Raw genomic sequence first — 72,089 nt, 5'->3', positions numbered from 1 at the left:
CGCGTGGAGCGCGGGCAGCGAGGGGGAGTCTGGTTGGGGTAGAGCGATTGAGCAGGTGTGCTGTGTGACGCTCCCGCAAGTTTCCGGGCTTTCGGGGTTTGGCAGCATGTAATTGCGATCGACTGGCTATGGTAGTTTCTAGCACGGTGTCGCGGACGGGAAGCATTAGCTGGCACACATCAAGAGCCCGTTTCGCCTGGTGACCGTGTCGAGAAGAAGGCGTGCCAGCATCCAGCTTCTGCAACAGCGACGGCCGACAATGGGTGACTGTCGCCACCTCCTCGATCGGCGACTTCAAACCTTCAATCAACCAACAAGGAACACTAAAAGCACGTAAAGTTTCAGAACTGTATGGCAGACCTCAGCTTTTCAAACTGTTCAAATCACAAAATTACAGCAACGTAGCATGAACCTTTGTTGCTCATTGTCCCAATTGCATTGCCAAGCAGGGTCCCTTCCTTTTCCGAAATGAACGCGAGTGTCGTTGAAATTCAAACGCCAGCATTAAAGCATTATAATTCGATTTCACTGATTTAATTTCAAAGTTCAGTTGAAGTATTCATAGCTGGCTACAATATTTAGATTACACAAGCACAAATTAAGAGTGCGAGTTTTGTTACCGTATTTTAGCTTACCTGTGACTGCAGCTCAGCTTGGTACGTACAAAATTTTACTATTGTTAATTGTTCAGAATCATTTAATTCAAGTTCAAAGTTAAATCTCTTATTTATAAATTGCGTAGAGTCAAGTTGCTTTTTAAATGATTGTTGAGGTAGTCCAAGACTACCCGTATTTTACTGAATTTCGATGCGCTTCAGAAAGAAAGCTCACTATTAACTTCAGTCACTAAATTAACTTTCGATTTTCCGGTTTTATTAAGTCTTTTGCTAAATTAAGTCAGAGTGTAGCGAAATTTATTACTTCTGACAAACTTTCAGTTTTCACACTACACATATCAACCTTCAGTTGCCACGCTTCTAGTGCTAATTATATGTGTAATAACCTTTCTTTTTCAGTTACTATAGTAAGTGTCCTTAGGACTGGCGACCGTAATTTCGCCCAAATCTCAAATATCTAATTACCGCTAGTTAATTGTTAATGTAACGGCCGTACATTTACTTTCTTTATTAACTTTACCCCTTTTCAAAATAATTTCCACCAGTTTCATTTGCATTTTTCCTTTCATTTAGATGTAACCCTTTCCTCCCTCTTTACCGACAGATTAACTTCGATGACGATTGCTTTCCCAAATTTCCATTAGGTACACGCGGTTTAATTTTTCACTGTCATTAGGGTCGGTAAGTGAGGGGGAGGTTACAAGCAACGGTCGTATCACACTTCCCTGCGGTTCTGAGGATATTACCTTTACACCTATCGCTTTAGTTCCGTTAAGAGCGACGTGCGACGTGTTGAGTTCTATCTGCAAGAATGTCTTGAATCCAATCGTAGGTCTGCTCCGATACACCGTAAGTTAGTTTTTTTTTTTTCAATTAAATGGCAGTGCGGGACGGTGTCAAATGCCTTACTGAACTCAAGGAACACAGCATCAGCCTGAGTGCCTTGTCCACTGCGCTACGGATCTCATGGAGGAAGGGAGCGAGCTGTTTTTCGCAGGATTTCTGTTTGCGAAATTCATGTTGATTTTTACAGAGGAGCTGTTCATTTTCCAAAGACGTCATAATTCTTGAGCATAAAACATGTTGCATAATTCATGTTCCATGTTCCATGCAAGAGCACATGATGGTGCCCTAAACTCCTTAGTGCCTTTACGTACTATATTGTACTTCCTATTAAATAACATCAATTATGTTTTATGATAAAGATTAGAAAACTTTCTTCTTTCGCAACTGATATTTATTGTCCAATGCCAGGCATGTTTTGCCATTTCATATTAGACATCTTCATTGGTCTGTAACGCACATTAAGTTGTGTAATTGTGCATACTTTGATGTGAGATGTTGTGATTCTTGGCTTTTTGTTTAGATCTAGTTATTTCTATTTACAATTATACGTTTGTGTTTTTTACGTACGTTCATAGTGACCTGCTCATCCAGCCATTTGTTGTTCTACACGTGCTAAATGCACATGGTATAAGTTTAACACGCATTCTTTACAGACGAATGGAAAAACTAGTAGAAGCCGACCTCGGGGAAGATCAGTTTGGATTCCGTAGAAATACTGGAACACGTGAGGCAATACTGACCTTACGACTTATCTTAGAAGAAAGATTAAGGAAAGGCAAACCTACGTTTCTAGCATTTGTAGACTTAGAGAAAGCTTTTGACAATGTTGACTGGAATACTCTCTTTCAAATTCTAAAGGTGGCAGGGGTAAAATACTGGGAGCGACAGGCTATTTACAATTTGTACAGAAACCAGATGGCAGTTATAGGAGTCGAGGGACATGAAAGGGAAGCAGTGGTTGGGAAGGGAGTAAGACAAGGTTGTAGCCTCTCCCCGATGTTATTCAATACGTATATTGAGCAAGCAGTAAAGGAAACAAAAGAAAAGTTCAGAGTAGGTATTAAAATCCATGGAGAAGAAATAAAAACTTTGAGGTTCGCCGATGACATTGTAATTCTGTCAGAGACAGCAAAGGACTTGGAAGAGCAGTTGAACGGAATGGATGGTGTCTTGAAGGGAGGATATAGGATGAACATCAACAAAAGCAAAACGAGGATAATGGAATGTAGTCGAATTAAGTCGGGTGATGTTGAGGGTATTAGATTAGGAAATGAGACACTTAAAGTAGTAAAGGAGTTTTGCTATTTGGGGAGCAAAATAACTGATGATGGTCGAAGTAGAGAGGATATAAAATGTAGACTGGCAATGGCAAGGAAATCGTTTCTGAAGAAGAGAAATTTGTTAACATCGAGTATAGATTTAAGTGTCAGGAAGTCATTTCTGAAAGGATTTGTATGGAGTGTAGCCATGTATGGAAGTGAAACATGGACGGTAAATAGTTTGGACAAGAAGAGAATAGAAGCTTTCGAAATGTGGTGCTACAGAAGAATGCTGAAGATTAGATGGGTAGATCACATAACGAATGAGGAGGTACTGAGTCGGATTGGGGAGAAGAGAAGTTTGTGGCACAACTTGACCAGAAGAAGGTATCGGTTTGTAGGACATGTTCTGAGGCATCAAGGGATCACCAGTTTAGTATTGGAGGGCAGCGTGGAGGGTAAAAATCGTTGGGGGCGACCAAGAGATGAATACACTAAGCAGATTCAGAAGGATGTAGGTTGCAGTAGGTACTGGGAGATGTAGAAGCTTGCACAGGATAGAGTAGCATGGAGAGCTGCATCAAACCAGTCTCAGGACTGTAGACCACAACAACAACAACAACAACAACACATAACCTATATTGTAAGAAAACTGTACATGCTTAGACTGCTCTTGGTCACGCGCTATAGAGCTGACTGAGGGATCATGAGAACTGGCTGAAGGATACTGGGAGAGTGGAGTGGGGTGTTGGGGTGGGGATGGAGAAAGGGTGTGTGGTGTGGCATTGTCTGTATGTGCACCGTCTTATTACATCCTCTCCCTCCGGAGACACAGTAAGAGGGATAGGAGTAGGCAGTGCGATCCGGCAGAAACAGTTCCGCGCGGACTTATCGAGCACTCTTAGGTTGCCGGCTGGAGCAGCCAGCGAAAGTAGCAGCCAAATCCCGCCCGCGCGGCGCGGCGTTTATGATGTTGGCCTCCCTGGCGCGCGGGCACCCCTCCCGCCGTGATCAATAGCGTTGTTGCGAGCTGACAGTACGACCGTCCGTCAGCGCTGTCTGCCTGCACGCACTCGGCCCAGCTCACTAACAATGCCTCGCCAGGAATTAGGACAGTCGGAGTGAAATCTGTTCATTACCTCCTTTGACGGGGGTGAATGACTATGTGATGACAGTGGGTGTCTCCCTGATTTTGCAAAAATAGATGATGCGTGAATCGTGCCATACATTTGCTCAGATATGAACATGTGAAACTACTGGAACTGCTGAACAGATCTGCGTTTAATGTCGAGAAAACAAGAGACGAGCGTCTGTCCTACAGTGTCAACAAGCTGGGTAGATGTTTCTATCTGCCTGGGGCGCCTCCTGCTTCAATAGCGGGTATGTCACTTTTTTTGAAATCCATGTCAATGATCTGTATTTAAATGTGGCAACCGATTCAATTTTCTTCTGCTTGCAGCAGACACAAGTGTCACTGCTAAAAGCTTGAAGTGCTATGTAAATTATTTACAATTAAGTTATGATGTATTAGGTTATTTCAAGGTTTAAGAACACAGACTGACGCTTAGCTGCAGCAAAATGCAGCGCATGCAGCTACTGACACGGAAGTCTTCTAACAGCGAAATTTTATTGTTGTTCAACTAATCAGTTAAGTCGAGTATTTTAAATTATGAGGGCGTTCATAACTTTAAATGTGATAATTTTAGGTTAGGTTTTACCGTGACTGTTATTGACATTAAATGAAACAAATGGATCTAAGCACTATGGGACTTAACATCTGAGGTCATCAGTCGCCTACAACTTAGAACTACTTAAACCTAACTAACCTAAGGACATCACACAGATCCATGCCCGAGGCAGGATTCGAACCTACGACCGTAGCAGTCACGCGGTTCCAGACTGAAGCGCCTAGAACCGCGCGGCCACCGCGGCTGGCTAAATAAAACAACAAGTTTACTGGTACCAGTCACTGTTATCTCCACGACGCGTTTCAAAGGTTTAAACCTCCATCATCAGGTGGAATTACAGTTGTTAATATGACATTTGTGTGTGTGTTAGGATTTTTTGGAGGAACTTGTGGAACTGTCTAGTGGAGAAACAAAACACTATTTCAGAACTTGGTTTTCAGTTTCGTTTCACAAAAAATTAAACGTGTATCTAACGGTAAACATAAAATAAGTATAATGAAGTACCTCCAGTGGTTACAGGTTCCTTTCACAGTGTAACACATCACATGCATACTATCATATTTTGTAAACAAATATGGTGTCGGAATCTACTGGGTGCATTGATCGTATAGCAGAAGAGTAAACATTGTCACGAAGTCCAAAGAATATACACCCTAACAACATTATTACAGAATAAATGCCGGCCGGAGTGGCCGAACGGTTCTAGGCGCTACAGTCTGGAACCGCACGACCACTACGGTCGCAGGTTCGAATCCTGCCTTGGGCATTAATGTGTGTGATGTTCAAATGGTTCAAATGGCTCTGAGCACTATGGGACTCAACTGCTGTGGTCATAAGTCCCCTAGAACTTAGAACTACTTAAACCTAACTAACCTAAAGACAGCACACAACACCCAGCCATCAGATGTGTGTGATGTCCTTAGGTTAGTTAGGGGACTGATGACCTGAGAAGTTAGGTCCCATAGTGCTCAGAGCCATTTGAACCATTTGAACAGAATAAATTTTTAAAGGAGTTAGAGGTGTTGTTTGAGGTGTTGAATACATTCGTTGGAATAAATACTTCAGGTGGTATATAAATCCGATTCTGACAAGTTCAAATAGCTTAAACTTCATACTCATTTATACAATCAGGTGAAGTGTTTGAAACCTTAAGTACAATAATCATATTGGATACAGTGGTAAAATTATGCACAGATAAAAATTTTGGTTGGCATTCATAGATAGATATGAAAGGCTAGAGGCACAGGGGGAGGGAGGGAAAGAGAAAGTGTGACGGAGGGAGAGGGTGGAAACAGTGATGGTATCAGAGCAAACTTTACAAGGCAAGAGGTCTTACATTTCATTCTAGGCCCGATCTGGTTGAAAATAATGCAGAATTTGTTGCGCTGCGTAGTGAGTTATTCCTGCTTAAGCCCCCACAGTTTCATGAAGTTCTAATAGGCGACGGTGCTATACATAGCCTTCAGGTGCGTCCCAATTAGAGTGCTGTCACTGAGTTGCTTTTGGCGGATATTCTTAGGCGCTTGCAGAATGTCTACAAAGATCTGGCAGTAAATAAAAGCATGCTGAGTCGTTCGGGGGCTGTCATCATCGCAAAAAGGTAGCTCAGACCTGTCCGGTCATATCTCTCACCTGCCGGCGCTAGGCTGTGACTGCTGCCGTGTTGAAACGTGCGGACACTCTCATTTGAAGTGATCGATGGATCACAATCACACACCTCGCTGCACAACTGGACGTTTCTATTGGTAGTGTTGACACATTCTTCCACCAGTTGGGATACTGACAGGTGTGTGCTGTCTGGAGTTCTCGCCACCTAACAGAAGACCACAAAGAGCGATAAAGGGTCATATGTGCGGAACCGCTTGCACGTTAAGTGGCTGACAGAGACCGGCGATGAAACATCGGTTCATCTCTTTGAACGGGAAAAGAAACGTCAATCCATGGAATGGCGCCACACCACCTCTTCCCTGAATAAAAAGTTCAAAGCCTTACACTATAAAATGACTTTTATCTGAATAATATGAATATTTATATATGTGTTTGGAGAGAGGAGAGAGAGACTGATTTTTGATTGAGATTTTTACTTTAAGTCGTAGCTGGTATCTGAATTTTGGTTGCTGCCTCCTTGAATGATCAGCTTCTGCACTACTTGGTGACGTATTACAATTTGGAGGAAGTTATTGTTCTTTAAGGTTTAAAATACGACTCTGTTAGTTACTTGGCAGTATTGCGGATAGCTTTGTGCCCAAGTTTTCGTAGATTTTCATACCTAAGGGACCACTGTTGTAAGTAAATAAGATCAAACAACAATCTGATTTTCGTGAGAACAGGAGATTGATTGGCACACTTCCTTCAAACTACACGTCCTGCTACATCAAAATTGGTCAGTGGGGTGCACGTTCAGCATAAAAGATATGTAGAGGAAAAGTAGAAGTGCAAAGAAATAGTGGAAAAGGCAAAGAAAAAGGCATGGTACGAGTTTACAAAAAAACTTGAAGAAGATGTGAACAGCAATAAGAAAATGTTCTATAAAATGATGAAAAATAAAAGGAAGGCTTCTGAAATACCAGTAAAGATGGAAACAGAGGACGGTACCATTATTGAAGATCCAGGGAATATAAAACATCTCTGGAAAGAACATTTTAAGAAGCTGTTAAACGCTGAGGAACAGGTACATGAGGAAATAACAAATAATGGAGAAATTGAGAGAAATTGGGACGCAGAATTAGGACAAATTACACGGGAAGCAATGGAAAAAGCTGTGAAGAATGGGGGGAAATCCCCAGGACCTGATGAAGTATCAGTGGACATGATAAGAGCAGCAGGTCCAGTGGGAATGCAGTGGCTGTATAGAGTACTATCACGCGTGTGGAGAAATAGTACAATACCTGACGACTGGAGAACAGGAGACATTGTTCCCATCTTCAAGAAAGGCAATAAAAGACTTTGTAAAAACTACAGAGGAATAACCCTTATGTGTCATACAGCCAAGATTTTTGAATGAATTTTACTAAATCGAATAAGTGAAAAGATAGAAAAGGAGCCGAGTGACGAACAGCATGGGTTTAGGAAAGGAAGGAGCACGATCGACCTGATTTTTTTCTATCCGTCAGCTGATGGAAAAAAGTTGGGAGTATAATAAAAGGGTGATAATGGTTTTTATAGACATAGAAAAGGCATATGATTCAGTTGACAGGGAAAGACTCTGGGAAGAACTGAAGAAGATAGATATAGAAGATGGATACATTAATGTTATAAAGACAATGTACAGAGGCCACAATTGTAGAATTAGAACACCATTGGGGAACTCTTGAATACTTCGAAATAAGACAAGGACATAAGCAAGGAAGTATTCTATCTCCTGCGCTTTTTAATGTTGTGATGGAGGGAATGAATAGGGCAGTTAAAGATATAGTAAAAGAAAAAGACAAAAAGATGATTTTTGCAGATGATATGATAATATGGGATGATAAAAAGGTAGACGTACAGTTACAGCTTGATGCGTGGAAGGAAATAATGAAAAGGTATGGATTAAAAATAAATAAAGATAAGAGTGAAGTAATGGTATTTGGAAGAGAGAAAGGGATCAACGGAAATATTACCTTGAATGGAGAACCCCTCAAAGTGGTAGAAAGTTTCACTTATTTAGGGAGTGAAATATCTAGGGATGGAAGAATAACTAACGAAATTAATAGGAGGTTACAGAAGGGAGGCAATTTCTACCAAACAATAAAACACTGATTTGGAATAATGAAGTTTCTGAAAGAGCAAAACCCCTTATGTATAAGAATTATTACATCCCTATTGTCACCTATGGTGGAGAAACATGGACAATGACAGAAAGGGACTGGAGCAGACTGCAAGCAGGGGAAATGAAATTTCTCAGAGCAGTTAAGGGAAAAACAAGAATGGACAGAGCAACGAATGTAGAGATTAGAAAGGACTTTAAACAAGAACGTATGAGAAATTGAAAGAAAGAGATTAAGATGGGCATGTTAAGAGGAGGCATGGACAGAGACTCCCCAAAATTATGGAAGAACTAAAGATGGATGGGAAAAGACCTAGAGGGCGCCCAAGAACACGGTGGAAAATGGGAGTGAGAATATCTGTAGAAAGGAGAGGTGTGACCTGGCAGCAAGTGGAGGAAGAAAAGTGGTGGGAGGACCGAGCCAAATGGAGAGGACTCGTCAGCACCCAGACCCGGCAGTGGCTGGAGCGGGATTCGGATATAGACAGACAGGTTCAGCACCATATTATTGTTCAAGAGCATTAGAAATTTACTGTAATTAATAAATTATGAGAAGTTGTTACTTATTGAATGAAAACTATAGAGAATGCATTTATTTTCCTGTATTTAAGACTTACAATTCTGTAGACTGATGTTTGGCAACTTCTACACATACTTTACTCAAGTACTTTTTGAATCACACCTACATTTACGGTATTTACATATATTACTGAGCTTCTCAGAATAAAATCAGGCACAAATTAGTTAAAAAAAACAGTGAGGCACACATAATATTACAACCCTCTACCGGTAAATGGCGAACGTCTACCGGGTCTCTGAAGGAATTGTTGTATTTGATGTCCTGCATTATGATGCACCGATCAACTCTGAAGTATGTTTTGGTACCCTTAGGAAATTGAAGAAACAATTTCAACGTGCCCCTTGCCACAAAAATTCAAACGAACCTCTCTGTGACAACGCAAGGCCTCACACAAGTCTGTGTACCCGAGGGAAGCTCACAAAACCTCACTGTACTGTTCTTACTCATCCACCCTACAGCCCGGATATCGCACCTTACGATTTCCATCAGTTTGGTCCAATGATGGGTCGATTCCGCGGGAAGCAGTACCTGCATGATGGAGAGGTTATTGGTACAGTAAGGCGTTGGCTCCAACGTCGACCAGTGGAGTGGTACCATGCGGGCATAGAGGCGCTGGAAATAAGGTGGCGCAAGCCGTCACACTAAACGGAGTTTATGTTGAAAAAAAATGACTTGTACCAGGAGTGGATAATAATATTATGTATTGGAATCCTGAATAAAACCAAACTGCTTTGAGACGAAAAGCCGGCCGGGGTGGTCTCGCGGTTCTAGGCGCGCAGTCCGGAACCGTGCGACTGCTACGGTCGCAGGTTCGAATCCTGCCTCGGGCATGGATGTGTGTGATGTCCTTAGGTTAGTTAGGTTTAAGTAATTCTAAGTTCTAGGGGACTAATGACCACAGCAGTTGAGTCCCATAGTGCTCAGAGCCATTTGAACCATTTTTGAGACGAAAATTTGTTGCTTTACTTATTGAACGACCCACATTTCAGGAATGAAGATCAGTCAAAAGCTTAAGCTCTCTTGGGAGTGCTTCAGGACCTGTAGAGACTACATTTTGCTATCTTTTTATGAGCTTCTTTGCTGTGCGATCTCTTACTCTGTTGTTCGGTATTGTGCCCTACTTTGGGTCAACTTCTTGCACTCACAAAGAGTATTCTGACCCCAGGTATGGACAGCCACGAGTTTGTAAAGTTTCGTTTCCCGAACTCCACGCAGGACTTTTTCAAGAGGCTCTGAATTCTGGCTTTGGCATCCCTTGTGGATATATCACTTAGTTACCTTGCGTTCGAAACATTCACTCAGCGACCGCTAAACAGATGAGGAAAAAGCAACATAATGCACCTGTATAACGCTTCTTCTGTCGTTGTATGGTGTCAGATTTCCTATGCTGGTAGCATTAACCATGTCTTCCAGGTGAACAGAGATATCAGACTTAGCTGGCCGTTGTGGCCGAGCGGTTCTAGGCGCTTCAGTATGGAACGCTACGCTCGCAGGTTCGAATCCTGCCTCGGGCATGGGAGTGTGTGATGTCCTTAGGTTAGTTATGTTTAACTACTTCTAAGTTCTAGGGGATTGATGACCTTAGATGTTAAGTCCCATAGTGCTCAGAGCCATTTATTAGACTTACAAATTCCAAAATTTCAAATGTTTGTTGAAAGGCATCATTACGGTACAGTATTTCCATTTGTAACAGAGTTCCCTACAGTAGTTAAGAGCTGTGGACTACACCGTATTATTTATAGACTTAACTACCGTAAGTCATTGTTCTAAATTTTCTTCGATTTTTAATCATTTTCTTTATTTTTAACTTTTTCTATCAGATTTCTGTGAGTGATGTATTCGGTCGCTTCATGACAAAGTAGCTTTGATTCATTGGTCCCACAAAAAATTAATTACAATTAAATAAACTTTCAGAGAATCTCTGGGAAACACTTGTCTGATAAAGGGAAAAGTTCCGATCACGTTCGGTAGATTGAACACGGTTACACGAGACGCTGGAAGTTGTCAGAGCAGGGAAAGCTACAAATTCGAGCTAATATCATGGCAGTTTCCTTGATACTGTATTTATAACCAAATGGTTCCTCATACTTGATGCTGAAATGTCCATCTTGACCTATGGAAGGGCTGATTGAATTAATGTTACAGCACTTCAATCTCTCGAGATGCATGCATACCTCTAATGTTTTTTGGTCCGTGCCTTGCGTGAAAAATAGATTTTTCGCTTTACATCACTGTATTTGTTCTCTCATATACGTTTATTTACCATGCTGAACATCTTTTGATGTTCAATACTCCGCGCATATAGAGAATAAAAGAGGAATAACATAACGGTATTATATACTAGAAAAAAGTCTGAGTGACTTTGAAATAGCAGAATTTCTTTTTTTGAAAAGTGCCGAAAGTAAGTCCGAAACATGTTATATACAGATAATGGAAATATACAACACAGCTCAGTGTGAAAAATCGGGATGGTGAGTAAACGGATGTACATTTGTTTCCCGCCGCAAGTACAACTACTTTCCGTGAAGTAAATTAATTTATAAGCATGATGAATAAAAAAAGCAACCTAACTCTAAGATCATGCAACAGCGCTCTTCACACGAAGCAACATGCATAACGCCTATTAATGTGACAGTTTTCCAGTTAAGTAATCACTGAAACTTTGTGTAAGAAAAAAAAAGAAAAATTATAGTGTCCATTTTAGTACAGTTAGCTACAAATGCTGGAAAATAGAAGCAAACTATTATTACAATTCGCTTTTTGGAGAAGTAATTGTAAAGTTTATTTGGTGTTTTCTTCTTCTATTGCTGATGCCTTGTCCCGGGGATTCACAGGGTCTGTGTGCTTAGGAACGGAATTGGCAAGGATAGTTTTAAGGGGTGGCCAGATGCCCACCCTACACCACCCCGTACCCCCCTGACGGAATTAGTGTAGCCCAGCTTTCTGCGTCTAGTGTAATCCATGGAATAGTGTGAACGCGGTCAGACGTCTGCGAGTCGTGTAACTGCGGCGGAGCGTGGGATCCAGCCCGGTATTCACCTAGCAGGACGTGGAAAACCGCCTAAAAATCAAATCCAATCCGGCCGGCATACCGGCTCTCGTCGTTAATCCGCCGGGCGGATTCAACCCGGGGCCGGCGCGCCTACCCGAGTCCAGGAAGCAGCGCGTTAGCGCTCTCGGATACCCTGGGTGGTTGTAAAGTTTATTTCGTGTGTATATGCAAATCATTAGGGAGGCAGTACAGTGGAAAAAATAATGCTAGAGTGTTTGTTGTTTCGTTCCTCAACACCCTGCTTTAGATTGAGAGTTTCATTCCTGTCTCTTGCCAGCGAACTCCTTGATATCAGCACATCCGCCTTATTCCTCATCGCCAAATATGTGCCTCATACGTTCATATCTAGGTTTTCCCTATCTATTCACTCTATCATTTCTTTTACAGGTATCAGGAATGATACATATCGTAATCCACTTTGCACACGAAGTAATGCGTCTACCGACAGGGGGTCGCTAGTTAAATCCATATTACTAGATTCCAAGAAGGCTTCTGACATCTTTCCTCACATGCAGCTTGTAATCAAACAGCCTGACTATGGAGTATAGTTTTAGTTGTGTGACTGGAACTGTCGTTTCCCGTCAGAAAGATCATAGTTCGAAGGAAGTGACGCGAAGTCATCGAGTGAGACGGAAGTGGCATCTGGAATTCCCCAAGAAAGTGTTACAGGCCCTATACAGTTCCTGACCTATAGAAATGATGTAGGAGCTCACCAGCAAACCTCATATTCTCTAAAGAATCGAATTCCCGCATATAAAACGTCTTCAAACGTTTATTTACAAATGAGTTAATGTGGTAAATGTTTGATGTTAAGCATGTAAGGGAGAAAATTTTTGAGGAGGTCTGAAATAATGCCTTTAAGTTTGTGGGAAGTGTTAAGTGCTCTCATTATAAATGTAGTGTAGGTAATTTGCGCTCCATTTTGAGCAAAAGCCAGTTTTTCATGCATATCTGCGTTTATGGAGACGAGTCTCCTGAACTACGCGTCTCAACAACATATATAATTTAGCGGGTACATTCAATAATACTCGTATATGTAGATACTGTCTGCAGAGTTTGTTGCAGAATTAGTAGTAAAGAAGTAATAAAATAAAACGTACGCTGAAATTTTGCAGTATGTACTGAAACACGTATGTTGTGCGGCAGCGATGCTGAGACATTGTAGAATCTCTGACCAGAGCAGTTGCGCTCGACTCGCAGTAGCGAGCAGTCAGTCAGTCTGCAGTAGTCAGTCCTCAGTAGTGCTAGGAGTATGTGAGTAGTAGTAGCGGAGAGCAGTCGGCGGGCGTCGGCACAGCAATGGTCGAGATTCAGGATGAGGTATAATTTTATTTAAATAAATAATCATGCAGCTTTGCGCTCATCAGATAATGTAACGAACACTCATTGTAATTTAACTTTCAAAAAATCGCCCCCAATTATAATTTTGATTTAAAACCAATTTTAGAGACAATCATTCAAATTTCCTTCCATTTCCTTTTAACAAAGATTTTTTTAAAAAGGTACTTCCAATGCTTTTCATGCAAGCGCCAGAGAACAATAAGAGCAGAATTTTGACATGCAGTTTCACTAAGGTAAGAAATTTATTCTCGTTTCGCACAGGGCAAACACCGACTTTTCGGTTGAATTGAGTTTAGGTTATCATTACAGTTTCATTATCATGGGATTAGCGTTCATTATTTAATGGGAACTTGTACTTGAGTCAGATAGCGAGCTTTCATTTAATTGTCTTTGCCATTAATATTCTTGTGGCGAGTTTATACTTACCTGTGGCAACATTTCTAATAAATATTGTTTTTAAAATTTCTGTGGGAAGGTCACACTTAGCTGTGGCTCCATTACTAATAAATATAGTTGTATTTAAAGAATGTGTTGTGGGGGAGGTTACACTTGGCGACACCCGGTCCAGGATCGTATTTCGTAGAGAATCTTTTGAAAAACAGTCAGATATCTGCTCTTATTTGCTTAAATATAATTTTAATTTGGCGCAACGCTTTTACTAATCTTGTGACTTTCTTTCTACAGGTCAACGGCAATTCGTTGCTCTGTTGTATTTGTGTGTTGATTTTGCATTGTGCTTATTTGTTTTGTGATTAATTGTGACTATTGTGAAAATGCCGCGAAAGACTGTGAATAGTGTATCGCGAGGTATCATGAATGAAGTTACCGACTCAAACAATTTTACTGATAGTACTAGTGACACGCAGTGTAATGATGACAATGCTGTGTTCACTAACAGTCAGTGCGTTCCAATCGCGAATGACGACTTTTACCTTAATGATGAACAAACGAACTCGGTTATGTCTTCTGTTGATTTGACGACAATCAATGACGCGGGACGCTCTATTGTAATGAGCGCTGCCCAGCCTAACACAACCGGTTTACTAAATTCACGTGACGAACAGACAAATTTGTCTAATGAAAATGATCAGTGTACGGAAAGTACGCCGGACTTATTTAATTCCGAAATAATGTCTAACAGTGTACATCTGACTGACAAACCTTCTTGTAAATCGCAAAATAACCAAATGGTTACAGAAAGCGAAACGATTCCAGATGCACCATTAATCAGCACAGAGAATAGAAATGTTAATTTTGGCTCAGATCAAATTATGGCACTATTGCTGCAACGAATTAACCAAATTATTGAAAAACAAGACAACAATGATGTAAATCTCAAACAACTTAGTGAACAGGCTAAACAACAGAATGAAAAATTAGATAACAATTCCAGACAGTTAAATGAAAAATTAGATAACAATTCTAGACAGTTAAATGAAAAATTGGATAACAATTCCAGACAGTTAAGTGAACAAATTAGGGCCGTTGCCGCACAATGTCATGACACTAAGGAACAGTTACGCGAGGAAATTGAGGCTTGTTCACGAAAAAGTAGCGAAGAAATCAAGTCTGTTGCTCAGGAATTAAGGGAATTGCAAACAGCTGCAACAGAAACACTTAGAGCGGAAATCAGTACAGTCGCTAAACAATGCTCTGAAAAAGCTACACAATTACGCGACGAGTTTAAAGCAATGACGGTAGAACTTTCGCGCACAATGGATGAAAAGATTGACGCAAAATTCGAACAACAGAACACACAAATTAATGAACGTCTTAGTCTTCACATAGAAAACAGTAATACGCGTTTTCGTAAATTTATTGATGATCAAAATAAAGTAAAACGCCAGGTAATGGAAACAATTACTGCACAGAGACAAGAAGACAAACGTAAAATGTTTGCGAAGGCAAAAACGTATGTAGACAATAATATTGCCACAGTTTCGGACAAAATTAATACCATCGAACAGTCGAACACAGAATTACGTGACGAAATTTCTGATCTGAAATCGAAAACAGACACATACATAACAGATTTTCAAACAGTGACCGATAGACTCGAACAATTAGAACTAACACAGGATTCCGATGTCGTGAAAGCTGATGTTAAAAAACTGAACGAAACTACACGTAGATTGCAAAACCAGATTAATGCCACTGACACTAAAACCGATGATCAGGTAAAAATACTGACTGAAAAATGTGATGAATTGGCCAGTCGTATTGATGTCATCGAAAGCACTAATGACAATAAATCAGACGATACTTCACCGGTTTCATTCAACCAAACACCTGAATTTCAAAATTTACAGCAGACAATTAATGAGATTGATTCGTCTAATAACACATTGCGTCGAAAACTGTCAAGTTTACAGCAAGAAGTAACAGAGATGAAAAACACTTCAGTTAATAACACAGCACAGCAGACACCACTTTTCGAACATTTGCCAGACTCGCGCAACGCGTATAATTTGGGTAATCTACAGAGAGTACGGGACTTAGATTCCGAACAATCACAGTTCAACAGATTCTCTTACAACCATGAACCTGTTTCATCACACAGAGACGACAATTTCGATTACAAACATTTTCTGTCAGTGAGAAAGTTTAAAGTGTTTAAAAACGACAGAACACAGATTCACCCGCTAGATTGGATACAACAGTTTAGCTTTGCTTTTCCACCGACTTGGCCTGTAACACATAAACTTGAATTTATTTGCAGCTTTTTGGAAGGCGAACCGGCAACTCGTATGAGGCCGATCGCGAGGCAATGTTATTCAGTGGAAGAGTTTCAGAATGCGTTTCTATCTGCGTATTGGTCAAAAACGACACAGCGCGGAATTAAAGATCAGTTAATTAGCTTACCGAATTATGAGAACTCCAATTTTCCGAGTGTGACGCAATTTTTTGAGCACATGGTGCAACAAAACCAGTACCTGAGTGAACCTTATAGTGAATCTGCACTTATTCAATTATGTATCTCTAAACTACCACGATCATTAAGAGTGTCACTTCTAACGGGTCAGCAAAAAGAAAACATTTCAGCATTCAGAGAGCTATTGCAGCTTTTAGAAGTGCAGCAATCTGATTATTCTTTTGTAAACAAAAATTTTTCATATAACAACCAAGGCCAACAGACGTATAGCAATTATGATCAGACACGTAATTTTAATAGGAAAAGTAACAGACGTTTTAGGAATGAAAACCACCAAAGCTTTAATAACAGACAAAATTCTAATTATCAATATCGTCAAAATTCTGAGCAACAAGAATCACATTTTGGTAACAATAGACGTTTTCCACCACAACAGCATGAAAGTCAACCGGTTAACATGCCTAACCAACAATGGAATGCACAAGGTCAACCAGGCTTTAATGTTTCGCCGCGTGCACGTATAGTCCCTGGTACAACAAATAGTAACGCATGGCAGCAAAGGAATAACTATGTACAGAGAAGACAGTTTTTTCAATTCCAATCGCAATGCACCGTATAGGAATGACTATCACGATAGACGTAAAAATGACGAGCACAATTATCAACGTACATATAATAACAGTCGATCTTACCAACAGCAAAATCATCCACAAGAACATATTCTCGTGAATGAACCCGACAGTAGGTATCATCCAGAGCGTAATACGTCTGGAAGAAGTAATAGGACAGTTCAAATAGTAGAAATGCCACAACATCCTCCTGATAATAGTAACACGTCAGATAGAATTTGACTAGATACTGTAAAAATCGCATCTTCCAATAACACAAGCACTAGTTTTGACACGCAAAATGTTGTTCACGAGAATGTAATTACTTTTGACGACATCAGAGACACTCTTTTGCAGGAAAAACCAGTTGTTCAGAAAACCATTTCACATCCTGTCATCGAAATTAAAATAGGTTCATCGAAATTTTCAGCGGTAATTGATTCTGGCTCACCTATGTCAGTCATTAATGAGGAAACTTTCAACGAGTGTAACAACGAGAACACCTATCCCACATTTCCTTTAGGCAAAACGAAAGTGAAAGGAGCAGTATCGAGTAAAGGAGTAGACGTTAAATTACAGACGCATTTATCATTTTGTATTGCAGGTCATATTTTTCACTCAAATTTTTGGATTGTTCCTTTATTGACAACAGACGTAATTTTAGGTACTAATTTTCTCGTACAACACGACGCAGTGGTTGATTTCCAAAATTCTTATTTAATGTTAAAAGATGAAAATGTGCAATTAGCTTTAGAATTTCAACATTCACTATCTGCAGAAGAACAAACAATTAACTGCACAGAGGTCATTTCCGCAACACGTAACATAAACTGTAATTCCGCATTGTTCACCGACACGTACGTACATAACTATAACACTCCAGACGAAACTGACTACGACGTAATGCAGATGATTTCTGATAAAGTTAAACAAAGCAGTGCAAATACAGACGACGAACGAACGCAATTACATAAAATTCTTTTACAGCAAGCTCCAGTTTTCGATAACATTCCTGGTACTATGTCCGGCTTTATGTACGAATTTCGAGTCAAACAGCACGACACATTTAAAGCAAAGCATTATCCCATTCCATATATCCACAGAGAACAAGTTAAAAAAGAATTGCAGGATATGCTCGATCAAGGAATTATTGAACCAGCAGTTAGCCCGTACATAAACCCGCTGCATATTGTTAAGAAAAAAGATGGCTCACTTCGCCTTGTACTTGATTCACGTCACATTAATGACATTATTATTAATGAAACAGATCGACCACAGACATTAGAAGAACTACTACAGAAATTTCACGGTACAGCTATTTATTCCACATTAGATTTGAAATCGGGATTTTGGCAAATACAACTTCATCCGAATTGCAGAAAGTATACAGCTTTTCTCTGTTTTGGTGACTGTTATCAATTTTGTAAATTACCGTTCGGCTTAACTATTTCTTCTGCTGCTTTTATTCGCGGTTTGAACACAATACTTCCGACAGAACTTAAAGACAGAATTACGACGTACGTAGACGACATTCTTATTGCAGAAGCTAACTGGTCTGAACATAATCTGATTTTAGAACGACTATTGCAAACTTTCCATGCACAAGGACTCACAGTTAACCTCAGTAAATCGCATTTTGGTAAAACTTCTATAAAATTTCTTGGACACGTAATTTCAGCTGAAGGCATTGCGCCTGATCCGGAAAAACTTCAAGCTCTACGTGACATTACTGTTCCTACAACGAAGAAACAATTACGCAGTTTTTTGGGCTTAATTAACTTTTTTCGTAAATTTATTCATCACTCTGCTTTAGACACACCTAGATTATGCCAATTAACTGGTAAAAACACTATTTGGTCATGGGATAAGCAAGCACACTCTGAATTCGTGAACCTGAAACATGCTTTGTTGAATGCTCCACTTTTATCGCACCCAGACCTTACTAGAAATTTTTCCATTGCCACCGACAGTTCCAACACAGCTTTAGGCGTACATATTTTTCAGGAAATTGAAGAAGATGGTTCTACAGTAATTAAAAACATCGCATTTGCAAGCCGCATTCTGTCACCTGCTGAACGAAATTATTCCGTCACAGAATTGGAAGCGTTGTGTGTTGTATGGGCTTTTACGAGATTTAGACACTTTCTTTATGGCAGACATACCACCGTTTACACAGATCACAGAGCTATACAATTTTTACTTTCAGCTAAATTTACTCACGACAGATTAAGCAGATGGAAACTGTATTTACAAGAATTTAATTTTACGATTGTTCACATTCCCGGTACACGAAATGTTATAGCAGACGCACTTTCGCGTTCTCTCAGCAACAATCAGCAAGACGTAGCAACCAACTTCTGCAAAGCAAATTTCAGTATCATGTACATTCAACAAGTTGCATTTGAAAATTTTATTTCATCGTCATTACAGGACATAGCAAAAGAGCAAAGTAAAGACAATGTATGGAAAGAAATTAAACACCTTTGGCAAGATAAGAATAATGTTACGATTAGAAACCACTACACTGTACGCAATGACATTCTGTTTCGCCGCTCTCATCCAGACAGTAACAATTGGTTATTATGCATTCCTGACGAACTGGTTAACAAATTAATTTGGTACACGCATTTAAGCTACGCACATTATGGAGCAAGAAAATGTTTTCTTATATTGAGACAGAACTGTTATTTTTCAAACATGGAAAAACGTATACGACGAGTTTTAGCGTCATGTAAAATTTGCCAGAAAGCTAAATCAGACACCACTTCACACATTCCTCCATTATATCCCATTGTACCTGTTAAATTAAGACATATGGCCGCAGTAGACATTTTTGGTCCAATTCCGAGAACTAATAGAGGTTTTTGCTACATCTTTGTCGCTGTTGAACTCACTTCAAAATTTGTTACCTTCACTCCGTTACGCAAAGCTACTGCTAAAACTGTTTCGAAAGCATTTGTAAAGCATTTCTTATTTCATGTAGGGCATGTGATGAAAGTAATTTCTGACAATGGATCACAATTTCGTTCTGTCATATGGACACGCATGTTACGAGCTAGAAACATTTCTCCGATTTATATATCCAAGTACCACGCCTCTTCGAACCCTTGTGAACGATTAATGAAAGAAATTGGTAAACTGTGTAGAATATACTGCCACAAAAGACATGTTAATTGGGACACACACGTACACTCATTCCAAGATGTAATTAATTCCATTCCAAATGAATCCACTATGCTACCTCCGTCTGTTATACTGAAAAACGTTGAACCACCCAACAAAATCAAAGAGTTAGTAAATTTTCCTACATCTCGTCGATTACGACACCACGAAATAGTTGACATTGCGCTGAACAACATCAAACGTACCGCAGAGCGCCGGAGAAGACAGCAAAAACAGATTTGTAGACACCGAGACTTTCACGTTGGACAGAAGATATTAGTACGTACACACTATTTATCCAGCAAATTAAAAGGTAAGTGCAGTAAATTTGAACTACTATACGCAGGTCCATATCGGATTCGCAGCATTTCTCACCCCAATGTTGTACACGTCGAAACTCTGAGAACCAGAAAATCGAAAGGCAACCATCATGTGTCAAACATTAAACCCTTTATCGAATGAAACCACTTTACGATGTAACATGCTATGAGACCGTTTACACATTTTATGACCACTTATGCAATTATATTCACATGACTAATTACTGATGATTATCGTATTTTTTCTTGGCAAGTGCCCGGCAAGGTAAGGTTAGCAGGTCGCTTTTCTTGTCGTTACACATCAGACCGTACATATTTTCCAGATGAACTTACACATTTTGTGACCACTTATGCAATTACATTTATGTGACTACCTATTGATGATTATCGTATTTTTTCTTGGCAAGTGCCCGGCAAGGTAAGGTTAGCAGGTCGCTCTTCTTGTCGTTACACATCAGACCGTGCATTTTTTTTCAGATGAACTTACGCATTTTATGAATAATTATGCAATTCTCTATAATGACGCATTAATTTTATCAAATTCTCTCTCCATTGAAGTCTTTAATTATCGCATCTATTAACTACACTACATATAAGCTGAACACAACGAATGTCACATTTTGTCTTTCTTATGTATGTACGATTGTTTTCATGTTTTGTTTGTATGCACTGTGAACTAGTTAAGGTATAACACACACCATTTGACTTTGACATTTTGCCTTGTGATATCTCAACATCGTGACTGTTTTACATTTTCCTTTTTTGCTGCTGCATTACGATATTCTCTGTACACTTTTTGCCTTTAAACACTGTCTGTGTTTTGAGATATTACGTTTTCTGTCATGTTATGTTGTATGCTTAATTGAGTCACCATTAACCAGTCACTATTTAATGGGTATATGATTTAAATGCAAGACATTAATCTTTGTTCATCAATTTCAGAAATAAATGATGCGTACAGGAAATGAATTAAACAGAAGTGGGAATTTCACCTATGGAATAAACGAAAGAAGATGCAATAAGCTAATGAGGACGAGTAAATGGATCAGAATTAACAAGCATTAACCAGAATATATTATACACATCACAGAATAGCAGTCTTAACTAATTTTTTCTTTCAGAATACAAAGCGATTGATGCAAGCTGTCAGACAGAACTACACATTTTAGTTTTAAGTGATGAAATATGCTAGGGATTAGGAATAGTTGTGTGATGAATAATGAAATGATTTTTGCAGATGATAATGAATGCTGATAATGAACAATGATGAAGAATATGGTACTATGAATAATGAAGTTTTTGTTTACAGGTGATGATAATGATGGAGTTATGATGATATGAATAATGAAGTTTTTCTTTACAGATGAGGATAATGTTGAAGTTATGTATTTATGCTATGTAGTTATTTAAGTATTTGTTGCAGTTTACTTTGACAGCAGGTGTTATATTGCGTAGTAGGATGACTGAAGGTTTTGGAAAGGACAGCTATGGAACACATTTTTTATACACATTTCACTACCTGTTAATTCGAAGTTCACTACTTTTCAGCATAGTCTGCATTTCTTCTTTCAGCTCAATAATCCATTTTGTATTTTTCTTTCAGGAGAAGCTTTTTATGATACTTACTAAACCTGTTACTTATTATACCTGTTCTAGTACTTGCATTTTTTCTTACCCACTTGTGTCTATCATTTATAAATGTGATAACCTTGCTACAGCTGACTCATGACGAATGACGTTACACAATCTTTTCATTTATAGGAACAACCTAGAAGCAATTTTTTTTCTTATTTCTTCTTGCTTTCCCTTCTAATTACCCAAAGCAATGCATTGCTAGCAAAAAAAAAAAACAAAATGTATTAACAGTCTCAGATAATGTCACTAGTTTATGATAATTCTGAATAACACTGATCAGCTCTGAATAGTATGTCACTTGAATAATGACTTCTTAATGATACCAAAACATAATTGCCACTATCTATTGTAATGAGAGTACTTATTATGCCCATGCTTATTAATGCTACTAATGTTTTGTACTATTCAATACTTGCTGGCCACTGAGTGCCCATAATTAATGTAACTTATAATGCCCATGCTTATTAATGCTACTAATGTTTTATACTATTCAATACTTGCTGGCCACTGAGTGCCCATAATTAATGTAACTTATAATGCCCATGCTTATTAATGCTATGACTGCAATTAACTGATTTTTCTAATAATGATTTCTTAATGATATGAAGAATACTGAATGATGAATAATGTTTTATACTATTCAATACTTGCTGGCCACTGAGTGCCAATAATTAATGTAACTTAATGTTTTGTTAGTGTTTTCAATGATGACTTCCCATATTAATACTGAATGATGATAAATATTTTGTACTAATCGAAAGTTGCTAGGCCACTGAATGTTAATAGTTACTTGTAAATATGTCATTTGAATGAGGAAAAATGTTTTGTAATACTCAATACTTGATGGCGATTGATTACCACTCTTGTCTTTAAATTAATTAATGAACATTTTTCTGTAATACTACATTCATGGTACAGAAATGTTCAATGACTAGAGTATGGATACCGCAAACTACTTATGTAATCACTAATCAAGACTTGTGTGTTAGTTAATGTCCTTCACCTTCTGACCTAACTACCTGAAATTATTGTAACATCCATTTGTCTTGTCCATCCTCATTATCATGGAGCACTATATTTGGTTTTTGCACTAATTCTACGTTGGTGTGCCGCCTCTTAAAAGCGTGGTGTTGACACGACATGCTGTCCACCACTGTAGGCGAAGAAACTACTTATGTAATCACTAATCAAGACTTTGTTATGGAGCACTGTGTGCCGCCTCTTAAGAGCGTGGTGTTGACACGACATGCTGTCCACCACCGTAACCGATGAAGACGTTATTCTGGTCGCACTGTTTGGTGTACCTGGTATACTGCCAAATGATAGTATGGAATACTACTACGACGTTTCACTGTCTTGATAAGCTGATAAATACTTCTGGGAACGGAACTGCAGATTGTATCACTTAGTTGTGATTCTGTGGAAAGATATGGACTTTCAGTGCAGCTATGTGCAAACTAAAATGCTACAACCATGATGCAATCCTTTCTTTTCCTATCCTAATAGTGAAAATCAATTTTTACTAACACCATTTATGTTAATGGTCTATACATTTTTTCTCGATTTGTTGAACTCTAGTGCGAGTACACTTGTGTCACTTGTCGACATGATTTTTGCCATTTGTTGTCAAAATACTAAAGACATTTTCGATTTGTTTTGAAGTGCAGTATGTGTGCACTCTTGTCATCTATATTGTATATACTTTTTGTGATTTGATGATTTTTTTCTACTCTTGCGTTTATTTGTTATACAAATGTTCAAAAGTTTTCAGTGCATGTGCACTTATGTGAATATGTTTTCAACTGAACTACAGTGCCTGTGCACTCTTCTCAATTTTCGATATGATTTGTGTTCATTCTGTATACCTTTTATGATTTATGTCATTTGTTACTCTTGTATATACATTTCGTCTTTTACTGATATGTTCTCCACTGCAGTGCATGTGCACTCATGACACTTATCAACATGATGAAACTGCTAAAGAATTTTTCAGTGTGTGTACACTTTGTTATCTGTCAAATAATTTGTATATACATCTTTCCTGATTTGTTTTGTACTTATGTTTTGTCTTGTCTGTAATGTTTTGTAATCGGTGCATGCGCACAACATTTAATTCATGTGATACATCTAAATATTTTGTTAATTAAAGGAAAAATTTGTTACGATGGCAAGTCCAAATGACTCACCATCGCTGCCAAATTTTTGCCCCCCCAGTGGAGGGTTATGAAACACGTATGTTGTGCGGCAGCGATGCTGAGACATTGTAGAATCTCTGACCAGAGCAGTTGCGCTCGACTCGCAGTAGCGAGCAGTCAGTCAGTCTGCAGTAGTCAGTCCTCAGTAGTGCTAGGAGTATGTGAGTAGTAGTAGCGGAGAGCAGTCGGCGGGCGTCGGCACAGCAATGGTCGAGATTCAGGATGAGGTATAATTTTATTTAAATAAATAATCATGCAGCTTTGCGCTCATCAGATAATGTAACGAACACTCATTGTAATTTAACTTTCAAAAAATCGCCCCCAATTATAATTTTGATTTAAAACCAATTTTAGAGACAATCATTCAAATTTCCTTCCATTTCCTTTTAACAAAGATTTTTTTAAAAAGGTACTTCCAATGCTTTTCATGCAAGCGCCAGAGAACAATAAGAGCAGAATTTTGACATGCAGTTTCACTAAGGTAAGAAATTTATTCTCGTTTCGCACAGGGCAAACACCGACTTTTCGGTTGAATTGAGTTTAGGTTATCATTACAGTTTCATTATCATGGGATTAGCGTTCATTATTTAATGGGAACTTGTACTTGAGTCAGATAGCGAGCTTTCATTTAATTGTCTTTGCCATTAATATTCTTGTGGCGAGTTTATACTTACCTGTGGCAACATTTCTAATAAATATTGTTTTTAAAATTTCTGTGGGAAGGTCACACTTAGCTGTGGCTCCATTACTAATAAATATAGTTGTATTTAAAGAATGTGTTGTGGGGGAGGTTACAGTACAGCTAAAATGTAGTAAGCTATTATTTCTTTCTTTCTTTCATAATTTTGTCGGCGGTGCAGCGAGAACAAGCTTCGTGAAGGTTTGAAATTACGTGTAAAGTCTGCTCTCGTTCTCAACCACTGGATGAATTACGCCCAGGTATTTGCTTGCTGTTGGTTATGCTGCCACAAGGCAAACACACAGTTTCTGACTGTAATAACTGTCTTATTGTGTTAAATTTTTGGTGTAAGATTACATCTCTTGATAACTAAATTATGGCAGCATTTTAAGCTTTTAAAAACTATAATTAATCACGAGAAATACAGAAAATAAAACTTTTGTTGCGCCTGTAAACCGTTAGATATGCAACCTACAACTGTTATTGAGTTTCGGGTTCGTGGGTAGCCAAGTAGTAATTGAGGTGTCAAAGTCCTTAAAGAAACTCTGCAGAGGATGCTGTCGTTTACCTTCTACTAAAGCGGCCAAAACATCAGTACGAATTAAAAAATAATTTAGACAAGACGTCTGAATGATTTTTTGTCTCCCATCTATATACAGGGTGTCACATTTGTCTTGACCACCCTAAATAATTGTTTGTCCCAATGCAAATTACAAAATGTTTCAAGCAAATGCTCCTTAGCCGTCAGGGGGACATCAGTCAGCATGACTGCCTTCGTTGTAGCTTTGTTTTCTTACAAAGGTATGAACAGCGGTATGAAAACTTCAAATGACACCCTAATTTTTTATTCAGTAATTCATTTCCTCTCCTAAAAAGCTATTCAAAAATGTATCATACTGTACCATTCAATGAAACACCAAGTTATTAATTACATAGCACAACATTGACTTTGAGCCTGGGATAAAAAACTCGTCAACTTGCTGGAGTTGTCAGAAAACAAATGAAAACCAAGTAAAAACATAACACAAAACTGACTTTGACTCTCCTGTATCATTGGCCAGGAGTAGAATATTCAAAGGTGCTCAAAGTGGTGACCCTGGACACCGATACACTGGTGCACTCGTTGAAAGAAACAATTATTTACTGCTTCCAGTGTTGCCTGCTGAAGACAATTACAAGGAAGCACGATATTTTCCAGCATGTCCTCTAGAGTTGTTGGAATATCGTGATAGACCACGTCTTTAACGCATCCCCAAAGAAAAAAGTCCAGAGGATTTAAACCAGGAGACCTAGCAGGCCAAGTAACTGTTTCTCCTCGACCAATCCATCTGGAAGGATACCTTCGGTTCAGAACACTACGTGCACGCAAGGCATTACATGCTGGAAATCCATCGTGTTGATACCACATAAGCGTTCTCGTTCTTAGCGGCACTTCATCCAGAAGAGGAGAAGAATTCGTCTGAGGAAGTTGGCATACGCTGTGCCGTTTATACTAGCATTGATGAAATATGGGCAAATAATTGTAGTACGAAGCATCCCACACCAGACGTTAACTCTCCACTGAGGCTGATGTTCCACCTGTCTAAGCCATCGTGGGTTGTCGCTGGACCAAAAATGCACGTTCTTTTATTTACCTGTCCTTTGTTTGAGAAGGAACATTCATCGGTAAATAGAACATTGGAGAAGATGTTCGAGTGGGCGAGTATTTGCTGCTGTGCCCACTGACTGAACTGTATATGATTCTGGAAATCATTCCCATGCAATTCTTGATGTAGGTGTACATGGCAAGGATGGAACTGGTGACATGTAAGAATACGATGTACACTGGTTTTAGGAATGTCAATCTCGTGTTCAAGCTGTCGTCTGCTCAAATGTGGATTCACAGAAACGGAAGCGAAAACAATAACTTCGGCAGCTTCGTCTGTACGAGTACTACGACGATTGCGTTGTCGTGGGTTGAAACTTACCGTTTACTCAAGCGTCGCAACAAGACGAGAAAACATCCGTCGGGAATGTGGGTTCTTATCAGGATATCGTTCTCTGTACAGTTCCGCTGGCTGCGTAGCATTTCGTCTACCTTCATCATCATCATCATCATCATCATCATCAACAACAACAACAACAACAACAACAATAAAAGAAACGTTATGTCGATGCTGTTTGCTTGAAACATTTTGGTATTTGCATCTGGGAAAACTGTTATTTAGGGTGGTAAGGTAAATGGGACACCCTGTATATGGAGAAATGACAATCTCAATTAAATAAGAGAAATCAGAGATCGCACAGAAAAATTTAGGCGTTAAGTTTTTCCATGTGCTATTCGAGAGTAAAACGTTTGCTAAATATTCTGAAAGTTGTTCTGTGAATCTGCTGCCAATTACTTAAGTGTCAAGAAAGGCATTTTTATAGCCATCAGGTGTGTATATATACCGGTGTTACATTTTATACCCAACACGACTGGAAGCAAACAAGTACATCTGTTGGATCAAAACTGCATATTTCTCATAAATGACTCATCAGCATACCACATACATGAATGTTTCACAGTGATATGTAAAATACACATAGTTTAGCTGACGAAATCATCACACATCGCGATATATAAACTTAAAGACAAACAGCTAGGAATGATACAATGTAGAAAGACATACGTATGGAACTCTTGGACTCATTTCACAGAAGTTATTGTAAACGACATGTATTACTCTGCAGTGACTGTCAGTCTTTCAGTTAAAGAGCCTGAAAGAGGAACAACCTACTGGAACAGTTGGAAGGGATCCCTAACAAATTCGTGAAATAGTTAGCAGGCACACTAAGAGACGTGTCTCGCTATGTGATCAGCCCTATTTGATCTCGAACCCGCTACCACTTCTGGCTTGTTGGGTCGCATCGTTGCACCCCGACCGCTTCATCGAACGCAACGCAACGCATTCCGCACGTTGAAGTATCGCTTCCGCGCTTCCGCAACCCGACCGCAGCCGCAAACATGTGTGCACAGTAAAGAGATATCTGTCAGATAGGCCTCGCCACAAACCAGGTCGTTTTCTGCTTGTTAGCTTCGTGGCTGACAGATATTGGCAAATGTATCCATTACTGGGATGTGACATGGGGAAACCGTCTCTTTCTCTCAGATCATCTGTTGGCAGAACGTCCCTGATATTATTTACTGTAACTGAGCACTGCCTCTTAACACAGGAATCGTTGTTAAAGAGATCACGTAGTAGCAGTACAGTAGAAAAATGAGTTTTCCCGTTTTTAAATTGTTATTTAATTTCTTTTTATTGTGGCCTTAGATGCTCACTTTCGATACTTCAAATTACTTTCCACGACATTTAAGTTCGATTGTGTTTCTGTGAATTTTCATTTCCTATTCCGGTTTCCACATCGGTAGAGATCTACGTGCGTGTTTCCTTCGCTTGAAATTATTGTAATGGCGACACCTACTTCAGTAAAGATCTAAACTTCGCTCGTCACCTTCGGTGTGCGGATGTGGTACTTAATTTATCATTATCATATTCCCTGTCTCATTTGAGACCAGCACACACGAAGAACTATCAATGAATCTAAAATTTGTCTGATCTTTTTGACATGGTTATCACTCAATGTATTTTCGAAATAAGTATCATGTAGCTTCACTCTTCCTGTAACGACCATTTTCAGATTTCTGACAGTAAATTTCGCTGTGATGCACATTACACACCTTGCAACGTCTGTGGATTGAGTTAGATGAGAAACTCCTTGACGCTCTACCGCTTACGGATCTAATCTGTGCTGAAAGACGCTGTTTTTCTTTATCGCCGCTAGTAATCCTACCAGGGAAGGGTTCATTGGGAAGCGTCAACACACACACATATATTACATTCCACCAATTGCTCCTCTCTAAACATGCAGAGACCTGATGAAACTAAATGAACTGCTCCGACATCCATTTCGTGCTATAGACTACGTCCACTGCTAGGCTGCTCATACCCCATGCAGCGTTTTGGCATTCATGAGCTGTCCATTTTCTGTTTGCATTTATTTACATTGTCATTGGGGAGATGAGTAGAAGCTTAATATCCGGGGGACAAAATATTTCCCCGCTGCGACATCATAATAACTCAAACAGAAAATGCTCTGACGTGAATCAGGACGAAATTTGCAGAGCCCTCAATCGATGAAATCCATACAGAGGTTAGTTAACATGCCAGGCTGAAATGCAAGCCTCTGGTACTTCAAAGGCGATTCAGTTACATCTATCTGCATAGACATATGTGGGTACTGGTAACATGTTTTACGACTCATCCTGGATCTTCACACCTTTGAAAATTTAAGAATAAACGTTTCCATGATACAGAACGTCGTTCTAACACCAGATCGTATAGGAATAACTTCCATGGTACTAGAGGGAGCTCTAGAGGGGAAAACTGTAGAAGAAGACAGAGTTTGGGATACATTCGGCAAATAATAGAGGACGTAGACTGCAGTTGCTACTTTGAGATGAAAAAGGATGGCACAGGAGTTTTCCAGCACTTTTGTAACTCTCTCCTGATAATAATAACATATCACGGAACCGTTTTCTAAATTTTTCTTCTGTGAATTCCATTTGGTAACGGACGGAAGCTGACTATCACACCTATAAACAAGTTTGCCTAGAATGTAGTACGCGAAATCTTTCTAGTATGACTACATCTTGTAACACGGAGGCGATGTGGACGTGTTCTTCGATGTCGAATTGCAGTCTAGGTAATAACCCTACGGGTGCAATAGGCACTGCAAGACGATGAGACGGGCGTATCATTTGGGTTTTCATAACATTTTCGAAACCACAAGGTTGCTGGAATTCTTATTTTATTGGAAGCCTTGGTTAGATTATCAGTGAGTATGAGAGAAGCGCGGAAGCCAGCAAAACTTGCAACACAATGCACGGTGATCACGTTTTATGGAGCCTCAGTAGGTTACGTCAGGTGGATGTTGCGAACCATTGGTTTGTATGCTTCCCCCTAACCAGTGAACTACAACTTGTATTTTGATAAAAGTTTAAAAAATTATCAATGCCCTGAACTGTACCCTCTAAGAGTCTGAACAATTCTAGGATAACGCGATAAGAAATGATTGTGGTAGGAAAATGAATCTTACGCGAAAGCGCTACAACGGGAGCGAAAATCATTTCGGGCTCGTGCCTTACTGAATTTTAAACATCAACTGAGAACTGTGAGCTCCTGGATTCACTGTCCCGAAGCGTAACTGAAAGCACCTAAATTAATTCTGTAACTTCGCGAAACGTGCCTTGAAATGTTGGCCATAACTTTTTAATCGCCTGCTGGTCTCACTGTTTGACCAATACTAATAAGGTAAAGTAGTTCGTGTCCACCGCATGAAGATCCGGAAGAAATTCTATCGTCTTAAAACTTTACTTTTGATCCGCAAATCACTTACAAAAGATATGTTAAAATTAACACAATAGTGCCATGCGTTCCGTATATACCAGATTCTACGGATTATATGAGCACGCGAAATTACAAATCTCGTAAAGCTCACCGGAAACGGAACTATACGAAAGACACGCATCAGTACGCATCTTATCATATTACATCGGCGTGAGAGCTATGTTCAGAAACTAGGTGTACTAGATTTTTCTATTTTTTTCAGAAAAAATGTATTTGGGAAAATATCAAGATATTGTTGATAGTGTTTTGACTATTTTTTCACATAATCGCCATCCATTTGACAGCGTATGTTAAGTCGTGGCACAAGCTTCTTTGTGCCTTCCTAGAAGAACTCTTCCACCAGCTCCAATCCCACACTTAAGAACATTTTTCCGCTCGGTTGGAAATTTAATTTCATTTACGTCTGCTTTCAGGGAGGTAGAAAGATGATAATTTGAAGTACCCAAGTCATGAGAATACTTTGTTGTTGACCAATACATCCCAGCCAAGAGAAGTGCACGAGCGCCTTGGTGGCTAAGACCGTGCAACAAGCACCATGCTCCTTTTGAGTTTTTTAGGGTCTCACAGCGTTTCTGTGAGTTTCACGTATAAGAACGTTCTGTAGAGTTGTGGAAACTTCGCAGATATTTCATCTACTACCAATCGCCGGTTTTCTCGAACAATTCCACTCCTCTGTTCGTCACGAAGATTTTATCTGCCTCCACTAAACTCCCTACGGCACTTCAACCCAATAGTTCTGTTCATAACAACTTCGCCACAAACCATTTTGATTCGCGAAAAAGTTCCAGTAGGTGTTATTGCTTCCGCGAGTATGAAGCGGACTACAGTACTAGTCTCCCACTTGACGGAATTTGTTAGCGACATTTTTCAAGCAGCTGTACGCCGCGACGTTACAGAACACAGCATGTTGTTCTCAATGGAGAGACGTCTACAGACGTTAAAGTAACCTCTGGCGTGACACAGGGGACTGTTATGGAACCACTGCTTTTCACAATATATGAAAATGATCTAGTAGATAGTGTCGGAAGTTCCATCCGGCTTTTCGCGGATGATGCTGTAGTATACAGACAAGTTGCAGCATTAGAATAATTGCAGCGAAATACAGGAAGATATACAGCGGATAGGCACCTGATGCAGGGAGTGGCAACTGACCCTTAACATAGACAAATGTAATCTATTGCGAATACATAGAAAGAAGGATCCTTTATTGTATGATTATATGATAGAGGATCAAACACTGGTAGCAGTTACTTCTGTAAAATATCTGGGAGTATGCGTGCGGAACGATTTGAAGTGGAATTATCATAAAAAATTAATTGTTGGTAAGGTGGGTGCCAGGTTGAGATTCATTGGGAGAGTCCTTAGAAAATGTAGTCGATCAACAAAGGAGGTGGCTTGCAAAACACTCGTTCGACCTATACTTCAGTATTGCTCATCAGTGTGGGATCCGTACCAGGTCGGGTTGACAGAGGAGATAGAGAAGATCCAAAGAAGAGCGGCGCGTTCGTCACAGGGTTATTTGGTAAGCGTGATAGCGTTACGGACATGTTTAGCAAACTCAAGTGGCAGACTCTGCAAGAGAGGCGCTCTGCATCGCGGTGTAGCTTGCTGTCCAGGTTTCGAGAGGGTGCGTTTCTGGATGAGGTATCGAATATATTGCTTCCCCCTACTTCCCCTACTTATACCTCCCCAGGAGATCACGAATCTAAAATTAGAGAGATTCGAGCGCGCACGGAGGCTTTCCGGCAGTCGTTCTTCCCGCGAACCATACGCGACTGAAACAGGAAAGGGAGGTAACGACAGTGGCACGTAAGGTGCCCTCCGCCACACACCGTTGGGTGGCTAGCGGAGTATAAATGTAGATGTAGATGTACATGTAGATCTCATGTTTAACCGTGTTCCTGCGATGCTCGCTCTGGTCAGGAGATCCAAATAGACCAGTCAGTGCTGCCAACCCTCAACAACTGCAGTCCGTCTCGGTTACCGTACATTTTCTTCCTGAACATACCTCGTATCTTGCTCAAAAGCTTCCTTTCTTTTTCACTAGACAATGATCTAAATACCTGCTTGATATGGAGTGCTGTAAATTCCGTCGAGTGAAGTAGTCAGTCTGCCTACACTGCCGCGTGAAGACCAGCTTAGATGGACAGTACTTTGTGTGATGCAAGTCGGGTGCCGGTAACAAGCGGAAGTAGCGCCTAGCGTTCGACTAGCTGATCCGGGTTCGTATAACTTGGGCGCGGTTCACACTGAGACGATACGATATGCAGTGCAAAAGGTTCGTTCAAGGTGGCGCTTATCGCTGCGACAAGTGTGTCCCCACTACTGCAGAACGGCAAGCAGCAAGACAGCACGCATCACGTTTCTGCCTCAGTTGCAATCATGAGCTGTTTTCGAAGAGGACGTTATTGTGGCTTATCATTATTTAAAGCTCAGTAAAGTGGAAAAGGAAACGAATCAGGGTAAAGTGCCTACATTTCTGGTGTTGCCTAATTCTTGATTGCTGAATATCTCCATTGATTGGTGCTGCACTTTGTAGTTTACTCCGACAAACAGTATCGAAAGTTAGCCTCACACGCCATTGTGACTTTGGTGCCGATGATGTTAACGGTTCGTTCTTCACAGCTATTTTTGCACTGTAGCCAAGAAAACCATTTTCTACAGAATTCCGTCGGAAGCTCTTCCTCTAGATAAGACATACATTCAAAGTATTTCATATGAGATAGTAGTCTGAAGCACGATCTTTCGTATCTAACTGATAAAACATGTCGTCCACAGTTCACAGCGCTCAAATAGAAGTAAGGGATGGTCCCTAATAGCTAGTAGTAATAGGTTTCACTATTTCAGGTAATTGACATCTGGCGTCAGTTTATTCAAACAGATGTTCTAAATTTTATTCTTGATGCGACTACCAGTGTTCGAGAGACTAAGGCGTTGGGCCATTGATGGGCAGACTGCAGACTCGCAACAGTGGAACCGGATAAAAACGGTTTCAAAAATGTGTGATCTATCCTTGTCATTCCCTGGTTGCTTCATCTATGGATTTTCTTCCTCAGCAATTTGCAGCAAATGTGGATAAGGCCTCAGAAGTCACGGTAAGGCCACCGTCGGCTTTAAATAACGGAATGCGAGAAATAGTGTTTTCTACTTTTCAGGAAATCAATCAATCTGCGGTATTTCTACCATCAAACCCAAGGTAAAGCAGTATTGTTGACGTTAACTCCTTTCTTAAAGTCGCTGGAGCAGTTCTTGGTTGAAGAGAGAAGAAAGCAAGTGCCAGGGCTGTCGGAAAGACCCAACCTTCAACAAAACCTACTCCAGGAGCTTCATTTGATGCATCTGATAGACCAATATCTAGAGCTCCAAAAGAAAGCTGTTCGTAAAAAAAAAAACTAGAGAACCAAAAAAAGACAGGATGATAGTGAGGAAGACTCCTATCATGTTGAAAGACCCATCATCTGAATATGAAGAGGACGAGAAGCGCATATATTGCGATCAACTGTGGTCAACTAATACTTCTAAAGAGATCTGGATTAGGTAAATATGTTGCTTTCGCTGGTGTTATAAATTTCGTGCAGATGTGAACGGTGATACTTAGTAAGTTTTTAAACGTGATTTCTGTATCAAAAAGCACAAAAACTGAGTATTTTTCTTGTTATGGCGGAAATGTCTGTAAAGTAACCGGTAGTTATGCAGCTCTGTTTGCTTTTGAAACAAGAATTTGGTGCGAATAAAGACTATATTAGTAACTTATTAAATTTTAGTGTTTATTTACAACCGTATTTAGAAAATCCCAAATTAGGAACCAGATTTTCTGGAGTTAAAAATTACATGTTTCAGTTTTTTGTTCTGCTATTACAAAATAAGGAAGACATTTTGCAAGAGTAATTTAAAGACTACTAGTTTACTGGTAGTTTCAAAGTTAGAATCGGTACCCGACACATCCCCTAATTGGTGCATCCACACAAGTACAATGACAGTACCATAAACAACAAACTTAGTTCGGCTGTGGTTTCTCGTGAGCTACCTCAACACCAATAGAGATTCTACGAATTATACCGAATGAGTCTAGACAGTTTACAGCTTTTACAGCAACTTGTATCAGCTACATTGACAAATCAGGACGGAATTCTTCACCTCATTACAGCAACAACGCAAGTTGTTGCAAGTATGTGAGTGACGCTAAAAATGCCGATATGAAGAGTTTATTTTCAGTAAGACCACCTACTTTTGTGTTTGATTCAACGTGTTACGTATATAAATAATGCCACAATTTCAAACAAAGCAGACAACAGCAACCGTGAATAAATTTTCAGTATGTCAAGTACACAGGCAATAGGTTGCGTAAGTTTAATGTAAAAACCTGGCCAGATGTCGGTACCACAGTTGGTACCATTCATCACAGTGAAGACGCATGAATTACATTACGTCAAAATTGTAAGCAAACATGCTCCTTACCTCATCGTGTATGTTTACATTTTGAACGTCATGTAATTTATATGAACTCCTTGTGAAGAAGCTACCGTTAATGACATCGAAATCTGATCAAGGTTTTTACATGAAACTTATACAACAAGTTGGATGTGTACGTTATACAATGAAATATACGTAATGGCTAAAACACTAGAAAAGAATTTCTACAACTCTTCACGTAGTAGTATGTAAGCTTGAGAAATATTCAGGAGAAACACTGATGGACTGGAAGTGAGATTAGCCACATCGATAATGTAGCTATGAATGAGGAACTCCGCGTAGGGGTTAGAGAATGTGTTCGAAGAAATTGAAGATACCCATGAAAATAAGAAATATCCCGACCTGGCGATCTCGGCGTCTTCCAGCTGCTCATTCAGAAGTAACAGAAATTTGGCTTTCAGATCTAGTTTATGCCTTCCACAAAGTATTCAGAATACACGAAGCTTGGGCTGAAAAAAACATTCAGTCAGTTACATAATCTGACTAGTGGCATTGTCTTTTCATTTCAGTAAGTTTTTCATTTCCAGCTTCGGCTTGTACCGGTAGCACACGAAAAAGTGGAGCACGAGCCCACTCTGCACTCAGAATATCAGGCCATAGAAGACGGCAGCTGCCAATCTCGTCGGGAACAGCCTCCAATATACCTCACGTATTTGCTCTAGAATAGGAAAAGGTAACGCTCTCCTTCCACCGTTAGAAACATTTTCGTTGTGTTTGCTTTATTTCTTACACTGTCCACCAAGTACTTTCATCACTGCGAACATTTAAAAACATGCGCAATGTTCATTATCAAACTGTGATGTCAGACTACAAGATGAAATGGAAAATCTTTTTCTTTTACCAATTAGTTTCCCAAATCTATTGAGAGACATTGCGTAGTGGGGAGCACATGTGAATCTGAAAAGATAAAAAAAAATGTGTGTGAAATCTTATGGGACGTAACTGCTAAGGTCATCAGTACCTAAGCTTACACACTACTTAACCTAAATTATCCTAAGGACAAACACACACACCCATGCCCGAGGGAGGACTCGAACCTCCGCCGGGCTCAGCCGCACAATCCATGACTGCAGCGCCCCTTAGACCGCTCGGCTAACCCCGCGCGGCTCTGAAAAGAAAGGTTTTTAATTTTTTGCGTTGAAAAGTAAATGTATTACTAAGAAAGATGGCTGTAGCTTTGCTTCATCTACACAGAATATTTTTTTCAGGCATTTTCCTGTGTATCGTACTACACAAGGTGAGTGGAGCAACCAGCACTCTGTAATGTTCTGGGCGATATGACAGATACGCACATCGGAGTTGTATCACTGCGAACCTGTTAATCCGCTTCCAGTATGTTTCAGTGTGCCCATCCGATGCGGATTGCTTCTGTGTCGTACGGGAAGTCGCACTGCGTATCGTATTGCATATTGTATTTTCTCAGTGAGAACAGCCCCTGTAGTACCACAGAAGAGGTCACTGTATTTTCGCACTAGCAAAGCTACAACACCTCCCATTTAGTAGTCGACACACTGATCGTCAGGCTGCCCAAACAAGTGATCAACACAATGGTAACAGCAGACCCACGAGGAATGAAACGGCGCTTGTTACTACATGGACGTCTTTCAAGTTGTTTGCGAATAAAATGACTAGCGGCGTGAAACAGGAGACTTCCAAAGTTTATTGTACAGTGAATTATTGCGTCAAATCACTGTCTATTTAGTGTAGGACATTGTTAATTGAATACATGATCAGAAATATAGGCTTTAAGAGGATTACTTATGTGATTTTGGAGTGAATATATTTGAACTCTGCCGGCCGCTGGTGGCCGAGCGGTTCTAGGCGCTTCAGTCTGGAACCGCGCGACCGCTACGGTCGCAGGTTCGAATCCTGCCTCGGTCATGGATGTGTGTGATGTCCTTAGGTTAGTTAGGTTTAAGTAGTTCTAAGTTCTAGGGGACAGATGACCTGAGATGTTAAGTACTATAGTGCTCAGAGCCATTTGAGCCATTTACTTGAACTCTCGTCCTGAGATTTTATTATTTTACATTTTTATTTTTTTCTGCTGAGCTAGATGATGTCAGTGGTCCGACATTCCACTCCTTTTCTCATATGATATACTGTCAACTGTGGATGAAGGGCAACAGGCAGATTCCCTATTGCCGACCGTGGTTGCCGAGCGGTTCTAGGCGCTTCAGTCGGGAAGTGCGCGACTGCTACGGTCGCAGGTTCGAATCCTGCCTCGGTCATGGATGTGTGTGATGTCCTTAGAATAGGTAGGTTTAAGTAGTTCTACGTTCTAGGGGACTGATGACCTCAGATGTTAAGTCCCATAGTGCTCAGAGCCATTTGAACAATTTTTTAGATCCCCTATTTCTAGATTTCCGGAAAGCTTTTGGCATGGTGTCCTATTGCAGGCTGTTGACGAAGGCACGAGGATATGGAATAGGTTCACAGATATGTACGTGTCTCGAAGACTTCTGAAATAATAGAAAACAGTATGTTGTCCGCGACGGTGATTGCTCATGAGAGGCAAGGGTAACGTGAGGAATGTGTGATAGGACCGCTGTTGTTCTCTATATACATAAATGATTTGTAGGAGAAGGTGGTGAGCAGTCTGCGGTTGATTGGTGACGATGTCGTGGTGTACGGTAAGGCGTCGAAGTTGAGTAACTGTAGGAAGATACAAGACGACTCGTACAAAATTACTAGATGGTGGTACGAATGTCAGTTAGCTCTAAATGTAGAAAAATGTAAGTTAATGAGGATGAGGAGGAAGAACAAACCTGTAATGTTCGGATACAGTGGTAGTAGCGTCCTGCTTAACACACTGGTTTAAATATCTGGGCGTAAAGTTGGGAAGCGATATGAAATAAAACAGGCATGTGAGAACTATAGTAGGGAAGGCGAATGGTTGACTTCGGTTTATTTGAAAAATTTTAGGCCATGGTGGTTCGCCTGTAAAGTGGACCGCATATTGGACGCTGGTTAGACCTATTCTTGAGTACAGCTCGAGTGTTTGGGATCCGGACCACGTCGGACTGAAGGAACACCTTGAAACAATACAAAGACGGGTAGGTTCGATCATCAAGTAAGTATTACGGAGATGCTTCGGAATTCAAATGGAAATCTTCAGAGGGAAGGCGACGTTCGTTTTGAAAACGCTATTGTGAAAATTTAGAAAACCCGCGTTAGAAGCTGACTGTTGAACATTTCTACTGACGCCTACACACATTGCGAGTAGGGACCACGAAGGTAAGATACGATAAATTATGGCTCATAGAGAGGAATATAGAGAGTCGTTTCTCGCTCGCTCTATTTTCGAGTGGAAAATCGAAAGGATATGAGTAGTAGTAGTAGTAGTAGTAGTAGTAGTAGTAGTAAGGGGTACTCTCTGCCACGCACCCTACGGTGGATTGCGGAGTATCTATGTGAGTGTAGATGCACATGTACGAGGGCAGTTCAATAAGTAATGCAACACATTTTTTTCTGAAACAGGGGTTGTTTTATTCAGCATTGAAATACACCAGGTTATTCCCCAACCTTTTAGCTACACAACACTATTTTTCAACGTAATCTCCATTCAATGCTACAGCCTTACGCCACCTTGAAATGAGGGCCTGTATGCCTGCACGGTACCATTCCACTGGTCGATGTCGGAGCCAACGTCGTACTGCATCAATAACTTCTTCATCATCCGCGTAGTGCCTCCCACGGATTGCGTCCTTCATTGGGCCAAACATATGGAAATCCGACGGTGCGAGATCGGGGCTGTAGGGTGCATGAGGAAGAACAGTCCACTGAAGTTTTGTGAGCTCCTCTCGGGTGCGAAGACTTGTGTGAGGTCTTGCGTTGTCATGAAGAAGGAGAAGTTCGTTCAGATTTTTGTGCCTACGAACATGCTGAAGTCGTTTCTTCAATTTCTGAAGAGTAGCACAATACACTTCAGAGTTGATCGTTTGACCATGGGGAAGGACATCGAACAGAATAACCCCTTCAGCGTCCCAGAAGACTGTAACCATGACTTTACTGGCTGAGGGTATGGCTTTAAACTTTTTCTTGGTAGAGGAGTGGGTGTGGCGCCACTCCATTGATTGCCGTTTTGTTTCAGGTTCGAAGTGATGAACCCATGTTTCATCGCCTGTAACAATCTTTGACAAGAAATTGTCACCCTCAGCCACATGACTAGCAAGCAATTCCGCACAGATGGTTCTCCTTTGCTCTTTATGGTGTTCGGTTAGACAACGAGGGACCCAGCGGGAACAAACCTTTGAATATCCCAACTGGTGAACAATTGTGACAGCACTACCAACAGAGATGTCAAGTTGAGCACTGAGTTGTTTGATGGTGATCCGTCGATCATCTCGAACGAGTGTGTTCGCACGCTCCGTCATTGCAGGAGTCATAGCTGTGCACGGCCGGCCCGCACGCGGGAGATCAGACAGTCTTGCTTGACCTTGTGGCGATGATGACACACGCTTTGCCCAACGACTCACCGTGCTTTTGTCCACTGCCAGATCACCGTAGACATTCTGCAAGCGCCTATGAATATCTGAGATGCCCTGGTTTTCCGCCAAAAGAAACTCGATCACTGCCCGTTGTTTGCAACGCACATCCGTTACAGACGCCATTTTAACAGCTCCGTACAGCGCTGCCACCTGTCGGAAGTCAATGAAACTATACGAGACGAAGCGGGAATGTTTGAAAATATTCCACAAGAAATTTCCGGTTTTTTCAACCAAAATTGGCCGAGAAAAAGAATGTGTTGCATTACTTATTGAACTGCCCTCGTAGAATTTCAATCTTTTTCTTATTGCACTCTGATTATTGCAGGCAAGTAATCAGCAGTGTCAGCTGCAACTCTAATCTTCTATCGCGAGTCAAAATGAGGCCCGCGACCTGTACTAAAACCTAATCGGCAGTACGGCAGCGCGTACACCAATTAAGAGATCCGTTTGCCGGCAGCAGTGAATTTAAATGTCGCGTTGATTTCGCAGAGGCCAAGAGCAAGAGGGGCAGGCTATGAAAACGCTAGCGAGACATCATGCAGCTGACAATGGAAGGAGAGGATTATTACATCATTAAAATATTTCCAATGATTCTCAGCCATGTAGGTAGCACAATTCAGCTTCAGGCAGCCGTTCCTTTAACCGCTCGTCGACACTTGGCTATTGTCACTGATTTTAGTGACGAGTAGCGATGTAGTGAATCTATGTAGAGATTTTTCGCGTCTTTGCATTACGATAATCCTGATAAAAATGGGGTTAGAACAGGAAGTGTCAGGGAGGTGGGCAGAAAAAGCTGAATATAGAAGCGTGGTAACAGTAACCTCTCATAGTATAAACAATAAAGCACTGGAAACATCGAAATTACGGTTCACATTCAAATTAGTAATGTTCAGATGACGTTTTAAGTATAATATATCTAGCGTTTCACGCCTTCAAGTTTTTCAGACAGATAATCGTAAGCTCTGATATTAATACTATGAATGTTACAAAAAAGTCTTAGGCCCAAACTTACCCGTATGGTTGCAAATGCAGTGGTATGCAGAGTCTAGGAAGTCGACTGACTCACCTGGAAATGAGAAATAAAAGTCTTTAAGTAGAGGTACAGTAAGGATAATATATTAGATTTATTCAAAACGAAACAATCCGGAGGGTGTAAAATAAATACCGCTGAGGGAATCGTAATGCCATTGCTTACGGATGAACTGTGGTTCGTACACGAGTATGATGTTACGAACTTGCCACTCGATGGACATGGGAGCACACCTACGAGATGACAAAACGAGTACTTGCAGTCGTTGGAAATTTTGACTCTTGAATTCCTCTGTTTTAACATAGTTCATGGCCATTTATTTATTTCCGTTTCTGTGAGAGGTGTATGCGGCACCTTGCCTTCAATCACTATTCATCACATTTTCCTCTGACCACTGCACTCACAAGGGGAATTCCCCATCGCAACGCCCTCGCATTCAGAGGTAAGATGGCCCAGTGGATAGCGCGTGATGAAGTGAACACAGATCAAGGATGCAAACAGGAAGAAGGTGTACTGAACTACGAAAAAAGAATCAAAATGGGAACAGTGAGTGGTCCGAGCTCAAGATATGCAACACTGAGCGAGTTTGATCGGGTACGGCATCGTGGTTATGTGCTCACGGTCGTGGACTGTGCCGGCGGCCTTCCGTGTTCAGATCTCCCTCATGCCCTTTTTTCCAGAAAATTATGAACTCTCCGTCCGGTCACTGACGTGTCTGTCCGCTGTCTTCAGATTTGTGTCTGTTTCGTGCCTAAATGTCCATTTGCAACAGCGAGTTATAAGGAAGGGACTTTCAGACGGACGTACTTCGTAATTGTTCCACACAATTACCACATGTTGTGACTCTTGAGCTGGGTTTTGGAAATTTGGTCGCTTCCCACGCCCGGGTTCCCGGGTTCGATTCCCGGCGGGGTCAGGGATTTTCTCTGCCTCGTGATGGCTGGGTGTTGTGTGCTGTCCTTAGGTTAGTTAGGTTTAAGTAGTTCTAAGTTCTAGGGGACTTATGACCACAGCAGTTGAGTCCCATAGTGCTCAGAGCCATTTGAACCATTTTGAAATTTTGACTCTTGAATTCCTCTGTTGTAACATAGTTCATGGCCATTTATTTGTTTCCATTTGTGTGAGAGGTGTACGCGGCACCTTACCTGCTCTCACTATTCATTACTTTTACCTCTGACAGTAATATACACTCCTGGAAATGGAAAAAAGAACACATTGACACCGGTGTGTCAGACCCACCATACTTGCTCCGGACACTGCGAGAGGGCTGTACAAGCAATGACCACACGCACGGCACAGCGGACACACCAGGAACCGCGGTGTTGGCCGTCGAATGGCGCTAGCTGCGCAGCATTTGTGCACCGCCGATGTCAGTGTCAGCCAGTTTGCCGTGGCATACGGAGCTCCATCGCAGTCTTTAACACTGGTAGCATGCCGCGACAGCGTGGACGTGAACCGTATGTGCAGTTGACGGACTTTGAGCGAGGGCGTATAGTGGGCATGCGGGAAGCCGGGTGGACGTACCGCCGAATTGCTCAACACGTGGGGCGTGAGGTCTCCACAGTACATCGATGTTGTCGCCAGTGGTCGGCGGAAGGTGCACGTGCCCGTCGACCTGGGACCGGACCGCAGCGACGCACGGATGCACGCCAAGACCGTAGGATCCTACGCAGTGCCGTAGAGGACCGCACCGCCACTTCCCAGCAAATTAGGGACACTGTTGCTCCTGGGGTATCGGCGAGGACCATTCGCAACCGTCTCCATGAAGCTGGGCTACGGTCCCGCACACCGTTAGGCCGTCTTCCGCTCACGCCCCAACATCGTGCAGCCCGCCTCCAGTGGTGTCGCGACAGGCGTGAATGGAGGGACGAATGGAGACGTGTCGTCTTCAGCGATGAGAGTCGCTTCTGCCTTGGTGCCAATGATGGTCGTATGCGTGTTTGGCGCCGTGCAGGTGAGCGCCACAATCAGGACTGCATACGACCGAGGCACACAGGGCCAACACCCGGCATCATGGTGTGGGGAGCGATCTCCTACACTGGCCGTACACCACTGGTGATCGTCGAGGGGACACTGAATAGTGCACGGTACATCCAAACCGTCATCGAACCCATCGTTCTACCATTCCTAGACCGGCAAGGGAACTTGCTGTTCCAACAGGACAATGCACGTCCGCATGTATCCCGTGCCACCCAACGTGCTCTAGAAGGTGTAAGTCAACTACCCTGGCCAGCAAGATCTCCGGATCTGTCCCCCATTGAGCATGTTTGGGACTGGATGAAGCGTCGTCTCACGCGGTCTGCACGTCCAGCACGAACGCTGGTCCAACTGAGGCGCCAGGTGGAAATGGCATGGCAAGCCGTTCCACAGGACTACATCCAGCATATCTATGATCGTCTCCATGGGAGAATAGCAGCCTGCATTGCTGCGAAAGGTGGATATACACTGTACTAGTGCCGACATTGTGCATGCTCTGTTGCCTGTGTCTATGTGCCTGTGGTTCTGTCAGTGTGATCATGTGATGTATCTGACCCCAGGAATGTGTCAATAAAGTTTCCCCTTCCTGGGACAATGAATTCACGGTGTTCTTATTTCAATTTCCAGGAGTGTATTATTACCGTATGACTGTCCGCCCCGATAGCTGAGTGGTCAGCGTGACGGATTGCCGTCCTATGGGCCAAGGTTGGATTCCGAGCTGGGTCGGGGATTTTCCCCGTTCAGAGACTGGGTGTTCTGCTGTCTTCATCATCATTTCATCGCCATCCGGCTTGCAGGTCGCCCAATGTGGCGCCGAATGTAATAAGACCTGCACCAAGGCGGCCAGACCTGCCCCGCAAGGGGCCTCCATACCAATGACGCCAAACGCTCATTTCCATTTCATACCACATGACTCATATTCTGTGACCAATATATAATATGACAATTGCCTTGACTACAGAACGAGAACAGACACGTCCAGTTACCGGACGGTAAGTTGGTAATTTTATGGAAAAAAGAGGGAAGCGAATGAGGTTTGATCACGGATTTCTTTCTTTGCTGCCTAACACTGTGACCACAGAACCACGCCTACGTGGTTCTTGCATTCCTTTCATGCTTCACCCGTATTCAGTCCTTGACAGGCTGTCCACTGGTTCATTTAACACTAAACCTGAGAGGCTCGCAATAGGGAGTTTTCCTTGACAGCAATGCTGTAGACAGAGAAATCGACGCTTCAGAAGAAGAGCAAGGGGTGTTCAGAGGAAGGAGTGCAGGAAACAGATATTCAGCAAAGAAAGGCACAAGTGTAGGGAGAGCACAGAATGACCGTTTCCAATTTGACGCTAAATTCATCTTCTGCTGCAATAGCTGGAATCACTGCTCCCCTGTCGTCAATAATGAGGACGTCAACATTTTCGACAATGATGTCGTTAATACGGTGTGTCGGTCACATAGCACGTCATCGTCCAACGAATTCCGTCCATCCCTGAATCGCTTGTTGCGCACCTTGAGCCTGGCAACGGACATCCAATGCTCTTCGTACACTTGTACCATTCTTTGATGAATTTCCGTTCGCAGCACTCTTTCCACTGTCATTTCTCTGTTTTCAGGACGTCTGAGTGCTCGTCCTGTCGTCGCGTGGGTGTACGCCTACTTCGGTGATTTACGAGCGGCTGTTATCGCTCAAATAACCGGTTTCTGTTTATAATGCTTTTTCTAACGCCAGTTGAACCTCAGCATTAAAACCGCTCAAAACGAGCTGTTTCTGAAATAACTGAAGTTCAGTTTTTTCTTTCTATTATTGCTTGTAATAAATGTAGAAATCCAAAAAAGTTTCAAAAATTTTTACTGTCTCAGTTTCAAGACACATAAAATCAAAATAATAAATTAAACAGGCAAATAAAAGGAAAGTTAGACTTTGATCCGTTCACTGTTTGTCACGAAAAGTGGTAAATCGTTGAGTTGGTTCAAATGGCTCTGAGCACTATGGGACTTAACATCTGAGCTCATTAGTCCCCAAACCTTGGAACCACTTAAACCTAACTAACTTAACGACGTCACACACACCCATGCCCGAGGCGGTATTCGAACCTGCGACCGTAGCAGCAGGGCGGTTCCGGACTGAAGCGCCTAGAACCGCTCGGCCACAACGGCCTGCTAAATCGTTGAGTACTGCAAAAAATCACTAGCATTGAACTACTGATTCCAATTTTTTGAAACTCTGCTCAAAAACTATGCTGTTACCCAGGATCATTCCAGTCTTTGGGCATTTGGAGTACTCAGTGCTAAAGCGTGAAAACGGAAGCAGAAGAACTTCATTTTTCATGTTAATTTGTCCGTTTTCAAGGGCAACAACATGATTAAGACATATTACTTAGACAGAAACTGCAGATCAGCTTATTTCAGTCTTTATTGCAAACAATGAACGAATAGTTATAGTTTTTATCCTCATATGATGTCGCAAGTTTCTTGTGGCTTCTCCCGTTCTTAATCCTTTAAAGGAAATGGAGCATTCTACTTCATCGGCACCGCACAGCGTAAAATACTTCCAGACCAGGGATGGTGCCGTTCTGTAATACAAGTACAAGTAATGCCCGACTATGGCAGCGAGAAATTACTATACAGACCAGTAGGGCCAAATCGTGATACTGCATGTACACGAGTGACCACGCAACAGGCCACGCCACATGGTAACATTTTCGTTACTGTTTCAGCAAAGCTATACCAATTCTTATGGGTTGTGTTTGTTGCTCTTTTCTGTCGTCATTGTTATTAAAATAGCACTGATAATTTTTCCTCATTTTATGTAATAACGAAGTATTTCAAAGCAATGGAAATTTTACAAATAAATGTTACTCGTTTATTTACAAAAAATTTTATTTAAAAACCAAAAATCTTAGCTATGGATAATTGATATTTCAGTTTCTTTATCCGGATATCAGTAAAAATAAAAAGGACCTATTAGAGTCGAGACCAATACATTACCGGTTATTCAAAACTAAAATTGGTTTTAACGGGTCTGTTTTTCCCATCCCTTTGTTAGGGGCCTCAGCGCTCTTGTAAGGAACACAAAAGGACCACACCTTCTTCCCTAGCCAGCGGCATTCGATCTCTTCAGCTGTTTTCATTTTAACAGCATTCGGCTTGTTTCTTTTTTGAGCGATCCTTATAATAATGCAACACCGTGAGCGGTAATTTTCTTCGAAGTAACTGTCAGTTCAAAATTATAAATTACACAAAAGGAACAGCTGCACATGCTAGAGCCCCACTGAAAATTGGACGTTCATATTCTTGGAAAGTTCGCTGCTGATTCTGCTGTTGCGTGCATACACAAACTCTGAGATATTATTATCGCGAGTGGTAGTGTGTGAACAGTCGCTACAGTGAGTAGTCGGACGCAGCCTCCCGTGGGAGAAGCCGCACGTCAGCAGCTAGTAGCACCGGCTGAGACTTTGGTATTAGTTGAGTTAGTTGAGAATTTTTGTTAATCTGTCTTTTTGAAGCAAGTAGTTATTGCTTCATTGCACACTGGAGGAATTTCGTCAGATTTTTGTATGCATATATTGAAAGTAACATATGTATCCTTGTTCTCATACGATACTTGACTATTGATTATAGACATTGTTGAATAATTAAACTTTTCAAACTGTTCATGGAAAAAAAGGTCTGACTAAAGTTTGTCAATGTATGAATTTTCTTTTTCAGAAATAGTAAATTAAGAGTTTTTATTGCCCCCTTTCAGTTTTTATACCTGATCATTCAATTATATATACCTATATAACAGGAGTAGTTGCATCAGTAGTTGTGACCATGTATTGCGCCCTGCACGGATCGCAGTATTTCCTTGGAATTATACATCATGTTGCTGGTCGCGCAGCTGTAGTGGTAAGACGAGGTAAGTTATCTGTTGCGTACGGAAGCATTGCAGTGTAGTTGTTAGGAGACGTTTGGGAATACTTAAACACGCAGTCGGATACGTGAGAACTGAATTTCCATTATTTACTGCAAGAGTAGTTCTGTTTTTGTTCTCTATCAGAATAATGACATGTCCGATAGTAGGAGTTTCAAAACTTGTCTGAAAACAACCATGTCGGAATAATGGTTTTCGTAATACAAGTAGTACGGCTACGTATCAGATTTTATTATAACGGTATTAAAGTTTCACTAGATTGCGTTACAGTTTCAGAGAATAGGTATAGATAACGACAATATTGTCAGCGACGAAGCTTCACACATTTCCGAACGTTTATTACCAGGCCAACAATCATTACAGTTTTTGACAGTTAAAACTAACCACTTTCACCATGAATAGCAGTTACAGGTACAATACATATTAGAATTGTGGACAGTTGGGAATGTGAGTCTCACGGGAAGCGTGCAAGGGATAAGTCTCTGCAGTCGCGCTATTCATCTGTGTCCACGGTGGGTCAGATGGATAGAGCGTCTGCCATGTAAGCAGGAGATCCCGGGTTCGAGTCCCGGTCGGGGCACACATTTTCAGCTGTCCACATCGAGGTATATCAACAACACCTGTCGGCAGCTGAGGTTTTCAGTTAGTCATCATTTATTCCAGGGAAAAGCTGCACGGTCTCAACAGTAACTGTTCTTTCGAAAACAAGTTACTGTCTTCGTATACAGGGTGTTACAAAAAGGTACGGCCAAACTTTCAGGAAACATTCCTCACACACAAAGAAAGAAAATATGTTATGTGGACATGTGTCCGGAAACGCTTACTTTCCATGTTAGAGCTCATTTTATTACTTCTCTTCTAATCACATTAAACACGGAAGGGAAACACACAGCAACAGAACGTACCAGCGTGACTTCAGACACTTTGTTACAGGAAATGTTCAAAATGTCCTCCGTTAGCGAGGATACATGCATCCATCCTCCGTCGCATGGAATCCCTGATGCGCTGATGCAGCCCTGGAGAATGGCGTATTGTATCACAGCCGTCCACAATACGAGCACGAAGAGTCTCTACATTTGGTACCGGGGTTGCGTAGACAAGAGCTTTCAAATGCCTCCATAAACGAAAGTCAAGAGGGCTGAGGTCAGGAGAGCGTGGAGGCCATGGAATTGGTCCGCCTTTACCAATCCATCGGTCACCGAATCTGTTATTGAGAAGCGTACGAACACTTCGACTGAAATGTGCAGGAGCTCCATCGTGCATGAACCACATATTGTGTCGTACTTGTAAAGGCACATATTCTAGCACCACAGGTAGAGTATCCCGTATGAAATCATGATAACGTGCTCCATTGAGCGTAGGAGCCCAATCAGGACATCACCAACAATGCCTGCCCAAACGTTCACAGAAAATCTGTGTTGATGACGTGATTGCAAAATTGCGTGCGGATTCTCGTCAGCCCACACATGTTGATTGTGAGAATTTACAATTTGATCACGTTGGAATGAAGCCTCATCCATAAAGAGAACATTTGCACTGAAATGAGGATTGACACATTGTTGGATGAACCATTCGCAGAAGTGTACCCGTGGAGCGAATCAGCTGCTGATAGTGCCTGCACACGCTGTACATGGTACGGAAGCAACTGGTTCTTCCGTAGCACTGTCCATATAGTGACGTGGTCAACGTTACCTTGTACAGCAGCAACTTCTGACGCTGACATTAGGGTTATCGTCAACTGCACGAAGAATTGCGTCGTCCATTGCAGGTGTCCTCGTCGTTCTAGGTCTTCCCCAGTCGCGAGTCATAGGCTGGAATGTTCCGTGCTCCCTAAGACGCCGATCAATTGCTTCGGACGTCTTCCTGTGGGGACACCTTCGTTCTGGAAATCTGTCTCGATACAGACGTACCGCGCCAGGACTATTGCCCCATGCTAACCCATACATCAAATGGGCATCTGCCAACTCCGCATTTGTAAACATTGCACTGACTGCAAAACCACGTTCGTGATGAACACTAACCTGTTGATGCTACGTACTGATGTGTTTGATGCTAGTACTGTAGATCAATGAGTCGCATGTCAACATAAGCACTGACGTCAACATTACCTTCCTTCAATTGGGCCAACTGGCGGTGAATCGAGGAAGTACAGTACATACTGACGAAACTAAAATGAGGTCTAACATGGAAATTAAGCGTTACCGGACACATGTCCACATAACATCTTTTCTTTATTTGTGTGTGAGGAATGTTTCCTGAAAGTTTGGCCGTACCTTTTTTAACACCCTGTATATAGTTAAAGGCTACCCAGCCATTGACCTTCGTCTGTGCGAATGCGCACAGGTTGCCCAAACTCTTACGGGAATCGCCAAAGCGTGCGGGGGTGGGCAAATGTCTATAAGGTACAATACATATGTAGAATTGTGGACAGGTGGGAATGTGAGTCTCACGGGAAGCGTGCAAGGGATAAGTCCCTGCAGTCGCGCTATTCATCTGTGTCCTCGGGGGCTCAGATGGATAGAGCGTCTGCCATGTAAGCAGGAGATCCCGGGTTCGAGTCCCGGTCGGGGCACTCATTTTCAGCTGTCCACATCGAGGTATATCAACAACACCTGTCGGCAGCTAAGGTTTTCAGTTAGTCATCATTTAGTTACAGGTTGAATATGCCTTAAAAATTACCCGAACACCTGTCTCAGTATCGTCTTTCGTTAGTAGTCTTTAAGGAACATGTGGTGTCACCGCCAGACACCACACTTGCTAAGTGGTAGCTTTAAATCGGCCGCGGTCCATTAGTACATGTCGGACCCGCGTGTCGCCACTGTCAGTGATCGCAGACCGAGCGCCACCACACGGCAGGTCTCGAGAGACGGACTAGCACTCACCCCAGTTGTACGGACGACGTAGCTAGCGATGCACACTGTCGAAGCCTCGCTCATTTGCAGAGCAGATAGTTAGAATAGCCTTCAGCTAAATCAATGGCTACGACCTAGCAAGGCGCCATTAGCATTACATAGCTTGTATCTAAAGAGTCTCACTTGTATCGTCAAGAGCGATGTACCACAAGGATGGATTAAAGTTAAGTATATGCCGGCCGCGGTGGTCTCGCGGTTCTAGGCGCGCAGTCCGGAACCGTGCGACTGCTACGGTCGCAGGTTCGAATCCTGCCTCGGGCATGGATGTGTGTGATGTCCTTAGGTTAGTTAGGTTTAAGTAGTTCTAAGTTCTAGGGGACTGATGACCACAGCAGTTGAGTCCCATAGTGCTCAGAGCCATTTTGAAAGTTAAGTATTCCAGGAGCTACGTACTTTTCTTTATAGCATTCATTACGTATCCTGTTTCAGACCTATCTACTAGCCTGCGTGAGTTAACGCGTGCCTTTAGGCTACTTCCAAGTGGCGTGGTTGTCTTACTACGCCACAACAGAACATATAGGCAGTAGCAGATTGACGGAAAGGAACTTCCTCTAAAAGAAGGTCGTATGGTGCCTGCTTTGGCACGAACGCCTTCCAAGTGGCGTGGTTGTCTTACTACGCCACAACAGAACATATAGGCAGTAGCAGATTGACGGAAAGGAACTTCCTCTAAAAGAAGGTCGTATGGTGCCTGCTTTGGCACGAACGCCTTTCATGCAGCGTATTAGTGTGTGCTGTGGCACGTACTCGTCAGCCACGCAGATCTGCAGTCGCTGTCTCGTTGCACGTTACATCTCTGGAAACCACACGGTATATCTTGACGGCAAGGGCGAGCTTTGACATGCTCTGGCTAGTCAGACAGTGGGAGTCTTCGGCTTCGGAGGCATCATGGCCAGGACACAAGGCTGCTTTATTTGCTGCTTTCATGACGATTCAGCTGCTGGATTTGTTCCCGTTAGATTCTGTCAGCATACAAGGGTTACGGATATGCTTCGGGAGCTCAAGTGGAAATCCCTGGAGGGAAGAAGACCTTCATTACGAAGAACACTACTGAGAGAGTTTAGAGAACCGGCCTCTGATGGTCGCTGCAGAACGATCCTACTGCCGCTAACATACATTTCGCGTACGGATGAAGATAGGAGATGAGAAATTAGGGCACATACGCAGGCATATAGACAATCGTTTTTGCTCGTTTTATCTGCGAGTGGAACAGGAAAGGAGACGATTAGTTTTTGTAAAGGGTACCCTCCGCCACTCACCGTACGGTGTCTTGCGGAGTATCAATTCAGAGGCAGGCGTTGACCGAACATCCCTATTTGTCTCGTAGTATAGAGGTTTTATCTTGCGGTTGAGTGATCGACGGCTTCAACCGATTACGTTCTGGAACATGGTAAGATTACTGCTAGCATGTCACAGTTGTGCTGCATTTACGCGATTGTAAATTCTTGCGCTTAATTATCATGCAGGATTACATTTCTATTCGTAATGCATTTTGCAGTCGTAGTTTTCGTGAGTACTTTAGCTCTTTGTTAACATTTTTAATTTGTTTGAGAAACAGGGGCATCAGAGTGGTAGGTTTCAAGCGACAAGGCAATGTTACAGGCATTAGTAATAATATTGCGCCAATTTTTTGTACCTTACAAACACAGTGGCAAAGCAAGGCACACGATCCGCTCATTTAGTTTACCCATGAAATGTATGAACTTTGATCATTATATTGCATTTGAGTACAGTTGGGTAGTTGTATTCATTGTCCTCCTCCTCGGTCTTTTTGTAATGAATCTTCCCACGTGTTCCATATCTCCACATGTGTTCAACCAAGAATTACGTTCTCGGACACCGTACCCCATTAATTTTAATTGCATCTAAAGACGGGGTGAAGCAGCCTGAATTAGGCAAAGCTCACAGATACCTTATGTAAAAATATTCAGCTTTGCAGGGAAGTTTACGTCGTTGTAAAACTTCGAGACACACTGAGGGAGACGGAATCATCGACGCAAAATCTGCTAGCACACAAGCACAGGGTTTTTTTCAGGTTATTCGGAATTGTAGGACACATCTGGAAGAAAACATAAGATACAATATTTTTAAGTACATAGTAAATGCATAACAGCTCCAGTGAGCATTCTAAATTCAGTTGTGTCTTGTTGGTTAACTCTGTTTGACACCCGACCCCCCCCCCCCCTCTCCCCTCTTTACAACAGTTGCATATTGGGAAATTCCTTGCCAGCCTGACTCTTTGGTCATCGAAGTGAGCGTTTACTTACTTACATGACAGTTCAGGCCATCAACCAGCGTCGAAATCTCACGTGAACTCGCAGGTTAAATAGAGTTAACCTTTAGAAATAAGTCGCTGAAATAAATTACTAACATATTTTTGAAGTAACAATTTCAGAGAAATAAAATAAGTTTGCATTTGTTGGATGTGGGGCAAGCCATGCTGCAGCTGTGTAAAAGAAGCAATTCATGAAAAGCAAAACAATTAGAAGTAGGGAAAATTTATGCTGTACAGCGTGAGGAGACTGATTAAAACTTAAAGCAAAGAGCGGCAAACTATGAATGTGCTATGCTAGCTTAGCTCGGAACAAGAAAGTGACAGTCAAATTTTCCAACAAATATAGTTTCCAAGGAATGTCCTCCTCTGCGTTCTAGCGCGAAAGTCAACAGTGACTGAGGAATTGTATCGTACCTTCCTAAAACACAATAAGCCAATAATAGTGGATCTCGCAAAGAAGAAAGAAAATAAGGTCTGCTTTTATGACCAAATTAAAGCAATGAAACAAGTTTCTGACTTACGAGTAGAAGAAAAATACGCCTTTCCAATGGAAGAACGAAGTAGGAATGCGAATGATCAGCAAACAAGACACAGGAGATGGAGACGGTTACTTAGCAAAAACAGCGCTAGTGATGGATACATCAGACCATAAATCAAGAGAAACGGGAAGAATATTCTTGGAAGAAGAGAGAGCTAGAATACATGAGAAAATGAATCAATAGTGACAAGAGGCGAAAGAACGTACAACGTGAAGGCAATTGTATCGTTGTAGCTCATAGATCGATGAACCTTTAAAGGATGAATAAAAAATTGTATCTATTTTCCAGACAGACACAAAAAATTTCCGTAAAACTGAACTTAAAGGAAGGCCTGCACGTTTTGACTGCACAGCCAAAGGTGACAGGAACTAATTTACTCCAAAATGTGTCTTCAGCGTTCCACGAAAGTACTTTACAGCTCGTTTATCAAAAAACAGTGAACAATAGGCGATAAGCGATATATGAATAGGTAAAACTGTTACTATGTGCAAGAAATACTCAAACTCTATCTGCGCTGTTCGTAAATTTTTTAACATATTTCTGCTGGAATGTAAACAGGGATTCAAGAAATCACGAGCCTTCACGAGCTATGATACTGTTTGCAGGTTTCAGCTAGCCACATCGGTTTTCCAGTGGCATTACTTCAACATTCCCTTTCAAACAACGTCAATGCCTTGTGTGTCCATATTTGACGGACACGACTGCACCACGGTCAGCACAGGTATACCCTAGTGTTTTCTTCGCTATTTTCACACTTAATTACCCTCAGAATTTCGCACCGACCTTCAAGTACGTTTCTTCTCGTCGAAATTGTTTCTCGATGTACGTGCTATAATAGTGCCACCAATCCAACAAATAGCCAAGTGCTCCGTTCCACCTCATCCATATCTGCCAAATGGAAACACACTTTACGTATGATCCAGTAACGTGCTGCATTTAAGTAGCGGTTGACGCTTTTTCTTGATCGCTGACTTAATTTCGGTAAAAATAAGTAGCAGAGTTTGCGCATGTCCCCATGTTTATCTCACTATCGACACTGATTGTGATCACGAGAACAGATATTCCTCCATGTTGTGTGTTACAGACAAACTGATTGTACCACAGCGTTGTGAAAGGCTTATCTACTCAATATGGAAGCAGTGTGGAGGCGTTTGCCGTTTGTGGGTTGAATCGGTCTGGGAGGTGTACTGCAGTGCTGCCGTCAGTGGGGCACAAGTGAAGAAATGTAATCGGTTTGAGGCTCTACAGGTATCTCAGTTTAGCTTGTCGCACGTAATCAGGGAGTAACGAAACTCATTAACAACTGTATGTTGCACAATGAGAGTCAAGGGCGTACCCAGAAGGGACTTGAACGATGGAAACTACCACTGTAACATGCCCCCTCAAAGGTGGAAACAAAGTTTTTCATACCCACACGTGGAGTCGTTGGTTATCACGTAATGTATTCACAAAAACATTTTGAGCCAAAAGTTTTTAAAACTGATGCAGAAGTAGCATTTTTTCGTTTCGTCCACTCTTATCTTTTTCAAAGAAATTTAAGTAAAGTGTCCGTTTTAACACTACACACATACGGAAAGGGTAAATAAATTTAAAAAAAAATTCTGTCTTTATAATACATGACAAGAATTTAGCCTAAAACAAAATTACTACGACATTATGCAGTATTTGGCTTAGTATGAAGGAAAAATAAAAGATGGCTAGATACGTATGAAGATTGTATTCTTTATTTTCAATTTTCATATTACATCACGCATTCCCGTCTCCGCTGGGGAAGCACGGGTGGGTCGTCCGCCGCGGGTATAGCTGGACACGTGGAATAAAAATGGGTCTTTTCTGGCCGTCAGGAGTCGTGCTGTCATCAACGCTGGTCTGCAGCGTCGCATCAGACTTTGTAGAGTATAGATTGCAGGGGCTTTACCACTAGAGTGTGTGCATGTACAGTGGTATGAATAAAGTTATGTAAACTAACTGGACTGAGTACAAGTGTTGATAACCTACTCAGCGTAAAAGCTTCACACCCCGCCGCCACCCATCCTGGACCAGAAACCATTATAAATATTTACTTTCCAGTTCACAATTGATCCACCTCGAACGTAAACCCACATTTTGGGAAACTGCAAAAAGATTGTAAATTATAATTACACTTATTTATTTATGTTGATTTCGGATGTACATATAGAATAGACACATATACGTACATGATTACAGATGTTCGTATAGATTAGGCACATATAAATACATATTCATACAAAATTAATGTTTCAATTAAATATCTGCACCAAATTTATCTACTTACTGATAGAAAAGTAACAATACTTAAACGTTTCTGAATAAATCAAATTGATCACAACAGTTAAAAAATGCTACTCCTCCGTCAATTTTAAACATTTTTGGCTCAAACTTTTTTGTGAATACATTTCGTGACAACCGACTACTCTACATGTGGTTTTGGAAAAATACTGATTTTTTTCCAAAACTCAAAAATCAAATGAATGAAACAAAATTGTTTAGCAAACTAAATTTACCCACTGAATTAGGTATGTCAAGATATGAAACGAATTTTCAGCCCCCTGCGATTTTTTTACGACTGGGTTAAAATTTCACCTATTCGTCTCTTTAAGAAAGAGAGAATACGTTAAATACGTTAATTAGCACAGAAAATAAATAAAAAATAGGAAAATAAATATCAGTAAGAAACTAGATTTTAAGTATAGTTACATGTATACCACTAAAAAAAAAGAATGTAATATATTGCAGTGCCTGTATTGTTGAGACTTGCGATGTAATATTCCTTCCGACAAGCATGTATATCCGAAGGAATATGCACAACTGCGACTACAGTTGTTATGAAATACGTGAAATTTATTCACAGTTGTGAATATGGGTAACCATCAGCCGTAGAAGAGAGCGGCGACAGTGAAAATTTGTGCCGGATGGGGTCTCGAACCCAGGTTTTCCACTTGTAGAGAGAGGTCGCCTTAACGTGCGGCTATCCGAGCACACTCCAGAACCACACCCCACTTCCTTATGTTGTCAACTGTGTGTCTACAAGCAGTGTACTCGAATAGCCCAATGGCAAGGCGATCGCTCGCGATAAGTGGGAGATCTGGGTTCGAGTCACAGAATTATAGTACTGCTAGAGATTGTCCTTATTTTTAACTGCGAATATATTTCCTGTAAAAAGAATGTTTTCATTAATGTTAAAAGCACATATCTATACTGGGACATACACTGCAAACTGATTCTTTCCACATAATTTCGATAAAAGAATCATTCAGTGACCTATAGAACATTTAACCAACTAAATCTATCGACGGCTGTTTATCGTGAGATGGCAAAAATATTGCGTCGTTCACCGCTACACTACTTGCGAATGTTCATGGCAGATGCCCCAACGATCTAAAAGATTTTTCTCACGTCGCACATTTAAATCATAAACTTTCTTCACGTGTTACCAGCCAACGTCATAAACTACTAAAAATATAATTATTGAATCTCCTCGAATGTGAAATTTACTGACAGATTAAAACTGTGGACCGGACCGGCACTCGAACCAAGGATCTTAGCCATATGCGCTCAAGTACTCTACCAACTGAGCTAACCAACCGGGACTCCCGAATCGCCTTTGCAGCTTGACTTCCACCAGCATCTCTTTTCTTACCTTCCAATCATGGAAAAAATGTGAAGAATTCAGTTTATTCTACTGTGCCCATAATTACAGTGCTACACTATGTGATCAAAAGTATCCGGACACCTGGCTGGAAATTACTTATGAGTTCGCGGCGCTCTCCATCGGTAATGGTGGAATACGGTGTTGGCCCACCCTTAGCCTTGATGACAGCTTCCACTCTCGCAGGCGTATCTTCAGTCAGTTGCTGGAAGATTTCTTCGGGAATGGCAGCCCATTCTTCACGGAGTGCTGCACTGAGGAGAGGTATCGATGTCGGTCGGTGAGGCCTGGCAGGAAGTCGACGTTCCAAATCATCGCAAAGGTGTTCTATAGGATTCAGGTCAGGACACTGTGCAGGCCAGTCCATTACAGGAATGTTATTGTCGTGTAACATCTCCGCCACAGGCCGTGCATATGAACAGGTGCTCGATCGTGTTGAAAGATGCAATCGCCATCCCCGCATTGTTCTTCAACAGTGGGAAGCAAGAAGGTGCTTAAGACATCAATGTAGGCCTCTGTTGTAATAGGGGTGCAAGGCCCCTCCATGAAAAAGTAGAATACACCATAACACAACCGCCTCAGATCTTTTCTGTTGGCATTACACACTCTGGTAGATGACGTTCACCGGGCATTCACCATACCCACACCCTGCCATCGGATCGCCACATTGTGTACCGTGATTCGACACTCCACACAACGTTTTTCCACTGTTCAATCGTCCAATGTTTAGACTTCTTACGCCAAGCGAGGCGTAGTTTGTCATTTACCGGCGTGATGTGTGGCTTATGAGCAGCTGTTCGACCATGAAATCCAAGTTTTCTCACCTCCCGCCTAACTATCATAGTACTTTCAGTGGATCCTGACGCAATTTGGAATTCCTGTTTGATGGTCTGCATAAATGTCTGCCTGTTACACATTACGACCCTCTTCAACTGTCGGCGGTCTCTGTCAGTCAACAGATGAGGTCGGCCTGTACGCTTTTGTGCTGTGCGTGTCCCTTCACGTTTTCACTATCACATCCGAAAGAGTGGCCCTTGGTATGTTTAGGAGTGTGGAAATCTCGCGTACAGACGTATGACAGAAGTGACACCCGATCACATGACCATGTTCGAAGTCTGTGACTTCCACAGAGCGTCCCATTCTGCTCTCTCACGATGACTAAGGACTACTAAAGCTGCTCATCCGGAGTACTTGACAGTAGGTGGCAGCACAATTTACCTAATTTTGGGGTGTCCGGATACTTTTGATCACACAGTGTATGTAACGTTGCCTATGTTTACGGTTGCGAGTTCTTGCCATAATCTTCTCATTCCGGTCACCCTAGAAATTTTGCAGTGAATTAGTTTTGTATTGCCATTTTCGGTCTATCAGTGACGAAATTCTCACTTTAAATATGATTACTCACTGGTATAAATTCGCGTGGTTTCCCAAATGTATTTAGTAGTTTGCTGCTTCTTTTGTGTAGCAGGACACTTGAAATCATTGTTTACGTGTTTGTGCTACTGGAGAAACAATTAACAACAAAAATTCTCTACTTTGCCCAGAATAATTTCAGTTCATTTTGAAATAACTATGCTCAGGACGTTCTTCCATCACCTGCACCTACAACCGATGATGCTGAAAGGTATAAAAGTTCGATATCATGATCCACATGAAACGATTTGCAAAAGGAAAATATATTCGATGAGGTTCGCTCATAACCAGAAGGCGGCCATAAAAGTATGAGGTTAGATAATTTCATAGAATATACAGTCACTAGTACTTAAAGTGTTCAGTTTATTTAAACAACAATATCCGTAATTTGCAGATTACACACGATACAGCGGCCAGTGAGAAACATTTGATTCTTCGGTAGGCCTCTGAAAACATGTGGACTTAAGGTAACACTCAAAATACAAAGGAGAATTTGGCGAACGGCGAACCACTTTCGTAAACTGATGTTTGTCTCGCCCGTAACTTGGCACGACCTTCGTTAGTGACCTGTCGTCACTGGGCGTGGCTTTTGATGTAGAGCGAAGAACAATCGCTTCGGGGGTAATTCAGGCACAAATGGTGCGAGAAGTTTCTACTGGCAAGTTCGAGAACGAAATTTATAAACGCCACGAAACAGACAGTAATAAAGCAGCGACAGTTTGTCTCATTCTTTATAAATGAAACCCTCTTAGTTTAACACACATTTATTGCCATTATACGGAGTAGTAGCTACGTGGTTTTGTGCGCAGAATGTGTTAGGATTTTTACAAATGGTAGAGGATTCTAAACCAGGAGACGAGGAATTAATGATTCGAAATGTTTAATGAACTTTTTCTTTGCATGCACAACTTCCACATAGTAACTACAAATGGAGCTCATTCCAACCGTTGAATGTAGCCGCGACGAGTCATAATGAATATGTCATAACGTCATTCACTGACAAAAATAGTCTCTTGTTCTAAATCGTTAGGATGCTTCCACAACTGTACATTATCGACAGTAAAATACAGCACAAGGGAAAGGAAATACTCCAAACCAGTCATTCGACATTCCTCGAGGTACACATTGAAGACAGCTTGATATGGAAATCAGATACTGTTTATCTTCAGGAAAACATGAGTTCAGCAACGTTTAGCCTTGTGTAGTAGCTGATTATGGTACGAAAGCAGTGGAAAATTAGTTTATTTTAGATACTTTCCATTCGTTTACGTCTTACTGAATGATTCTCTGTGGCAATTTCAGGCACATTCACAAAGTATTTGTTGCACAAAACCACGTAGTAGTTCATTCGTGAAATTTATTAAGGTAACAGCTACAAAAATTTGGCGTAGGCTTTCTGTCGGCAGCAGTGTAATACATTTATCTCCTAATGATTGTTGTGTAGAATCAGATAACATTTAAAAATACTTTTAGCGTTGAAGAAAATAACAGTAGGAACAAAGAAATACTGCAACCAGTTACTTCTTGAATAGCTTCATTTATTCCAAGATGCGTCATGGCATAAATAAATGTTAACAAAAGCAGGTCGGTTGTAGTGTTTATTTAAAAAAAATGGTTCAAATGGCTCTGAGCACTATGGGACTTAACTTCTGAGGTCATCAGTCCCCTAGAACTTAGAACTACTTAAACCTAACTAACATAAGAGCATCACACACATCCATGCCCGAGGCAGGATTCCAACCTGCGACCGTAGCTGTCGCGCGGTTTCAGACTGTAGCGCCTAGAACCGCTCGGCCACTCCGGCCGTCAGTGTTTATTTAAATAATTCATTCCACAAGCGCGCGTATGAACTACCATTACCACAGATAAATAAAACAAAACTCGTGTCCACTATAAACAGATTAACCTTACTCTGGCTCAGAGAGGCGCAAAGTATGCCGCTGCAAAAATATTCCACCGCCGCTTGGCTATTTAAATGATCTGACACACAATGAAAATTTCAAAAACAGCTTGAAATCCTTTACTCTAGAGAACCACTGAAAAAGAATTTTTGAATAGATTTTATGTATCTGGTCTGGTTATATTTAAGAAAATTAGTTACATATTACAATTTTCAAGAAATCTAATTACGTCAATGCCAAAGTTTCATTCATATCGTCTTCAGACAAAATGTAGCTTATTTGTAAACCTACTGATACGCTCCATGTCATGACAATTTATCACAAATATGACGGACGGGGCATACAGAAACTAGACACTAACTAAACTAGATATGATGTTTAAGATTGTACTATAACTGCTGCTCTACTAATTCAGTATTTTACCCTTCCATGCGCACGTTACAGGGGCACGTTGATGGATTCTTACTGGCAAACCTCCTTCGGCTCGCTCTAACACCACCTTTTGACATTCTGCTTCACAATTCACTGGCGAGAACCTCGTCCAGCTCTTTGTGGATCGAACAACCCATTTTCTCGCCAGTTTATATCCACAGAGCCGTGTGACATGAAAGGGAAGCTGTGGTTGAGAAAGGAGTTATTCAGACTATGCACTGAGCAAGCATTAAAAGAAACCAAAGAAAATTTTGATGAAGGAATTCAAGTTAAGACATAAAATCATTGAGGTTTGCCAGTGAGACTGTAATTCTGTCAGAGACAGCATAGGAATTGGAAGAGCAATTGAAGGGATGGACAGTGTCTTGAAATAGTGTATAAGATGAACATCCACAAAAGCAAAACAACGATAACGGAATGTAGTCGAATTACATCAGGAGATGCTGAAGGAAACGGGGCAAAGTAGCAGATGATATTCGCTACTAATATTTTGGCAGCAAACTAACTGATTATTGCCGAAGTACAGAGGACCTTAAATGTAGAAAAGCGTTTCTGAAGGAGAAAAATATGCTAACATCTAAAATAGATTTAAGTGTTAGGAAGTCAGCTCTGAGCGCTGGTGTCTGGTCTGTAGCCATATATAGAAATGAATCATGGACGATAAATAGTTTAGGCAATAAGAGAATAGAGGCTTCCTAAATTTGGTGATCAAAAGAATATTGAAAGTTAGATGGGTATATCGCGTAACTAACTAAGAGGTACTGAACAAAACTGGGGAGAACAGAAGTTTGTGGCACAAACTGATTTGGAGAAGGGACTCATTCTGAGACATCAGGTGATCATCAATTTAGTATTCGAGGGAAATAGGAGAGGGGGGGGGCGGCAGCAGGAGACCAAGGGACGAAACCAATAGATTAAGAAGGATGTAGGTTGCAGAGTTATTTGAAGATGAAGAGGCTTGCGCAAGAAAGAGTAGCATGGAGAACTGCATGAAATCAGTATTCAGGCTGAAGACCAGAACAACAACAGCAAGAAAATTTGTGGCACAATTCAACTAGACTGAGAGAAGGGATCGGTTGATAGCACACATTATGGGACATCAAAGGATCAACAATTTAGTATCCGAGGGAAGTGTGGGAGGCAGAAATCGTACAAGGAGACGAAGAGATCAATACACTAAGCAGCTTCAGATGTATGTACGTTGCAGTTGTTATTCGGAGATGAAGACATACACAGGATAGACTAGCATGGAGAGCTGCATCAAGCCTGTCTTTGTAATGACGGCCACAACAACAACAACAACAACAGCTTGGTAGTCGCGAACCCTAGCTGCTGCACTACGCTTTCTGATGGAAAAACATGGCTATCGTTATGAATGTAGAAGGTGAGCATAAACTTCAACGTCGATTTTCTCAAAAACTACGTGCCGTCGCATTATTAGCCACGAGCTGGTATATAGAATATGTCTGTCTACAAATACCGACGACTCACCAAACTCCGTGATTAACATGTCTGATGTTGTCGTTGTGAGGTATGGGGCATTATTGGCACGCCTACGCTACTTTCCCAAAATGCCATCAGCATCGCAGAAGGTGAAACTTGGCCCCGCAGATGTGTACTGGGGATGTGTACAGAGCGATAGGGGCGCTTGGAAACTGTGTCGTCCCTGGCGTGCTGATGTATGCAATTGGATTTTCCGGCTCTGGAGACAAGCTCACGAAGCCCCCCGAGGCACGGTAATCCGCGGAGGTGCTTATGAGTCGAGCTGAGCGCTACTCGGCAGCCAAAGCACTGCGGGAGTTTCACCGCAAAGGAGTCGACGCCCCGAGCACGACGGCGATGAAATGTGGATGAGGGGTGAGGCGAATTAGACACCCCCGCCACCCCTAGCGGAGCAGATAGCGCGACCCACCCTGACAGTTGCAAATCACCCGCCGCCAGCCACCACCCGCACACACCGTACGCGTATACCTCACGTAGAGCTCGGGAGATTATATGCAAGACCCTCCACCTCTGAGGAGAGACGGTTTATCAACACCTCACGGCATTACTAATATTGTAGTTTACTAAATGTGCCTAGGTTAACACAGTGGTTTCGCTTGCACAGATACCGTCGGCAACTAGGAAATATCTAGCTCGAAAGTTGTTTGTTCAATTTGCATTTTCTCTTTACCCACAGGGTAAGACACGGTGTGGTTCTCTAACTACCACCTTTACAGTCAGTTGATAATGAGTCTTCGTCACGAGTGACAGGTTATTGAGTCCCTTATCTCTTCGCCACAATTAAAAGTAAGTAGTGGAACGAAAAACCAGTCAAAGTTGCAAATTTTTACTTTTTATCCACTCGATGACTAGTTTCCGTCCGAGATCCATTTTCAAATCAGCATAACTAAGTCGAAAACTGTAAATGTTCATAGTACGTTTCTGACATCTTCGCAGGTTCCATTTTAGATTTCGTTATGATGATTTGAAAGTGGGTCTCGTCCACAAACTAGTCATCGAACGAATAAAAAGTAAAAGTTCGCAACTTGGAATGGTTTATCGATCTACTCTTTACCAGAAGTTGCTGTCCCAAGCTACTCCAGCATTCTGAAACTTGGCCAAAAGTAAGTATTTTTTATAACTTTATCTTTTAATACATATTAATATTATATAGCATGTCAGTACTTTTCCATTTATCCATAAGCTACACGGTGAGCGGTTACGGAAAGTCACATCTCAGGGATATGTAGGTAGAGCTACCATAGACTAACATAGGTAAGCTAAGACTACGGTAGTTTTCCTAGTAGCTTTGGTCATTTTTAGGTCGTCCCACATTCCCTCTACATTGGGTGTTTGCATACATGTCGGTCATCACCTGATTGCTTTCTTCACCTATGCAATCAGTCTGTTAATAGGTTCCGCAAGAACCGGAAGCAGTAAACCGTCATAAAACTGGATATACAGGCCTGGAAACCTATCGAAATTTTTTGTTCCAGGCAGTTTGCCTCCTGTCTGTTACAAAAAAGTAAACAGTATTTATGGCAAAATTGAGACTGTCAATGATTACTTCAGATTTTGTTCGAAAACTAGTGGTTTTTAACGTGAAATAGAGGGATTTTGTAGTAAAAATAAAGATACAGATCTATCATATAGCACTAGAAAATGCAATTTCATCAACAAAAAGGTAAAATAAAAAAAAACGCAAAGGAAAAGTATATCACTTCAATACTTCGTCGAACTTACATAAAATATGTTTCTATTATTCTTAAACAACTTCCGCATTTACCAATAATAACAGGAAATGTTTACCTTTGACTATGATGAAGAACGTTCTATTGACTACAAAAGAGCAACAATAATTATGTTAACATTTTTTTGTGTTTTCTCTTGCAAAATGTACTTGTATCGAAGGTGCTTTGGTTAGATAAAGTGCAGAATTTATGAGACCAAGTAATTCTTATTAATTTTTGTGTTTTTTGTTTTTCAGTCATGAGTCCTTCGACTGGTTTGATACGGCCCGCCAGAAATTCCTCTCCTGTGCCAACCTCTTCCTCTCCGAGTAACAACTGCAACCTACGTCCTCAGATATTTGCTGGGTGCATTTAAATCTCTGTCTTCCTCTATGGTTTTTACAGCTCCCTCCAGTGCCATGGAAGTTATTCCCCGATGTCTTAACAGATGTCTTAATATTTTCTTCTTCCTGTTAGTGTTTCCGGTTTTCCCACAGTCCATGTTTCACTACCAAACAATGCTGTGCTCCAAACGTAAATTCTCAGAAATTTCTTCCTCAAATTAAGGTCTATGTTTGATTCTAGCAGACTTCCCTTGGTCAGGAATGCTCTTTTTGCCAGTGTTAGTATACTTTTGATATCCTCCTTGCTCCGACCGCCGTAGATTGTTTTGCTGCTTAGACAGCAGAATTTCCTAACTTCATCTACTTGGTTATCACCAATCCTGATGTTAAATATCCCGCTATTCTCATTCCTGCTTTCGTTTTTTCGATTCACTCTCAGTCCGCAGTCTACCCTCATTAAACTGTTCATTCAATTCAGCAGACCCTGTAATTCATCTTCACTTTCACTCAGGATAGCAATGTTATCAGCTAATCTTATCACTGATATTCTTTCACCTTGAATTTTAATCGTTACCCATTCTTTTGTTTCCGTAATTGCTTATTCCTTATATAGATTGGACAGTAGGGGCTCTGTCCTACATCCTTTTCAATCTGAATACTTCCTTCTTCGAGTCTTATTATTCCCTATTGGTTGTTGTACATATTGGATATTACACGTCTTCTCCTATAGTCTACTCCTATTTTTTTGTGGGAATTTCGAACATCATGAACTATTTGACATTGTTGAACGCTTTTTCCAGGTCAACAGATCCGATGAACGTGTCTTCATTTTTCTTCAGTCTTCAACTATCAATCGCAACATCAGATTTGTCTTTCTGGTACCTCAGCCTTTCCAAAAGCCAAACTGATCGTCATATGATACGTCTTCAGTTTTCTTTTCCATTCTTCTGTATATTATTCTGGTCACCAACTTTGGTGCCTGAGCTGTTAAGCTGATTGCACGATAGTTCACATACATGTCAGCTCTTTAAATCTTCGGATTTGTGATGATGATGTTTTCCGGAAAGTCAGATGGTATATCGCCAGACTCATGTATTCCACACACCAACGTTATTAGTCGTTTTGCTGTTTTTTATCCTAATTATGTTAGAAATTGTGATGGAATGTTGTACATTGCGACTGCTTTATTCGATCAATCTATCTAAGCCCCTTTTAAATTATGATTCTAATGCTGGATACCCTATCTCTTCCATATCGACTCCTGTTTCTTTTCATTTCAGCTCATCAGACAACTCCTCCCCCTCGCAAAGGACTTTAATGTACTCCTTCCATCTATCTGCTCTCTCCTTTGGATTTAACAGTAGAATTCCCATTGCACTCTTGGTGTCGCCACCCTCGCTTTTAGTTTCTATATGATGAGTTAGTCCTTTCGGCAGTCATTTCATTTTCGATTACTTCACATTTTACCTGCAGTCACTTCGCCTTAGCTTCTCTGCACCTCCTTTTTATTTCCTGTCTAAGTGACTTGTATTTCTATATTCCTGATTACCTGAACTTTTTGTACTTCTTTCTTTAGTCGATGAACTGAAGTATTTCTCTTTTTACCCAAGGTTTCCTCGAATTTACCTTCTTCGTACCTTTGTTATTCTTTCGAACTTCTGTAATTGCCCTTTTAGATATGTCCATTCCTTCTCAGCTGAAATGCCTACTGAACTATTCTTTATCTCAGCATGTAGACCAAAGAGAACTTAAAGTGTACCTCCTCATTCATTAGTTCTTCCGTATCCCATTTCTTTACGCACTGATTCTTCTTGAGTAATCTCTTAAACTTCAGCCTATTCTTCATCACTACTAAATTGTGATCTGAGTCTATATCTGCTCCTGGGTACACCTTACAATCCCACATCTGATTTATAAATATCTGCCTAACCATGGTGTAATCTAACTGAAATGTTCCTGTATCATCCGTTCTTTTGCAAACATATCTCCTCCTTTTGTGACTCCTGAACGGAGTATTCTCTTTAACTTGCTGAAATTTATTGCAGAACACATTTAGTCTTTTACCTCTCTCATTCCTGGTACCAATCCGAAATTCTCCCGTAACACTTTGATCTACTTCTTCCCATACAACCGCATTCAAATTCCCCATGATTATTATTCTCATCTCCCTTTACATAGTTATCCGTTCAATAGCCTGTTATGCTTTCTCTGTCTCCTCGCCTTCAGCTTACGAAGTCGGCTTTTGTACATGATCTATCGTTGTTGGTAATGGTTTGCTGTCGATTCTGATAAGAACAACCCTGTCACTTAACTGCTCACAGTAAAGACACTCTCTTCCTACCTTCCTATTCATAACGAATGCTACTCCCGTTATGCCATTCTCTCCTGGTGTTGATTATCCCATACTCATTGACCAGAAATCCTTGTCTTCTTTCCATTTCACTTCACTGAACCCACTATATCTAGATTGAGCCTTTTCATTTCACTTTTCACATTTTCTAGTTTCCCTATCATGTTCAAACATCTGACTATTTCGTTGGTTATGCAATCTTTTTCTCATGGTCACGCCCCCTCTGCAGTCCCCTTTCGGAGATACGAATGGGGGATTATTTTGGAATCTTTTGTCAAAGGGGAGATCATCATGACACTTTTCCAATTACAGACCACATGTCCTCAGGAAACACAGTATATGTCTTTAGCGTAGTCGCTACAATTGCCTTATGGATTTTCATACTCTTTGTCAATGCTGATTCTTCCGGTTTTAAGGGCAGTTGCAGTTACCCAGCCCCCCTCCACAAGAGCCAGAGGTGCCCTGAACCTCTATCAGCTCCTTCGCCCCCTTGGACAAGGCCGTTGGAAGATTGAAGGTGGCTTCTTATCCCGTAAGTCTTCGGCTACAATTGCTGGAGATTTTTGCTCAGACTTGAAGCGGTGGCCGGGTTCAATGCCGGGACCGAAGACGTTTCGGTTAATAATTACGGACGCTACCGCGAGACCACGGGTACATGTTACTTATAACTCGTAAATTGCAATTTGTATTCTGTAAGGACTAACACTGAATGATGTGCGGTTCTAATTACGTGCAAATAAAACAACCACAGAACGAAAAAACAAAGAGAATCGTCAGCTCCTCGTTTGTCTCTTACACATTTTTCCCTCTCTGTGCTACCAATACTACAGGTAATCCTAGCGGTTACTACGTCATTTACCTAGCGTACTTAAACTCAGAATAATAGTTTTGGTAGAGCGCAACACTGTGTTTAGGTCTAGCTGCATGCCGTCATGTTGTTTCTCTTTGGGTTCTCGATCCACCATCTTTGATGACGCGCTACGGCCATCGCTCTCTGCCTATTAGGAGGCATTGCCATACCATCTTTAGGATACTTGGATAGCCTCCCCGTAAAACTTTGTTTATTATTTGGTTGTGAAGGGAATACATTATTTTTACAGATGGCTACTAGGTAAGTTGCCAAGATTGATCCTACTAATGGCAGATGAAGCGGAAAGACTTCAAATTGCTGTTGGTAATGTAAAAAGTGATAATTATTTTGTCAAAAAATTCTATAGAGTTTGACATTCCAAGGAAAACCCTAGAGCGAAAAATAAAAACAGATTGTGATTAAAACGCTGCAATAGTTTCAGGTTCCTATTTGGGTTTAGCCACTGTGGAACGTATTGTGTGATTTCCTATAGTTTGATCTACAAAACCGACCTCCGACAAGTTGTTCAATAAAAACATATTGATATTATTGGATTTTCTTTTATACAATTTCCTCTTTGTGTGTGTGGGTATCTAAACCCATACACGGGTGATATGGCAAAGTGTTACATAATTAAAAAAGAAAATCGTAGTTAGTTTCAGATTTGAAGTTAATTCGTGAACGAAGTATCATTTTGTTTTGCGTGAATATAGTAGGCAACATATGTAAATTTCCCTGTGGTTTTTGTATTAGGGTTTGATATTTCCATCTGAAAAAAATCATGGCCATCGATCCTTGTTTTACATTAATATATTTTATTATTTCTTATCGATCATCCAAAGGACAGCTTCAATTAGTTGAACCACGCTCCTTGAGGTAACTCTTTGTGTTTCCACTAAAGCGTATTTGTATCTGTGGTGGGCTGCTAGGTCGCTCAGCCAATGGGAAAAGTTCGCGGGTGTCTGTACACGAGGCTGTATAGCTCGAACGGGTACTCGTCTTTCTGTTTCTGGTTCTGCCCTCGGCTTGCCGGCTTTCTGTTCCTTGTTCTGTGTGACGCAGTCGTCTTTCTGCGACTATGAACATTCTGGGTGAAATACTTACAATTAACAGCCGTGGTGATTAATAGGCAATATATATTATAGTTGACTGCCTCTGCAGCTCACCTGCACGGTAGCTCATGAAGTTTGCTATGATGAACTTGAGGAGACGTCATGCGACGTCCGCACAGACCTAACGACGATAAAGACGAAGAAACAAATAGATAGAACGAAAAGAAGGAGCGACCTAATGATGCAAAATTACGAAGAAACAGATAAAAAGAACGAAGGAAAAGAAATCAACTGTGTAATTAGTAGGTGAACGATCACGGCATTCGTCCTAACCGGTTTCTGGAATCAGCAGAAAATACGTTTCATTACTCATGACAATCATAGTCTCCACATCCATAATGGGTAAGCGATTTAAAATTTTCAATGGTCGAAGTGGATTTGGTCCCCTACATCAGGGATAAGAGTGCATTAACTTTATCTCTGTATCACCTTGATGGATTTTGTACACTTCGAGGAAACATTTAGCAGAGTATGTTGACGAAATTAGAATAATTAATTTCGAAGCAAAGCATTCACTTATAATATCGACAAGAAAGAAGTAGTGCGTGTGTCGCATCAAATACGGTAGCGAATTACCGCCACTGTTGGTTAATATGGATGTGTAAGAGACCTCGTAACAAATGAAAGAGATGAAAGAGTGAAAGTTTCAAAGGAAGAGAAACTAATTCATATGTTGGTAGATGACATTCTGACTGGAATTAAGGAAGAAACGGAATAAGTGCGTTAACTCGTTACGTGACAAAGAAACACCCTATTAGAATGGAACAATGGCAGAAGCCTGCAAAGACAATAATATAAAACCAACAGAGCAGACTGCACGTATGCTGTAGTTGTCTTTCTGAAAGAGTGGACAGTTGCTTAGAGCAGCTTACATATTTAGTAAACATTGTAGACATGCTATACATATGGTTCTTCTGCCTGTATCATAATTTCACAAATTCCTGTTGTGTGCCTCCGGGAGGATGCTTGACTCTCTCTACGCACTTTCCCATGGCACATTTGGCGTAGGGACATCAATCCGTGTTGATGGTTAGTCGCAGCAACATACATTCCTGTACCGACTCAAGAAACATACAGTACAATTTGACAGGATTCCAACAACCGCATGAAATGGAGCGACGAGGACAGCTACAACCGTCAAGAAGCATTTGCTGTAAAATTACAGTTCTTGTCATACTTTCTAAGCGTCCACTTGCATAGCGTAAGACATACTGTCAAGATGAGTATGGAATTATGTATTTAGTGGTTCAGTGTCTTACTACAAATAGCGCACGCAAAGAGGAAATTCATCGCGAAGAGGAGTGTAGTAGAGTCAATAATAGTCCTTCAAAAAGAAAAACGTGAGAAAGTTCGTCTGAGGTACAGAACTGAATGAAAGTAAATCATAGACTGCTATGCGGTAAAAAAGATGAGAAATTAACTGCCTGAGCTATGGTGCCGCAGCAGGATGTTGAAAATTAAGTGGACCGAAAAGAAATGAAGTCTGCTTTTCTGCTTTGGGCGGGTGTACCTGATAACTGATGAAGAGTTTTCTTATTGGTGACAAACGTACAGCAGAACGTACCTCAATGCAGACGTATGAAGACACCGTTGGAACAGCCTCGGAAGGCTCAACGGTACCGACCGGCCGCCGTACCGTACTAGGCCGAAAGGCGTCACTGAGGATACGGAGGGGCATGAGATCGGCACTCCGCTCTCCCAGCCATCTTCAGTTTTCGTGATGAGAGCCGCTACTTCTCACAGTACTCGTCCCGTCTGGACGGTCACCCATCCAAGTGCTAGCCAAGCCCGATAGCACTTAACTTCGGTGATCTGACGAGAACCGGTGTTACCATTGGTGCAAAGGCAGACGTATCATGAAACAGATGACGTTGAGCCCCATTATACCGTTGTAGCCCGTATGGCCTGGATGCATGCACAGAATAAGTTGAGAAGGATCCTATAGGACATTGTGTCCACTACTCATGCAAGCTTGTAACGCCAGAAATACATATCCTCCTATTTCCATCTATTGCACTGCAAATTTTTTCCTTATTTTGTTACCTGAAAATATAACATTTCTGTGTCTTTGAATATTGTAATTGTTTTACTATTTGTATATATAGGCATTTATGTCGATGTATAATTGGTTTGTTTTGTGAATATTATTTGTATTTATACGCTGGGTCTGGCCTAGGGAAAACTATACTATCGAACGAATACATCGATAGGTCGTGTGGACAACGAAAGTGTTTAGGATCTTTGGTAGTGTGAACTCTGCCGCGTGGAGCGCGGGGCAGAGAGAGTCTGGCTGGAGTAGTGCAGTGGAGGAGGTGTGTTGTGTGACGCTCCCGCGAGTTGCCGCGCGTTCGGGGTTGGACAGCATGTAATTGCGCTCGACTGGCTATAATAGTTTCTAGCACGGTGTCGCGGACGGGAAGCATTAGCTGGCACACATCAAGAGCCCGTTTCGCCTGGTGACCGTGTCGAGAAGAAGGCGCGCCAGCATCCAGCTTCTGCAACAGCGACGGCCGACAATGAGTGACTGTCGCCACCTCCTCGATCGACGACTTCAAACCTTCAATCAACCAACAAGGAAGACTAAAAGCACGTAAAGTTTCAGAACTGTATGGCAGACCTCAGCTTTTAAAATTGTTGCATCACAAAATTACAGCAACTTAGCATGAACCTTTGTTGCTCATTGCCCCAACTGCATTGCCAAGCAGGGTCCCTTCCTTTTCCGAAATGAACCCGAGTGTCGTTGAAATTCAAACGCCAGCATTAAAATAATATAATTCGATTTCACTGCTTTAATTTCAAAGTTCAGTTAAAGTATTCATAGCTGGCTACAATATTTAGATTACACGAGCACAAATTAAGAGTGCGAGTTTTGTTAGCATATTTTAGCTTACCTGTGACTGCAGCTCAGCTTGGTACGTACTAAATTTTACTATTGTTAATTGTTCAGAATCATTTAATGCAAGTTCGAGGTTAAATCTCTTATTTCTAAATTGCGTAGATTCAAGTAGCTTTTGAAATGATTGTTGAGGTAGCCCAAGACTAACCGTATTTTACTGAATTTCGATGTGCTTCAGAAACAAAGCTCACTTTTAATTTCAGTCACTAAATTAACTTTCGATTTTCCGGTTTTATTAATTCTTTTGCTAAATTAAGTCAGAGTGTAGCGAAATTTATTACTTCTGACAAACTTTCAGTTTTCACACTACACGTGTCAACCTTCAGTTGCCACGCTTCTAGTGCTAATTATATGTGTAATAACCTTACTTTTTCAGTTACTATAGTAATTGTCCTTAGGACTGGCGACCGTAATTTCTCCCAAATCTCAAATATCTAATTACCGCTAGTTAATTGTTAACGTAACGACCGCACATTTACTTTCTTTATTAACTTTACCCCTTTTCAAAATTAATTTCCACCAGTTTCATTTGTATTTTTCCTTTCAATTAAGATGTAACCCTTTCCTGCCTCTTTACCGACAGATGAACTTCGGTGACGATTGCTTTCCTCAAATTTCCATTAGGTACACGCGGTTTAATTTTTCACTGTCATTAAGGTCGATACGTGAGGGGGAGGTTACAAGCTACCCTCCGAAACTGTTCTAACTGGTTCTTGTTGTCATAGAAATCGGGACTTGGACCGTTTCGCCTTTCGCACTAGTCCCATACACGTATTATTAGTGACAGAACTGAGGAGCTTATTGACAACAGGAGGATGTCAAACATCACGCAGACAGTTCAAACAGACACGTCCATGTGCGTACGAGCTATATTCTGTTGAAAACTGGTACTAGGATACTGTCGCATGTGAGGTAATAGATGGCGATGTACGATGCTCATGACACGCGATTCTACAGTGAGAGTTAAGTCAGTCACAGCCGTGAGCTGAAGTCAAACCCAATGGCTCCCCAAACAATAACCCCAAGCTGTAACACTGCCATGGATCTCCAAAACATTGGAAGAATCTGACCACTCCCTAGTTCCCTGCCATAATCGCCGATGTTGATATCGTGGGGCTGTGCAGAACCGTGATTCATCGCTGAACACAATGCGACTCGATTTACCAGCAGTCCATGCTTCCCGGTCCCAGCAGCACTCTAAACGCTGCAGTTTGCGTTGTGATAATGGCAGCCTACGCATTGAACTGTAATTCCATTGTCCGGTTGCTGCTGGTCAACACCAAGTGATGCATCGTGATAGAATGCAGCAGGGACTCCATTACTTGTTCACGTATGACAGGGCCGAATGTGAAGGGGTTACGGAGTGCCTGTTGCACAACACGTCGATCGTTCCCTGTGGTGGCCAGATGTGGTCGTCCAGAAACTTGACTAAGAGTGTGCTTGCCCACCGGTTCCCGTGGGTAGTATCCGGCGCACATGGCCATCGTCAGTGGCAAAATATCTTTGACTCTACTGAGTAGTGTTTCATATTAGTTTTCACATAATTTAACTTGTCAGATACATCCTGTTTTCTTAGCACGTTTCAGAGATGTTTTCCATTAACACACTTGCCATTATTACATGTCACAGATGTCAGCGTAAAGATACACGTATTATGTAATTGCCAAAAGCGATGTTCTTTACATCCAAAGATACTGGCTGAGTTGTTTATATTACAGATGATACAAACTTCGAGGGTGAATGGGAAACCTTCTACATCTAAGATCGCTTGCTATTTTTGTTTTATTTCATAATGACCGGTTTCGACGAAATCTTGTGGTTGTGCACGAGAGTGGTACATTTGTGATAATAAGCGTCTCATACTCTTGGCGGTGGCGCCATCCTGGGCCGGAAACCAGAGCTAGAAGCGCAGAGTGACCGTCAGTGTGAAGTGGCACTAGGAGACTTCTGGATCCTTCTGGGCGCTCTAAGAACAGACTGCTCGTGAATTTTGTTGGCTAAAGGCACTCAGTGGACCTTGGATCAGCGTTTATGTAGATTTATCGGTTGGATATGCACAGGGAGATGTCACGCAACTGTGGCCTGACGCGGACATTGTTGGAGTTTGTAGGACAGTAGTATGCTGCGTGACTTTTCGACAGTTCAAGATTAAGGAGGTATGTCTAATCGTGTATTCTACGCCTATATGCTGCTGTAAAACTCGTGCCTAAATTTCTAATTGTGCAGCCTGTTGTGGGTACTGGTGGTGACAAATTACTGTTCTGTTAACGTTGTA

Source organism: Schistocerca nitens, chromosome 7, assembly GCF_023898315.1.
Source record: "Schistocerca nitens isolate TAMUIC-IGC-003100 chromosome 7, iqSchNite1.1, whole genome shotgun sequence".
Classification (NCBI taxonomy): Eukaryota; Metazoa; Arthropoda; class Insecta; order Orthoptera; family Acrididae; genus Schistocerca; species Schistocerca nitens.
This window is presented reverse-complemented; position numbering follows the sequence as displayed.